Genomic DNA, 72,089 nt, shown 5'->3' with positions numbered 1-72,089 from the left:
CTCCAGTGCGTAAATGGTCCTAGAAACTTTGGGGGTGGTGCCAGGATTGGGCAGGGTTTTGGGGTGGGGAGTATAATGCTATGGAGCTGCCCTTCTAAAGCAGCCATTTTCTCCAGGGGAATTGATCTCTGTCACCTGGAGATGAACTCTAAAACCAGGGGGATCTCCAGATCCCACCTGGGGATCAGCATCTCTAAACAGAAGTATCTGCCTTGTAACATTTTGAGAAACTCTGACTTTAGAGTCAAGGGTGTAGTGCTAGAAAAATGCTTTGTTTTGCCTGAAAGAAGAAACCTTTCTGAGTAGGCATAAATCCTGGTTGAGCAAAACTGCTGAAGCCCACACTACAGCCAATTATTCCAATTTAAAATTTCTGGTCAAATAGTCAAATTGGACTGCAAGCAAATAGGAATATAATGGCTATTTGGCAAGGCATTTATTAAAGCAGAAGGTATTCTATTTACTCTACATAAATAAATTGATACTTTCCTGCAAACAGGATACCATTTGGCTCTGTGTAAAGTCTGGCCTGAAGTTTTTAAAAGGATTATGACATGGACAAAGAGTAGGACATCTGTGGCCTTTGATGATCCCTCTGCATCTAAACAAGAAAATATTTTAGAAAGTACTTTCTTGGACTAAAATAATTTGAAATATTCAGGTAATTAAAGGAATAAAGGCATCTATGAATTGATTGGCAGGTGTGCATATGGACCAAACAAGATGAGACTCAGGTTGGCAGTAAAAAGGCCAGAGCTTTTATTATATAAAACCCCAAGCATCCAACCAGAGGGTTGGCCTGGCATGAAAAAACAGAGCTCTCCCTTCAGCTGTCCAGCTGCTCATTCCTGGCTCTGGGGATACCCTGATACCTGACTTCATCCCAGCTGGGAGGGCAGGTTCCTTGTCCCCAGAGTCCTGCTCTAGGGAGGCAGCTTGCGGATGGCAGATGAGCGCCCACCTCATTCGGCCACTCAGCCACCTGGCTTAGAGCCCCTGGCATCGGGCCCAACTCTTCCCCCAACCTACGGTGTCCCTGCTGGGACACTGAATGACCTGGGCAGCTCTGCAGAGGGGTGGAGCTGAATGTGGCATTGCCCCCCCATGATAGCCGCATGCCGCTCTCTTGCCATTGTGTGGTGGGGGCCGGGGGTAGGCTATGCTCATACTCGAGCCGGACTCTTATGGAGACCCCCCCCCTCAGGGCTCCAGTACACAAACTGAAGCCCTGACAAAAGGTTCTTTTCTTGTGCTCCCTTTAAACACTGTGACGAAAACAATTACATCACAAACATTAATCATAACCATTGGGCAGGCGGGTAGTAAGCCCTTCAGGTGGTGCCCTGAAGCGGAGAGCAGTGGTCCCCAACCTTTCTGAGGTTGGGGAGCGGCAGGGCATTGGGGCGCGGCCCGCGGCCCGCGCGGGCCACGCCCACGCATCAGCCGCGCCCGCGGGCTGCACCCGCGCATCGGGGCGCACCCGCGGGCTGCGCCCCCGCATCGGGCCGCGCCCCCGAGCCGCGCCCGCACATCGGGCCGCGCCCGCAAGCCACACCCCCACATCGGGCCGCGCCCGCAAGCCACACCCCCACATCGGGCCGCGCCCGCAAGCCGCACCCGCACATTGGGGCGCGGCCCGGCCCCGATTCCCTCTCCCCGCCCTCCCGCAGTAAGAAGCTTCCCAGGCCGCAACCTTGCGGCCTGGGAAGTTTTTTACTGCGGGGGGAGGGGCGGGGAGAGGGAACCGCGGCCCGGCGCCATGACCTTCGCGGCCCGCCACCGGGCCGCGGCCCGCAGGTTGGGGACCACTGGCGGAGAGGCAAGGGCCTTGCATGTGGTGCCTTTAATAGATCCCCAATGATCCTGCCCCTGCCATGCTGCCATACATTCCTATGTGGTGCAGCCATTGTTCCTGGGCCCCTGCGCAGTGCATCCAGCTGGCTCACCCTCCATGGCATCAATTGGTGGCCATGGTTATTGATGGCCATGCTTTTATTGAGAACTATAATGTACATGAACATGGGACACATATGTCCGGTCAAAAGAATGTGGACTATTGTGAATAAAAACCTCATAATGTGACATCCTGTTGTGACAATGAGGAGAGGTTTTTCTTTATTTGCTTAGCTTTAAATTGCAAGTCTGTGTGCAAGGAAGTCCTAAAATCAATTTCCAATTTATACTACACAAATTGAAAAATAGTTAACATTTACTTTGATACCATCTGTTTTCTTCAAAGCTAATTTTAAGTGATCTCACTTGCATCTGCTTTTGCTTTATAAAAGGACTATAAACACTAATCCCACTAGGTATGTGTTGGAAGTAAAGGAAGTAAATAGACATTTACAATGTAATTGTACCATATTCATTGTGAAATATGTGGTTTATTGACATAACATTCTAATGGCAGCATTCCACACTGTGTTGCAGAGCAGGATACGTACATCTTGGCTCTCAGATAATTAGAACCTATTTTCAGTAAGTTCACACATTTCTGCATTTGTTAACTCTTTTTTCCCCAGGTACATGTAATAATGGCTATTATTTTCAATCAAGATCTGTATCCTGGATTTTCTCCTGATTTCCCAGTGAGACAATTCATAAGGTATTGGAATGTCTTTGGGCAGGATTCTTCTGTTCCTCTGTGAATGTTTGCAGTTGAGGAATCCGTTTATTTTCTTCTACACATGGCTTAAATAATGAGGATTTGTTAGAGGGGGGGTTATCATCATTGGTGTCAATGCCCTCGGGGAGCGCAGTATATAAATATAATAATAAATAATTGTTGTTGTTGTTAGGTGCGAAGTTGTGTCCAACCCATCGCGACGCCATGGAAAATGATCCTCCAGGCCTTCCTGTCTTCTACCATTCCCTGGAGTCCATTTAAATTTGCACCAACGGCTTCAGTGACTCCATCCAGCCACCTCATTCTCTGTCGTCCCCTTCTTCTTTTGCCTTCAATCACTCCCAGCATTAGGGTCTTCTCCAGGGAGTTCTTTCTTCTCATGATGTGACCAAAGTATTTGAGTTTCATCTTCAGGATCTGGACTTCTAAGGAGCAGTCAGGGCTGATCTCCGCTAGGACTGACCGGTTTGTTTGCCTTGCAGTCCAAGGGACTCATAAGAGTCTTCTCCAGCACCAGAGTTCAAAAGCCTCAATTCTTTGATGCTTGGCCTTCCTTATGGTCCAACTTTCGCAGCCATACATTGCAACTGGGAAGACAATAGGGCCATTCCGCACAAGGACCAATGTTGCCAATTGCTTTCACAAAACGGAAATGCTATTTTAAATAATGGAATCTCAGCGTTCCGCATACCTTCATTTGTAGTGGAATCCAGTAGCGTTTCATTCGTTCCCCACAGGTTTCCAGTCTTGCAGGAATCGCTAGAAAGGGACCGATTTTTTCTGTGCTTGTTCCCACACCTGGCCATCAGTCAAATGGAACAGCCAATGGGTGGTTGTTATCATGCTCCCAAAAAGCCCCTTTCCCTATAAGCACAGTATTTTTTAAAAAAGCACACACGTTGCAACGAATATGTGTTGATTCGTTGCAACGGAGAGACCCATCTAGCTGGCGTGTGAGCTGGCGATTCATTGTTACCATGCTCCCCCGAGTGGGAAAAAAAATCCCTCCCCCGCACGGGCGTGATTTTTGACCGAAATTAAAGGGAACTGGCGAACAGGGGGCTGTGTTGTGCTTGGGGACTTAGGGGAGCTTTAATGCACTTCTGTGGAGGGATTGTAGCCAGAGAAGCCTTGCTGGGTGAATGAAGCCTCGCTGGTTCATTGCTTTCCCCACTCCGAGGAAAAGAAAATGGCGATCGCTTCGCCGGAAGTTGGGAGGAGAGAGCCAGGGGGAGGGACTTTGTTGCAACTGCTACATTGAAAACGTACATGTCTTTTTTGCAAGTGTTGCAGGTTGTTGGCAAGAGTGTAGCAATTTTCTGAGGGTGAATCCACTTTTCCCTATTCCCCAGAAATCGCTACAATGAAGCGGAATGTAGTTTTAGTGGTGAAAACAAAATGTAAGACTAGTGCTATATTAAAGTCGTGCAGAATGGCCCATAGTCTTGACTAGATACACTTTTGTTGACAGGGTGATGTCTCTAATAAATAAATTATTAGTGGCACTACAGCATCCCCATATTTATTTAAACAGCTCCAAAATTCCTATCCATGGTTCCTCTATATATTTTTAAAACAGCCTGGGGGGTGGAACGTGTCTGGCTGTCCAAGATGGAATCGGGCCAATCAGGGTGAAGGTAGCAAAGTTGGCTGCACCCTGATTGGCCCTGCCCCTGCAGCTCCCACCCTCCTTCCCTGGACTCTATCCTCTTTGCTCTCAGACATGCCTCGGTGCCTGGAGCCAGCAGCAGGTAAGGGGAGAGGGTCCTGGGCTTGGGTTGTGGCGGAGGGCCTGCTAACAAGGGCCTCTTGGCTTGCTAGGCTGGGCCTGCTAATGCTTGCTGGCTGGGCTTGTTATGAGGGCCTCTCAGTCTGCTGACTGCCTGCTCAGGAGCTCTGTCCTGGGCCTGCTACCAAGCTGGCCAGCCCCTGCCCACCCTACTTGATCTGGCTGCGAGCTGCAGCCCAAAGCCACCTTAAGCTGCCTGGCCAGGGGCCAGGGGATGGGACCCTTTTAAGGCCCTTTCTTAGGAACAGGCTTTGAAGCTAGTTTGATATAATCACAGAGTTCAATGTACTGCTCTTTGATATTGTTCCATGTGAATCGCCTTGAGCCTTAAGGGAGGGCGGTATCCAAATTAAATAAATAAATTAATAAAATAAAATAAATAAATAAAACTATGACCTTAATTGAACTGCAATTGTTATGCCCACATTTTGAGTCAACCTGCCATCTGAATGTAAATGTTAATAGTGTATATGCATTCACTAACATTGAATCCAGAATTTGTATAACCCACAAAGATTAATAGATTTTCTCCAGGGTAATATCACACTATTTATCCAATTATTATTCCAAAAGCTTAACCAATGCTGTTTTGTCATTTTCATATTTTAGATCTCATTTTGAGCACCACTGAAAAAATTTCTCTTTACATTTTAAAGGGAGCTCAGAACAAAAAGCTGCCCTTTTTCATAAAGCTGGAAAAATAGCTATAAGCATGCAAATTCAGTCACAGGTAGTCAGAGTATATCACTGTTTGGCTTTTGTTGCTGAATGGTTTTGGCATCGTAAATGCCTGTTTGAGAGCATAAAAATTGACAAAACTGCACCAGAATGTCACCTGAGCATGCAATACGGACTAAAAACATTTGACTGGAAATCTATATCACTAGAAAGGGAGAGAGAAAGCTGTATTTTTCATAAGCCGAGTTAATAATTGATTGTGCAGTAAGCATATGAGAAAGCAGCAAGCCCGGCCATGTACGGCCAACAAAGGATGAGCCATTCAGAGCCATTTGAAATTTGTTATGAAGTGTTGCAGCAACAGACCTTAAATCAATATTTTATCTCTGGCACATTCCTCAGAATTTCTGACCCAACCAGCTTGAGCTAAAGTATAACTGAAAGGCGGATCAATGTCTTGCTAAAATTGATGCTCTTAAGAATTAATGTCTCCACATGGGACAGTGAAAGGGGAGCAAAGACAGCCATTACATGCAAATCTGGGGAGAACAAAAGTATCCATCTGTTACAAGCTTTCCTGTCTTAACTACAGACCCATTGTGTAAAATGAAATCATTTTGAAAGGACAAAAAGTATTGCTCTTCTTTGGGAAGGATATATTATGCCACTTTATTAAAAAATCCCACCCAGATATCCTAGTCCAAAAGGAGGCTTAAACAGTTATTTTCTCTTACATGGCTAATGGGAGAGCACTTCCACAATGATTGTCATCATTTCTTAAGCCAAAGATCAGGTGTTCTGCCACTGGGGGTAGAACTACATATGACGTTGAAAACCAGGGGTCTCCCAACTGCATATTCTGTGTTACAGAGGAAATATTGCAAGGGCAAATGAGAGAATAGGAAAGAGACTTTAAGCCTTCCTCCACATACCAGCTCTCCATTGCTATGTCTGATGCTCAGAGCCAGCTTGGTGTATGGTTAAGAGCACCAACTTCTAACCTGGCAAATTGGGTTTGATTCCCCACTTCTCTTCCACATGCAGCCAGGTGGGTGACCTTGGGCTCACCACAGCACTGATAAAGCTGTTCTGACCAAACAGTAATATCAGGGCTCTCTCATCCTCACCTCCCTCACAGGGTGTCTGTTGTGGGGAGAGGAAAGGGAAGGCGCCTGTAAGCCACTTTGAAACTCCTTCTGGTAGAGAAAAGCAGCATAGAACCAACGTTTCTTCTTCTTCTGATATAAGAAAATGGCTGGCTAGCTAGTTGGCCTTCAGACCCACATTTCCTGATGTAGCATGTATCCCTTAGGTTGGGACTAAGCCACTTAACACTAAAAGCTCAATTGTTCATAGTAGTACCTGAACATTTATTAACACTGAATTGTTTCAGCCAGACTTTTCCATGTCTAATTCTCTATATTTTAATAATAGCCAAAGTTAATGATTTTCTGCTGACATGAAGGTTCTAGGCATGACAAAACATAAAACTGGGAGACATCTTTCTATCATTCTGTAGACACACTCATCCCAAGTCATTGTGGAGAAGACCTGTACAGAAGGGATGTGTACAAGCCCCAAAAACTGGATTTGGAATTTGGATTTGGAATTTATAAATAGGACCTTTTGGAGTTCAGAATTTAGAAAAATTAGAATTTTGGAATGCCAGGGACTACATTTAAGGGTAAAACACTTTAAACACTTCTTTCAGCCCTCTAGCCCCCCTTTTTAGTGTGTATGCAAACCCCAAAGAGTTGAGAAGGTTCCAGACTCAATCCCTGGTAAAAAGGTAAAGGTAAAGGTATCCCCTGTGCAAGCACCGAGTCATGTCTGACCCTTGGGGTGACGCCCTCTAGCGTTTTCATGGCAGACTCAATACGGGGTGGTTTGCCAGTGCCTTCCCCAGTCATGACCGTTTACCCCCCAGCAAGCTGGGTACTCATTTTACCGACCTTGGAAGGATGGAAGGCTGAGTCAACCTTGAGCCGGCTGCTGGGATTGAACTCCCAGCCTCATGGGCAAAGCTTTCAGACGGCTGCCTTACGACTCTGCGCCACAAGAGGCTCTTCCAATCCCTGGTATCTCCAGTCAAAAGGATTAGGTAGTAGGTAATATGAAAGACCTCTGCCTCAGACCCTGGAGAGCCACTGACAGGCAGAATAGTTAATACTGACCTTGGTGGATTGATGATCTGATTCAGAATAAGGCAGCCTCTCATGTGCGTGTGAGAAGATATGTCAAGTGTACACAGCAATAGCCTCTATTGCAAGGCAGCAGTGGCAGGAATGGCTGCTATAACTGCAATCTGCACCTTGGGAAGTGCAAATGCCACCAGGCAGCATTGGGGGTGGCACAGTAGAGCAGATGAGAGTGGTGCTAAAAAGTGGGCAAATACTCTGGGCAGCACAGGCAGGCAGACTGGAGAAGCAGGCAAGGAAACTATAATGAATATGTCGGAATTATCTGATCAGCAGTGGGTACAACACAACTGAGTGACTGCGCATAGTCCTGAAGTAACAGTTGGAAAAAGAGGAGGGGAGAGGAAGGGTGGCACCGGGGCCAGCATGCAAGTCAGCACACACACGTAGGTGCACCTGTCCCTGTGTCCATGTGCCAACTGCTGTGCTGGCCCCAGCACTGTCCTTTCCCCTCCACGTCATGGTGCTGGCTGCTTTGGGCTGGAACAGCTGCTTTGGTGGCCAAAGTGCACAACCCTAGTAGCTATGCTTGCCTTTCAGTTGGAAAGGACCAATGCAAAAGTGTCTTCCGTGCCTGATTCAGAATTTGAAGACAGACATCGCTCACAGGCTTTGCAGTTACCCCAGTCAACCTTCTGTGATGGACTGAATGTTAAAAACTTATAATGGCTTGCGAGGGGTTAATTCCTCACAGAGCCAGAGAGCCATGAGTGACAGGCTGCTCCAAGGATTTTGATTGATTAGCATCACCTGAGCAGAGAAAGTCATGAGATCTGATTGCTGAGCTGGATTCAGTTTTAAGTCATGAGAGCTGATTGCTGAGGAGTCCGGATTCAGTCTTTAAATAATCTAGTCCTGACAGAGAAGGGTTTAGTGATGACAAGGGCCCATTATGCATGGCCACCGAAACGGCAATTTCGGGTCACATGGAAAACGCGGAGGGGGAAGACACGACGCATACCGGTTATGTACGGGGCGGGGCGCGACGGCGGCAAAACCCAGAGTAACCGATTATGCACGCGGCGATCCGGGCGCCGCTTCTGGTTGCGCCCCGGTCACCCGGAAGCTGCGCTTTCTTCCGCGTTTCACTGACGCGGCTTTTTCGGCGGCGTGCATCGAAGCTGTGGCCAGTTGCAGCCGGCTCTGTGCGTTATCCGTGATTTTAGTCGCCGCCATTCCACCCCGAATGTGCGCTAAAACCCCCGTGCATAATGGGTCAAGGTTAGTGTTTAGCCCTGAATGAGAGTAGTTTAACACAGATGGAGTACTGGGAAGGTTGGTCGGAAGGTTGGGCATATCGGTGAAGACTTCCATTTAGGCCAGAAAAGGAGAGGAGAGGAGAATTTCCCTATCCAATTAAATCAGGGAGATAGCTCTGAAGAGTGGAGGGATCACTGGTTAGATGTGTTTAGAAACTGCATTTTGAAACCTGAACAGTCAGTAGACTTCAGAAAGAGTACTGGCGAGTTTAGTGAATGAATTTGGGTACTGGACAGAGTACTCCTGCCTTCTGGAAACCAAAAGAGCCAAATACACTCAAGAAAGTATACTGGAGTGTTTAGGAAATTTTGAAACAAAAGCTTCTCATTTTAAATATTCTAAGTCACTGTGAAAAGCTTAAGAAATTCTTAATTGTTTAAAACATATGAACTGTAGCCTGTGTCTATATTGACTTCAGAAATGTTTCCTCTGATTTCACTTGACCTTTCCCCTTCTACATTAAATAAAATATTTTATTATTTTTGAACTTAAAATGCTCAAGTGCCATGTCAGTGGTTTGTTAAAGTGGGATCTTGACCCCTCAGGATTCTGGGCTGATTCAGTAGCAAAATTTCATATTGTGACAGGATAGGACAGTCATAGTTCTTCAGAAAAGAAGAAAATAGATAAATAGGGCTGCTCATTCAGAAAGGGAGAGAAAATGTGGGGAAAATTCTGAGTGAGGGAAGAAGAAGAAGAAGAAGAAGAAGAAGAAGAAGAGTTGGTTCTTATATGCCGCTTTTCCCTACCTGAAGGAGGCTCAAAGCGGCTTACAGTCGCCTTCCCATTCCTCTCCCCACAACAGACACTCTGTGGGGTGGGTGAGGCTGAGAGAGCCCTGATATCACTGCCCGGTCAGAACAGTTTTATCAGTGCCGTGGCGAGCCCAAGGTCACCCAGCTGGTTGCATGTGGGGGAGCGCAGAATCGAACCTGGCATGCCAGATTAGAAGTTCGCACTCCTAACCACTACACCAAACTGGCTCTCAAGTAGGCAAGGTTATCATACCTTCCCTTGGCAAAATCATGGCAACACTATTCAGGATATACTGAGTTCTTTGCCCCAACACCCTTGGTACCAGGCTGACTCGGGAATGTTTAAGTTTCTTTTCTCAAGAAGCCAGACCAGTTTATCTAAGGAATAGATTCCACTTTCCTCCTCTTGTAAGAAACCTAGCCTGCTCTTGATAGGAGTCATGGGACTCCAAATATTATTCCATATATCCAAACTGTAAAATTCAAGTTTGGGATTATTTGTAACTATTAGGAATATTCTGGATGGTATCCATGAAGGAACTGGAGAAGATCTTTAACGACTGGTGGTGACCAAGATAATTCATATTATAGTGTTCCCCATCACTTTTAATAGGAGTAAAAGTTGGATAATGAAGAAAGCTGACAGGAAGAAAGTTGACTAATTTGAAATGTAGTGTTGGAGGAGAGTTTTATGGATACCATGGATGGCCAAAAAGACACATAAGTGGGCTCTAGAAGCTAAAATGACTAAACGGAAGTTATTGTAATTTGATCACATTATGGCCGTTTATGCACTGGGAACTTCACTGCCTCAGCTCCTGCGCAGGAGCACAAATTGGGGGTGGATGAGGTGCACCAGGCCCAAATGCTTTCTCATGTGGGTGCAGGAAGAGGTAGGGCAACCTGCCATGACTAAAACTCCAGTCTGCAGCATGGTATGAAACCTCCAGTGTATAAATGGTCAAAGAGAAGACAAGACTCAATGGAAAAGACAATAATGTTAAGAAAAGTTGAAAGCAATAGGAAAATAGGAAGAGCTAATGTGATATGGATTGATTCAATCTAAAAAAAAAAAACATGATCCTCAGTCTGCAAAACCTGAGAAAGATTTTCAATAATAGGATGGTTTGGAGGTCATTATTTCATTGGGTCACCATACTTTTTAAGCGACTTGAAAAAATATAACATAGATATTAAGAATACAGCACTATTTGGTGTTTCTGAATATTTCAGAATCTAAATTGCACAGTGATTTTAGTTGGGAACATGATCTCTTTGCATGACAATTGGTAATCGGATGACATGGATTTCATTCACCAAGAACAATTAATCACAATAAATTTTGCATTATACTGGATTAGTAATAGAAATTGCACTTATATTAACATTTTGTACAGTAAAATTATTCCTCCTTACTCTCAGACATTGCCTGTTAAATATATAAAATTGCATACACAAAGCATCCTTCCTCGTCTTCTGCCTTCTTTGCACTGGCAGAGAATTTGTCTTGGCATCTGATCCGACTTCTATGAATAGCAAAAGAGCCAAGTCATTGAAATTCTCAAAGGGTTCAGTCAGGCCTTACTAAGCACATTGCTGTTTTCAGAATGAAAATGCTTATACAGGTAGCTGTTCCTCTGGTATAAAGTCACAGAGCATGAAGTGGTGAATGTTCAGTTGGCAGCCTGCCTCTACCTTTTAAAATACAACGTTTAGGGTAGATATTTACCACTTTCAATGCAATATCAAAATTATTAGAAATTCAGGATGGATTAAATTATAGTGTGGCATAAACTCTGTTAAGCTTGCCTAGTGACAGTTGCTTCTTATTTCCCATAGGGTTCTGAAAGAGTCTCCTCTTTTCAAAAATCCATGAATACCATTGGTTTATTGTTATTCACTGTTGTGATTCCTTTCCTAATGCTTTACATGAATCATCATATCATAGCACAAGCTATTTATTGTTTTATGAAAAAATACATATGGTCTAATTTTCTACCACCATGAATCTTGTGACATCATTTTTACTTTGGAAGAGAAATACAAATCAAGCCATACCTGCTGGTGTCATTGATGCATGATCCCTGTGGTGTGCCTGATTCCCATACATTATTTCAGCGTCTACCTTACTTCTCAGATGAACACAAGTGAGTACAAACAAATCCAAACTGCTGTTTTTCCTATTTATCTCTAGAATCTGTGAACCATTTTCATTATGCTGTATGTTAATTTACTCTCACACTCTACCTATAGGTCTGAACTGATTACCTCCATTCCATTATATTATATCTGAGGAAGCACACAAAAGATTATATCTTGAATAAAACTCTGTGCTTTGAGATTTGAGTTTGTCATGGTCTGAAGATGGTGCTTGAACTCAAAATATACCTTGCATTCATATTTAGATACCACAACCTGTGCACTCACTTGCAAGGCCCACACTTGCCCAATCTCATCAAATCTCAGAAGCTAAGCTGGGCTGGCACTGGTTAGTTGTTGAATGGAAAACCACCAAGGAAGTCCAATGTCACTATGCCGTACCAGCCAATTACAAACCACCTCTGAACATGTCTTGCCTTGAAAACCTTAGGAGTCACCATAAGTCAATTGATGCTTGGTGGCACTTTCCACCACTGCTTCAAACATGTATATAAGGGGCTACACAAATATAGTTTTCCAAAAGTATGAACATTTGACTCTAGAAAAAATAAACAATAAAATCTAGCATCATCACGTTGGTTGAAGAGGCCTTGTAAAACCAGCCCACATATTCATGAATTTATGTAAGTACAATAGAGCATAAAATCATTTACTATGGTACATCTCTGACACATTGCATATCTCTCTTGAAGTATTCATGGGACAGACAGACAGACAGACAGACAGACAGACAGAGATTTACTATTTTTAATGGTCTCAGTAGGGAAGAATCTGAAATGGAGCTGAAATGTTTTTTTACCTAGATGATCACCAGCATGTTCCCATAAAGATACAATTTTCAGGTTGAGCTTTGAATATTTCAAAGGTCAGGAACAGGGATTGATTGAAGCATTTAGATCCATTATTAGGGATTTATCCTCTATTATTATGCATCACTGTCTGTTTCAAGAAGTTCAAGCTGATTGTTCAGCTATTAGGTATGCCTGCTTTTCATTGCAATGAATAACTAAATCAGTTACCAATTTGAAGGGGCTGTGTAGGATTTTCTTTCCCAAAAAGAGTAATTCAGAAATCTTAGTTGATGCACAGTGGTCACTTTTAGAAGATTATAGCATTCAGGAATTCCCTCTATGTATGCAAAATTAGCAATGTAAAAGGTACCTTCTGGGTAAAAGTCACCCAATGGTCTATGTCAAACCTTTGCTAATGGGATTCCAGGATATATTTTCTGTTATATTTGGAATGTATCAACTTGAAGTTAACACTTTTACTGGCTATTCTTATAAGATATAGTATAAAGCAGTGGTCCCCAATCCCCGGTCCGGGGACCGGTGCCGGTCCGTAGATCAGTCGGTATCAGGCCGTGGCTCCTCCTTGTCTTCCTCCCTGGCTGCTGCCTCAGGGGCTGCCCTGCCACTCCGCCACCAGCTCACCTTTGGTGCTCTCCGGCGGCCACCATGGCTGGGGCTCCCCCTTGGCATGGCACTGTGCAGCTGCTGCTGGCAGTGCCCCCCCCCCAGTGTGTGGCGTGAAGTCAGGGGCGCCGGCGGGAAAGCAAGTGAAGCAGGGGCTCAGGTGGTGGCGACGTCCCTCAGCAAAAGACTACCCCCCGGGCCTCAGTAAAATTGTCAAGCAATGATCGGTCCCCAGTGATAAAAAAGTTGGGGACCACTGGTATAAAGTATGGGCGTAACCAAATAGAAACTGAAAACTGTGATTTTACTCAAAGGAAGTAGTGAGATTTAACATTTTTAAAAAGAACATACTGATTTTCTGAAATGGATAGATTGCTAATTAATGATGGTGATAGAATTCATAGGTCCTTTCCTCGTCACCTCTTTGATAATTGTGGGAGGGATGGGATTTTTAGCCGTCATGTTAGTAGATTGATGTTTTAATGGGAATTTTAATGGGGTTAGTTGTTGTGACCTGCCTCGAGCCTGTTGGCAGAGGCGGGAAATAAATCTAAAAATAAAATAAAATAAAATAAATAATAATAATAATAATAATAATAATAATAATGCTCATATTTAAATTACTAAATTTAAACAACTTGCAATGCTCAGTTGAACTATAAACTATTATGAACACAATTTTCTTAAGAGGTGAGGTGACTGTGAAGGCAGGTGATGACATCAAAGCAAATGACAACTGTGGTTGTGGACTTACCTCCCCCCAAGCCACCACTGATGAAGTAGCAGGCCGGTGAGAAGAGGGCACACTGTGTCCTAGCTCAGCGGAGGATGTTGCAGTGAGGGCGGTGTGCATGGGAGGAGAGCAGCAGATGTGTATTTGGAGTGCCTTATTTAAGGCACAGGCTGCATCATGTGGCCCTCCTTCCCCCCTTCATGAGCTGGTAAGCTGAACAGCTTGTACCTGGAGGAGACTGGATGTGGTAAACAGGGGGCCATGTGATGCAGTGGCTTCAGCCTGCCTTGCGGCCTGCTGGATCATCACTTTGAGAGAGTCCTTGTACCACCCTTTGATTGGGTGCCTTCCAAGAGTAGCAAGCAGGGAGGTCAGGAATGGTTCTGGGCAAGTTGTGGCATGGGGCCCCCTTGGGGGGGAAAGAGCAGGGCCAGGGGACAGCCATTGTGGATAACCCAAAAGTGGAGGAGGGTGGCAGAGGACTATCTGAGCTAGCACCAAATGCACAAAGATGATATGGGCCTCTGCAGTCTTTGTGGGGCAACAGGCACACTCTCCACCACCAGAGGCAACAGGCCGGAGCTGATTAGAGGCTTGGTCTACCTGGGAGGAGGGGAGGTGTAGGGTCAGAACAAGGGCCCGGAGAGCCAAAGCAGGGTCATCGATGACCTGAACAACATCCACCTCAACCACCAGTGGAAGTGAGCATGAGCCTGGGCTTGGGCATGAGCAGAGGAGGCACCCTCATACCCCCGCTGCCGCCTCCCGTCTCCCAGGGGTTGCCAGAGCAACTGGAGCCAGCAGCTGAGTCAGCTCTGGTTGAAGAGGCTGAAGAAACGGGATTCTGACAGGGACACTGGGGAGGGCTGCTCAAGTCATTCGGGCCCGGCATATGTGAGATTGTGGACACTGCCATAGCAGGAGTCTGAATCAGATTCAGATTGATCGCCCAAGCGACTCAGACGAAGCCATACGGTGGGGTTGGCAGAACGTCGAATAAGCCAGAGGCTGCAGGCATGCTGCCAGGATAGAAGGGGGCCAGCTGGGTTAGCTCAGGGAAGGATGTGTGAGTCATCTCCCAGGTGCAGCTAATTAGCTGGGCTGCATTTAGGAAGACAGAAGCGACTCTTTGGCCTGGATGCAATGTATACAGCTGCCCTTCAGACCAGCTCTGCTCATGTGAATGTCTGATTGATCTCTGGCTCAACTGACCCCTGGATTCGCTCTTGACTCCGGCATTGGTAAAGTGAACTGGCTTTGTTTGACTATCAGATTCTCTGGACTTTGACCTTGGGACTGCTCGACTATTCTTTGCCTTGCTCTGCACTGTACTTGTTCAACTCCCGGTGACTCGGACTGAACTCTGACTCTGCTCTGGCTGGGTTTGCTGCTCAGGCTTCTCCGAGACAGCTGCTATTGGGTGTGGCCAGCTTGGGCAGCATACACCCCCAGCAGAGGAGGCCTGGAGCCTGGGCCTGGGGGGAGGGGTCTGCCCATGGCTATGCCACTCCAAGATGGACCAGATGAGGAGGGAGATGCACATTATTTTGTCCACATCCCCAGAAAAAGAGACTTGCCCAATGTGAAGTGTCAGGGCTCACCTGTTTTTATGCCCCAGGTTACCTGGCCATTTGTTTTTGCACAAAGACAGAACATGCTTTTCCCATTTCCAATTTACAGCAATTTTATAGGCATGCGTGCACAAGTTGGGCATGGAACTTGGGTTTTATAGCATCCATTCATTTCACATAGGGTAGATATTTCAGCAGGGGGCACCCCCAGAACAAATTATGAGCTTGAGTAGATGGCGATCACATGCTTTTAAGAGATATGTGCATCCTTTGCCAGACAGTAACCTCTGACTTGTGCAGGGCCACTGTCCTCTGTATATCCTGTGCTGATCGTGGGCCACAGTTTTGTTTTCTGGGCATGTCACTGCACTAAGTTTTCCAGCTGGACCAACCATCTGGGCCTGGGAAACTGTGTTGCCATTCATTGACCAGAACACCATGGACTGAGATGGCCTGCACTCTGGAGGATCGTGTCTGGTGCAGTTCATGAGGTTGGGACCCTGGTAGCAATAGTGGTACACCTTGGGGGCAACAACTTAATGGAAAATAAGGTGTACAATTAATAAAACTGATTACTCAGGATTTGGCTGCTTTGTGGATATGATTTCCATGGACTCATGTGGACTGGGCTGGTGGAAAGGCTGGTGTGGTGGGGGGCCTAATCTACTTAAAGGGCCAACCAGACTGTACAAAAAGTTAACTAGGGAATGGCCAGAGAAGTCCAGAAATGGGGCTATCTGTTAGTGGACCACTCGGATATTGAATGTTCAATTCCTGCATTGTACAACACAGATGGGGTGCACCTCTCTAATTGGGGTCTGGACATATGGCTTCACAGGATCTGGGCCACACTAAAGGAATGGTTGGATGCAGACAGTGTTGGTGGGAACGAGGCGCTGGTAGTGCCGGCATTCTAATGGTGGGTATGGCACAGTCAGAGGGGCTTTTTGGGGGGGAGTTCGATTGGTGGTATTTAACCCACCGTGATTGGGGCCTCCTTAAAGAGTGAGGCCTCCTTGGGGTGAATGGGGCCTCCTTGGAGTGAGCTAGGCTGACTTGGGCAGGAAGGCTGGGAGTTCGCAGAGCCAAGTGGTCTGTGTGTTCAGATGAGGTCTGCGCCTTTCTCTGGCATAGTAGGTTGGTACACCTCCTGAGAGGGTGATCCAGCAGCAGGGGAGACCTGTGTTTCCAGGGGTGGAGATGGTTGGCTTCCTTGTGCTAAACGGCTGCCTGTAAGTTAATGGGTGTGCACGTAGTCTCTGTTCCCCCAGCCCAGGTGCTATTTCTCCTGATGTTCACAGATTATGTCATGGACTACCTCTCCATGAGACAAGCTGTGGTAATTGGGTCAGTTGTCCTGCAGATATGGGGCATCATGGAGTCTACTGGGCTAGTGGCTGAGGGCAACCCTATGCAGCAGGCAGATTCAATATCTTTGGATGGCAGTAGTTCTGGGACAGGAGATAGTTGGGAGGGGTCAGGAGCCAGAAGTAAACTGCATCCTCGGGAGCTGGGTGGTACAAGCATTGGTCACAGCATGCCATTTGTCTTTCAGAGCAATTGATTAGTCGCTGTGTGATAGAGGACTTTGGACTAGATAGACGGCTGGTCTGACCGAATAGGGTTCTTTTATGTCCTTGTAATAGAAGTAAATTAATACATATCTGAACTAAAATAGACATTACAAGGTTTTGACTGCCTGAAATACAAAACATTGGTTCACTTTTTGAGATGTGATTACAGGCAAAGAAAAAACTTTTTACACACACATATCCTCAATTACATATAGACTACTTCAGAATGAGTCAGAAATAAGGCTGAAGTTGAAATTTAACAGGCCCAGAATAATTAGATAAACCCATTTCTGGACATGGGGCTTTTCTACAAGTGTGTGTGTGTGTGTGTGTGTGTGTGTGTGTGTTGCTGGCTCTGCTTCAGTTTCCCCCCCTGACATTCACATTTTTGTTCCTTTAATTTTCACTCCACCACTCCTATTTTTCCAGGCACTTTTACCCAAATGTTTTCCTGGAAGTCAATTTGTGCAGCATTTTCCTTGTGTGTTTCCCAGTGTGTTTTCGATTGTTTTTCTTAGTCCTACCCACAGGCCACTTTTCAAAGATTGGACCATCATCATTGTTAAGCCACTCCCTCTTCCCACTCTTCAGATAAGTGAATCAATTTTTTTCAAAATAGTCCTAAAATATCAATATGACTTTTTCCTTATTCAAGGGAAAAGTTTTGAGAATTATTTTATATTAGAAAAAGAAATCTTGGAATTCAGAGAACTTGATTAAATTATCATTGCAACGTCACAGCATTATATCAATGCCGGGAGGCCCTCGTTAGCAAGCCCAGTCTAGCAGGCCAAGAGGCCCTTGTTAGCAAGCCCTCCACCACAACCCTTTGCCCAGGGCCCTCTCCCCTTACCTGCTGCTGGCTCCAGGCACTGAGGCGTCTGAGAGCAAAAAGGCTAGAGTCCAGGGATGGAGGGCGGAAGCTGCAGGGGCAGGGCCAATCAGGGCAAAGCTGGCTGCCCTCTGATTGCCCCTATTCCAACTTGGACAGCTGGACATGTCCCACCCCTTGTGGGCGCAAGGCTGGTATTACACCTCACTACCGGCTGCAAGGGGCAGGCGCTCCAAGGTCTGGATTCAAGTCCGGATAGTCTCAGCAGGCTAGACATGCTCCACCCACCTGGGCATTTAACAAAAATAGCAGCACCATGGATAAGGATGACTGGGTGTAAAATAAAAACAAACTACTTGGTTTCCTGATAACATGAACAGAATAATAATGTAAGCAACATTAAAGGAAAACAGGTAGGGTTATAAAAGAACAGATTTCACTTACAATTTACGCAAGCACACTGCAAAAAGATACGGTGCAAAAACCACTTTCAAATAACAACTACCTAACACAGGTCAATGAGCCTCTTGTGGCGCAGAGTGGTAAGGCAGCCGTCTGAAAGCTTTGCCCATGAGGCTGGGAGTTCAATCCCAGCAGCCGGCTCAAGGCTGACTCAGCCTTCCATCCTTCCAAGGTCAGTAAAATGAGTACCCAGCTTGCTGCTGGGGGGTAAAATGGTAATGACTGGGGAAGGCACTGGCAAATCACCCCGTATTGAGTCTGCCATGAAAACGCTAGAGGGCGTCACCCCAGGGGTCAGACATGACTCGGTGCTTGCACAGGGGATACCTTTACCTTTAACACAGGTCAAATCTTAGGGTCATTCCGCACAAGGACCAATGCTGCCAATTGTTCACATAATGCAGAAACGCTATATTAAATAGTTGAATTTCGTCATTCCGCATACCTTTTTTTTTAGTGGAATTTAGAAGTCCCAGTAGCGTTTCATTCATTCCCCACAGGTTTCCGGTCTCCCTTTATTCAAATGAATAAAAACAGCTACAAATGCATGAACACCAACTGCACTTGGGTGGTTACATGTGACTCTGGATCAAGGTAGCCATAGTATACATAGTATAGATAACTGAGCTGAACATACTTTTATGGCTTCAAAACGTCACTATGTGTCCCAGCAGCCTACTCAAAAGCTGGAACTCAGTATACTTACTTGTATTGAAGCCTTCTGGGTCTTGCCATCCACCCTCCCAGACAGAGACCTTTTCTGCAATGGAGGCTCTGCAGCAGGCTGCAGACTGGAGTTTGAGCTGGAGCAGGATGCCCCACTTCTTTCTGATCCAGCACTGGGGAACATTTGGCCTGGTGTACTTTGTCTGCCCTGGATTTGTGCTCCTGCATGGGAGTTGGGGCAGTGAAATTCCCAGTGTGGAAATGGCAAAGCTACCCTTTTGCTGAACTCCAGATTTTCTTTGTCACTTCTAAATAGCTTCCTTCCTTCTCAATCGCCCCTGTCCCGCTACAACAGGTACTGGATCTTTCAGACTCAAGGCTCTCTGCACATCAACCTTTTTAGTGGTTATGTGACCTTGATAACTTGAATGCTTTATGTTTAAAGTCAGCTGTCTGCTTCCTTTATTGTTTCAACAGTCTTTCACAAGGTCTGGGTTACCATCAATGGGCATTCTTTTAGATGCCAGATCATCAAACTGAATTTAAATGTTTGGACTTATGTCTAAATATTAGTATTGGAAGAAGCGAGTAAGTACAGATTAAAACAGTTTGCAAGCTATCCTAATTCTTAAATGAAAATTAAGAAAAAGGAAATAATCAATTGAATTCCCAAGGAAGGCAATGAGCAAATTAGAGTGAGCAATAAAAGAACCATTTTCTCTTCCTCTGCCACCTGTTCACAGACCCATTTTCCTTTCCCCTCTCTGTTTAGTTAACTTAAAGGCATTCATATCACTTCCCAGCTGCTGTGGATTTTTGTTGTTGTTTGAAAACAAGAACTTTGGATAGTCACCATGCTGTTTCAATGAATTAAAAACTGAATCTGCACTTGCTCCATTAAAACTTGACAGACTTAAACATTCAACTCAAGGGGAAGGACTTTGGAACATCATAAACCATCCATCCTTCTCAGTCCCATAAGCTACATTAGAAAGTACATATGGATTAAGACCAAATAAAGGGTTAGAGCAACTGCTAGTCATACCTGACATCTGGCATGATCTACACTTCCACTGTTAAAGGAATATTACTTTTTAACTCCTCTCATATTTTATAACAGAAAATCTACAGGTGGTTCCAGGGTACTATGAGAGAAATGGTACTCTTTGCAACATTGTTGTTGTTGTTGTTAGGTGCGAAGTCATGTCCGACCCATCGCGACTCCATGGACAATGATCCTCCAGGCCTTCCTGTCCTCTACCATTCCCCGGAGTCCATTTAAGTTTGCACCTACTGCTTCAGTTACTCCATACAGCCACCTCATTCTCTGTCGTCCCCTTCTTCTTTTGCCCTCGACAGCTCCCAGCATTAGGCTCTTCTCCAGGGAGTCCTTCCTTCTCATGAGGTGGCCAAAGTATTTGAGTTTCATCTTCACGATCTGGCCTTCTAAGGAGCAGTCAGGGCTGATCTCCTCAAGGACTGATCGGTTTGTTTGCCTTGCAGTCCAAGGGACTTGCAAGAGTCTTCTCCAGCACCAGAGTTCAAAAGCCTCAATTCTTTGACACTTGGCCTTCCTTATGGTCCAACTTTCGTAGCCATACATTGCAACTGGGAATACCATAGCCTTGACTAAACGCACTTTTGTTGGCAGGGTGATGTCTCTGCTTTTTAGGATGCTGTCTAGATTTGCCGTCTTTTAATTTCTTTGCTGCAGTCCCCATCTGCAGTGATCTTGGAGCCCAGTAAAATAAAATCTGTCACTATCTCCATTTCTTCCCCATCTATTTGCCAGGACTTGAGAGGGCTGGATGCCATGATCTTTGTTTTCTTGATGTTGAGTTTCAAGCCAACTTTTGCACTCTCCTCCTTCACCCGCATCAACAGGCTCCTTAGTTCCTCTTCACTTTCTGCCATTAGAGTGGTATCATCTGCATATTGATATTTCTCCCTGCAATCTTGATCCCAATTTGTGACTCCTCTAATCCCGCCTTTCTCATGATGTGCTCCGCATATAAGTTAAATAGGCAAGGCGACAGCCTTGCCGAACTCCTTTCTCAATTTTGAACCAATCAGTGATTCCATGTTCAGTTCTCAGTGTTGCTTCTTGACCTGCATATAAGTTTCTCAAGAGACAAATAAGATGCTCTGGTATTCCCATCTCTTTAAGAACTTGCCACAATCTGTTGTGCTCCACACAATCAAAGGCTTTAGCATAGTCAATGAAGCAGAAGTAGATGTTCTACTGGAACGTCCTAGCTTTCTCCAGGATCCAGTGTATGTTGGCAATTTGATCTCTAGTTCCTCTGCCTCTTCGAAATCCTGCCTGTACTTCTGGAAGTTCTTGGTCCACATATTGCTGGAGCCTAGCTTGTAAAATTTTGAGCATAACTTTGCTAGCATGAGAAATGAGTGCAGTGGTGCAGTAGTTTGAACATTCTTTGGCATTGCCCTTCTTTGGGATTGGAATGTAAACTGACCTTTTCCAATCTTGTGGCCATTGTTGAGTTTTCCAAATTTGCTGGCATATTGAGTGTAGCACTTTTACTACATCGTCTTTTAAGATTTTGAATAGTTCAACTGCAATGCTGTCACCATCACTAGCTTTATTGTTGCTCAACTTCCTAAGGCCCATTTGATTTCACATTCCAGGATGTCTGGCTCCAGGTCAGTAATTACCCCATTGTGGTTATCAGGGATTTTAAGCTCGCTCTTGTATAGTTATTCTGTATAATTTTTCCACCTTTTTAAAATCTCTGCTGCTTCTGTGAGGTCCCTACCATTTTGGTCCCTTATCATACCCATCTTTGCATGAAACATTCTCTTCACATCTCCAATTTTCTTGAAAAGATCTCTGGTCCTCCCCATTCTATTGTTTTCTTCTATTTGTTTGCACTGTTCATTTAAGAAGGCATTCTTATCTCTTCTAGCTTTTCTCTGGAATTCTGCATTCAGTTGGGTGTATCTTTCCCTTTCTCCCTTGCCTTTCACTTCCCTTCTCTCCTTAGCTATTTGTCAAGCTTCCTCAGACAGCCATTTAGATTTCTTGCATTTCTTTTTCTTCAGGATGGTTTTAGTTGCTACCTCTTGTACAATGTTACGAACCTCCATCCATAGTTCTTCAGGCACTCTATCTATCAGATATATTTACTTAAATCTATTTGTCACCTCTACTGTATATTCGTCAGGGACATGATTTAGTTCATACCTGAGTGGCCCAGTGCTTTTCCCTACTTTCTTCAATTTAAGCATAAATTTTGCAAGAAGAAGCTGATGATCTGAACCACAATCAGCTCCTGGTCTTGTATTTACTGACTGTATAGAACTTCTCCATCTTTTGCTGCAGAGTACATAGTCAATCTGATTTCTGTGTAGACCGTCTGGTGATGTCCATATGTAGAGTCGTGTCTTGGGTTGTTGGAAAAGAGTGTTTGCTATGACCATTGTATTCTCTTGTCAAAATTCTACCAGACTGAGCCCTGCTTCATTTTGTACTTTTAGGCCAAACTTGCCTGTTATCCCGGTTAGCTTTTGGTTTCCTGCTTTAGAATTCCAATCCCCCATGATGATAAGCACTTCATTTTTTGGTATTGCTTCTAGAAGGTGTTGTAGGGTCTCATAGAACTGGTCAACTTCATCCTCTTTAGCAGCAGTGGTTGGGGCATAGACCTGGATTACTGTGATGTTGAATAGTTTGCCTTGGATTCGAACTAAGATCATTCTGTCATTTTGGGGATTGTATCCCAAGACTACTTTTCCTACTGTCATCAGCACATGGAGAGAGCGAAGTCTAATGGGGTCTGGTCCTTGCTTCAGGGCACACACACTGATCTTCTTCCTGAAAAAAGAATATGTGGGCAAGAGCCTACCTTAAACAAAGGAATCCTCAGCCATCTACTTGGGATTTTTCCACTGCAACCTCTGAATGACCATCAGGTGTCACTAATGAGTACATAGGTATTGAGCACTTCAGCCTAACGCTCCCCTCTCCCCCCCCCCACAGCGCGGAGCTGGCTGCCCTGGGAGAGACTGGCTGCTTTGGGCGCCAAAGCACCCAACCCTAACAGCCCAGCTACTTAAGCATCTTAATAACTTAGAGATGACTTCATCAAATTACTTGCTAATTGCAATTCCTACACCTTTCTATTGCCAGAACACCTGGTACCACCTCTATGACTAGGTAAGGAGGCATGTGGGAAATGATTTTATTGGGAAATATTTGGAGATCATAGTACAGGTCTATGAATTAGGAGTTTATTGGCAACTCTCAGGGGAAAAAAAAAGATTTTTACAGGTATTTTCCAGTGGTAATTCTCTGATACTTTCCTAATGAAGATTAGGGCAATTCAACCATTGCAAAACCTCTCACTATGTAAAGTAGCTTTTAAAAGTAAGGCACTCATAAGAAGTGAGCGGCAAGGCTTCCATTATTTTGCAGTTGTTGATGATTTTTTTAATACTGTTTGGCAGCATCAGTCTGCTCTCACTCTGGCTCCAACACTTAAAGGAGGTTGAATGGGGAACAAAATGGGAGAGAACTGTCAAAATTTAGGTGGGGCCTTGAAGTCTCCTGGAGTTCAATTGATATCCAGACTACAAAGATCGGTCCCCCTGGAGAAAGTGGCTGCTTTGGAGGGTGGAATCAATGGCATCATCCTCACCCACCCCCTTCTCCACTCCCAAATCTCCAGGAAAATGTCAATCAAAAACTGGCAAATGTACTAAGAGCATCTAAGAATTATCTGGGCCAAGAATGTTTTTTAACTCTACTTGAAGTTTTGTAAACTTGGGCATGAGCAAATTTGTTCTTCACCAGTGGTTTACAGCATGGGACCTACAAAAGCTAATCCAGCAAATCAGAACCAACCTGTGATGTGTTTATTTCGTCTTTTGTTTGCTTTAAATTATACTGTTTTAATTGTTTTCTTTGGAAATTGTTCGTCCCTTTGCATGAACAAAATCAGTCAATTTTTTGTATTGTTATGACGATAATAATTTGAGACATGTATCCTAATAGGAGATTAAGTTAAATAATGGTCTAGAACCATTTTTACCTGTTTTATTTTGAGGAAGCATTCCAAGTGCGATACAGTGTCATTTATTTTGGACTGTGTCATTAGAGTTCCTGATGCAAAGTCAGAAGAACAACTGTGCATAAAGTACTGTGGAGTACCCTGGACTACCAAATCAGCATGAAATAAGAACTAGTATAATTAATAGAAATGGCGAAATGAGTGGCACGTGTCACATGTGTTTTTCCTTTCTCTCTTTCTGTGTAAAATGTGCCCTGGAACCAAGAGCACACTCCTTAACAGAGGAGAATTGTAATGATGCTTTATCTACAGATTACCAGGGAATTTTTTAATGGCACTTCTTACAACTTTGCTGTGACTGAGGAATTTAATCTTCTCATACATATTTATCCTTTGAAAGAGCAACTGATGAAAATTGCCTCTCACCTTGATTAAACAGACCTTTCTGGATCTAAATTTGTGTTAATAAATATTAATTTGCATTTCAACAGGAAATCAAATTTCACCTCATGTTTAATTATGCATCTTTACTCTCTGTAATTGTTATTTTGAAGTCAGTCTATAATGGGGGGGGGGGATGTTACTGCACAGATAACACAGCCTTCAAGAAGATAATGGAGGTTTTTTACCCTGGCACCTTGCCGTTTTTTCATTTTGTAAACAACTTGTTCTCAGTAGTAACTTCTTAATTGGCATCATTTATGGACTGTAAATGTTGTTTGCAAGTAACTTCAGGAGGAAATGGCATTTTAAAATGACAGAATTAATCTTTTCCCCCCATTCCTTTGGTGCTATTTTATTTATTTATTAGCACACAGTGGGTTTTATGGAAGTCCTCTTAGTTCTCCGTAGGCACAGCCTAGGCTGAGAATGCTGCTTAGATTCAAATGCCAACAGATCATTCTCTGGGTTCTTTATTTAGACCCTAAGTCTGTGTCAAGTGCAGAAGTGGGATCCATGAGATCTCCAAACCTCAGCACAATGGGCTTTTGAAGTTTACATAAATGCCACATGTTGAAATCACACAAATTTCAATCCTAGCTGCTGGCAAATAAATTATCCAGAAATGATCTCATAATGGCATTTCACATGACATTTCAAAAGCAGAAGAAGCTGCAGCTAACCCCAAACAATCCATTTTGCTTCGCCTCATTTTCAGAAGAATATTGTGAAATGATTATTTTTCCTTCTTCTTTCCCACACTTTGTTTCAATTTGTGTTATCAAGAGGGGGGAAAATCAGCATATGGAGAAGTCTATATGGTTTAGGCACACAAACTAAAAATGTAAAATATGTTTTCCTGTTCTAACCTCTCACAGTAATTAAGGGATAACTATAAATACTGGGGCCAGTGATGAATGGCTTGCAGCACCTAGAGTAGATGCTGGCGGCTGCTCCAAATAGTTCTTCACCATTCCTAGCACCACCTCCATGGCCTTCTACAGTCAGGAAAAGACTGTGGAGGTGAAAGGACTAGAAAAGAACTTGGATGACTCCTCCTGCTCAGCACCAACATTGCAATCCTATGAAGTTACTCCAGTCTAAATCCATTGATTTCAAAGGGCTTAAACAAGAGTAAGTTTTTCACAGGATTGTATGGTACAACTCCTATGTTAAAGGATGCTGGAGTGATCTTATGCAGCAGAGGAGACTGGTGTCTGAAGCTGTCATGAGTGCTAAACAACTATTAGATCTAGGACTAACCATATAGGAACATTGAAGACAAGGAGCCAGCACATTCCTTTGCCAGCTTCATGGTCTGTTTCTTGGAGCACAGAACAATTTGTTAAACCATCAGCTTTCTGTCAAAATACTGAAGGGTCCTTTATTGGGCTTCATTGTCTCTACTGGTAGCTAGTCTGGTATTACAGACAAGCTTGTGAAACCCCCTAGGAGAAAGAAAGAAAGAAAGAAAGAAAGAAAGAAAGGAAGGAAGGAAGGAAGGAAGGAAGGAAGGAAGGAAGGAAGGAAGGAAGGAAGGAAGGAAGGAATCTATGATCCATTTTAAGCAATTCTTTAAAGCTTTTATTTTATAGGATTTTCCTCTGTGATGTTTAAATGGTACCTCTTCCTCTTCAATGTTCTATTTCTAGGACAGAAAAAATCTTGGTAACATACTGAGGGAGCTAAGTGTATTTTTCATTGTTGAAAAGTTGCTGTCATTAAAGAAAAGGTTCGGCAATTCTTGCATTATTTGGTAGGACAACAGCAGCTGTAGATGTCCTATCTGCATATTCACTACTCTTGTTGCTATGATGGTGGACACTGTGCCCTTTATAGGTGACTGGGTTAGAAATAGTATTTCACAGAAATATTGTTTCATATACTCCTTAAGTAAGTTACACCCACAAAAGATACATAAACATTTCTTAATTAACTCTTTTTACAGTACTTATTAAAAGAAATCAATGAATCCCTATTAGTCAATATTAATTCGTATAATTGAATAATAATCATACTTTGTTTACAAGATGCCCACTAACTAAAAAAATTGTACTGAATGAATGGAGTTGAAGTAACAAAGGTAACTCCAAACCAACTGCATGGTAAAATAAAATTACTTGAAATTCTGGTAGGTATTATATATGGGACTGAGCTATTATACCATGTCTTCTGATTGTGAACCTTTCCCTAACATCAGGAGAGTTCCCTGAGGGGCTTAAGAAGGTGGTGGTATGCTCTCTACTGAAGAAGCCATCACTGGATCCATGGGACCCCACCAGCTACCACCCAGTCTTGCATCTTGCGTTTCTGGGCAAGGTAGTACAGTGGGCCATAACAGACCAACTCCTAGCATTCTTAGAAGAAGCTTTGGCCCTAGACCCATGCCAGTGGGTCTGCCGTCCTGGCCATGGGGGTGGAGACTACACTGGTAACTTTGATGGATGATATCCGGTGCCAGTTGGATTGGGGTGGGTTGACCATCTCTCACACTTTTAGATCTGTCGACCACGTTTGGCATGGTCGATCATGAGCTGTTGGCCTACCACCTTGTCTGCGCTGCAATGGCTGGTCTCCTTTCTCTGGAACCAGATGCAGAGGGTTGCTGTGGGGGATGAGTTTTTGAACTCTCTTGGGTTCCCGTGTGGAATACCACAGGGGGTGTTTTATCCCTCACATTGTTTAACATCTACATGTGACCTCTAGGCCAGCTGGTTCGGAGTTATGGGCTGGGTTGTCACCGATATGTGGATGACACCCAACTCTATCTCCTGATGGACAGCTAGCTGGCCAGATTTCCCCCACTCCCAATAAATTTGCTGGTTGTTTGGAAGCAGTGGCTGGATGGGTCAGGCAGAGCTGCCTGAAATTCAGCCCCTCCAAGACAGAGGTCCTGTGACTGGCCAGATGAGGGCAGGACCAGGAAGTGTGTTTCCCATGCCTGCAGCAATTAACAGCTGTACTGATTACAAGGTATTTGGGAGTGACTTTTGATGCCTTCCTTTTGATAGAGGCTCAGGTCACAAAGGTAACCCGGATGGTGTTTTATCATCTGTGCCAAGCACAGCTACTAGTGCCCTACTTCCCCCCAGAATACCTGGCTACAGTGATCCATGCAATGGTCACTTCTAGATTAGACTTCTGTAACTCGCTCTATGTGGGCCTGCCCTTGGCCTTAACCCAGAAATTACAGCTGGCTATATGTGGCCTGGGTACTATCTGTCCGCAGTCCTATCTTATCTTTCCCCCCACAGAGCTCTTGCTCTGCGGGTATGAATCTATTGGTTGTACCAGGCCCCAGAATATTTCGGCCCTGGCCCCAGTCTGGTAGAATGAGCTGCCAGAAGAGCTAAGGACCCTGTCGGAGTTGTCAGCTTTCTGTAGGGCCTGCAAGATGGAGCTCTTCGACCAGGCATATGGGTGAGGACAGGGCGGCATCCCGGTGTTACTGTCTGAGGATCTCCATCTTAGATTTACTTATTGCTCAGATACTTATGATTCTTGACTCTATCTAGCCCTTCCTGCCAACTAAGCCCTCTTTACCAAAATGTAAGATTTGAGGAAGTCTGTTTCAATGTATCTTAAGAAGTGTTAATATACACTTATGTCCTGAATGAAATTTTGTGGGCCTTCAAGATGCCCCTGAACTCAAGCTTTGTTCTGTTACTTCAGACCAAAACAGCTGCCCACATGAATCTGTGTATATATTGTATTTGAGTTACTGACAGTTTTTTTTAATAGTTCCTATTTTTCAAAGCATCCAGTAACTACAAAGAGAGAAAATATGTTAAAAACTTATATTTTATTTGCTAGTTGGCTCCATGGATTTTTGTGTCTATACAATAATTGTAAAAAATCATAATTAGGATATTAAGACTGTGCAAATAACGGTTGAAGAATTATAGAATTATTCTCTCTTGACAGCATTACTCACACTACATTGAATAGCCTCCCAGATGTGCAGTATTAATGTTGTCAATCATCTGCAACTGTTGATCAAAGCACAATATCATCCAATTTAATTTTAAACAGTTTTGAAATTTTTCCATTCTTTTCCTTTATTGCCTTAGTTCAGTAGAGTGCCAACCATGAGTAAAAAAAAATAAAATAATAAAACTGACAACCAGTCTTATGCCATGGAGAGACTTGCAGAAATCTGACCTGGAAGTGACCGTTGCATGGATCACAGTGGCCAGGTGTTCTGGGGACGAGGCCACTAGTAGCCGGGCTTGGCGTGGGTGGAAAAACGCCATCCAAGCTACCTTAGTGATCTGAGCCTCTATGGATAGGGAGGCATCGAAGATCACCCCCAAATTTCTGGCTTGTGATACAGATTATAGTTGTACCCCATCCAGGCAGGGGAGTCACACTTCCTGGTCTTGGCCCCCTTCCTTCCCAGCCAGAGGACCTCCATCTTAGAGGGGTTGAGTTTCAGGTGACTCTTCCTGATCCATCCAGCTATGGCTTCCAAACAGTTGGCAAATGTTTCGGGGGGTGGGGGGGTCCGGCCAGCTGTCCATCAGAAGATAGAGTTTAATGTATGGTCTTTTTTGTCCTCTAGCATTCAGCTTGAATCCACGAATCATCCTAGGTGTGGAATAACTTAACATCCTGGATAGTTCTTTTCATATGCTTGATATTCTCAGGGGATATGCTAGAAATTTTGTAAAATATTAATATACTGAGTTATATAATTGATCAGTTGCTATTTGAGCAATGAAACACTAAAGCAGAGCGTTGCTTCTGAATTAGACTTCATTCTGGCTTATTCTACTACACACACATAAACACATAGAGACCTTTTCCACACCAGGAATCTGGCCTGGTACAGTGCTTGTCCAGTCATGGGGCTAATTTTCACTTTTGCATGACATCTGCGTCAATCTGGGGCACTGCCAGTCCTGGCATGATAAAGGCCCTCATTTGCTCCATGGCTAGAGAAAGCAGATCCACATTCCTTTGCCACAGGGCAAATCAAGGCCTGAGTTGCAACAAGCCTGGGGCTGCTCTGGACAGGTGCTGACGTCATCTGGAAGTGGAAATTAGCTCCACAACCAGACAAGTATTGCACCAGGCCTGATTCCTTGTGCAGAAAAGGTCACACATACACTGGGTCCTTCCAGAAACAAGTACATGAGATATTTTTATATCTCCACTTCAGACATTAGGTCTGTGTACTGGGCTTTCTGTAGTGGTAAAATTACTTGAGTAGATATAAGTGAATGGCTAACACATATAGCAACTTCTGTGTATCTTTTAAGTGGCCATGACACAGCATTTTAAGTATAGTCCTGCGCTCTTGGCATAATAACCACTAATGCTAACTTTCCAGTTTTACTGGGTAATAGTGGTCCTGCGGGATCTAAGGATGGTGAAAGAACAGTTTGGTGTGGGAAGGCATTTAGAGGAAAGCTGATTGAACAACAGGTTATGGGGGTCAGCAATGAGGGAAAGTGTGTTCTAAAAACAGGTCATTAAATGCAGCTTTTGCACTGGAGTAGATTTTAAAAACCCCTGTGTAAGATGATAAACTAGGAGGACCTGAAGAAGGCAAAAGTCTAAAGGTCTGAAATTAGTTTCAGTTTGAGTTTATGGGATAAATTTGTATGGGTTATTATGCTGTTGTTATGGTCAACGTTATCCCTGATGGCTATATCAAGCCTGTCTATTTGTATTGTATGGCAGTCCACTCGGTTCTTTTGCTGATGATGCATTTGATCCTGCCTAAATGCTCTGATTCTCTTTACAAGTTTCTGAAAAGTATCAGCCCACACTATTTTCATCAGATTGTTTGGTTACCCTAACAGAACAATTAATGACAGCTTGCGATTCACTTTATTATAACAGCCTTCATCGTTAGTGCAGTGCATAACATTCAATACTATTTGGGGGAAAAAAAGAAGAATATAATTTTGAATATGAAGGTAAACACAACAGTCACTTATAGGCAGATTTTTAAATCTTTTTTTTTAAGTTCAAATGAGAAAATGAAGATCCTCTGCCACACAGTCCCTGCTACTGCTTGCCATCTTTAGTAAATCATTGCAGGCTCACGTATCAGTCTAATCATATTCTCATTGAAGAAGCAGTGTTCATCAGCTGAACACATACTGCAGTAATGATCCAATAATACAACAATGTAGGCTTTTACCAAGAGATGGGGGGTTTTTTGTTCGTTATAATGAGGCATTGGAAAGCTCCTCTCAGTTCTTACAATGATTTCCCTGGCAATCATAACCCAAGTAATTAAAAAATAACAAAGGGGGGCATTTTCAGCAAGTTTCTGCATGCCAAACATCCTTTCCAATACAAGCCATCAAATCAAAGTGCAATGAGACTTTGGAAATTTAGACACCAAAAATAGAATCCCAGTATTTACCTAAAGATTGATTCTGATAACTCACAAGCTTGGGAAGCTTTCTTCTCACTGAGGTGCAGTCTTCTCTTTGGGCTATTCATTTTGGCATTTATACTGTTTACCATTCCTTATGAAGTTTTTACTCTGCAACCTGTGCAAAAATGATATAAAGCATCAGCAGTTTAGAAACACAGAAGGACAAGAAGATGATCTGGGGCCAAGGGACCAAGCTCTATGAAGATAGGTTGAGGGACTTGGGAATGCTCAGCCTGGAGAAAAGGAGGTTGAGAGGCGAGTGTGATGCAGCGGTAAAAAAGGCAAATGTCATTTTGGGCTGTATCAACAGGGGCATCACATCAAAATCACAAGATGTCATAGTCCCATTGTATATGGCACTGGCCAGACCACACCTGGAGTACTGTGTGCAGTTCTGGAGGCCTCACTTCAAGAAGGACATAGATAAAATTGAAAGGGTACAGAGGAGAGCGATGGGGATGATCTGGGGCCAAGGGACCAAGCCCTATGAAGATCGGTTGAGGGACATGGGAATGTTCAGCCTGTAGGGGGCAGAGGAGATAAGGAGGTTGAAAGGGGACATGATAGCCCTCTTTAAGTATTTGAACGGTTGTCATTTGGAAGAGGGCAGGATGCTGTTCCTATTGGCTGCAGAGGAAAGGATGTGCAGTAATGGGTTTAAACTACAAGTACAACGATATAGGCTAGATATCAGGGGGGGAAAATTCACAGTCAGAGTAGTTCAGCAGTGGAATAGGCTGCCTAAGGAGGTGGTGAGCTCCCCCTCACTGGCAGTCTTCAAGCAAAGGTTGTATACACACTTTTCTTGGATGCTTTAGGATGCTTTGGGCTGATCCTGCGTTGAGCAGGGGGTTTGACTAGATGGCCTGTATGGCCCCTTCCAAGTCTATGATTCTAAGAAGCCTTCACTTTGACTTCATGGGGCAGACCAAGGAATTCTATTTTGACCTCCTAGTTATCTTTATTTACAGTACATATATAGAAATTAATCAGCAGATGTTCTGTAGCCAAGAAAAAAATTCCTTTATCTGAAGGCAATTTCAAACGTATGGACAAATGGTATGATCTTATACACGGAGGGGAGTGAATTCCAGGAACATGTGTATACACTACCATGTGAATTACATTGTGTACATCAGCGGTCCCCAACCCCCGGTCCAGGGACCGGTCCGTGGATCAGTCGGTACTGGGCCACAGCTCCTCTTCGTCCTCCTCCTCGGTTGCTGCCTTGGTGGCTGCCCTGCCACTCTGCTGCCTGCTCACATTTGGTACTCTCCAGCGGCTGCCATGACTTGGGCTCCCCCTCAGCAAGGCACTGTGCAGCTGCTTCTGCCAGCGCCCCCCAGTGGGCAGTGGTGGGAAAGCAAGCAGAGCAGGGGCTCAGGCAGCAACATCCCTCGGCAAAAGACTACCCCCCCGGGGGCTCATTAAAATTGTCAAGCGTTGACCGGTCACCGGCGATAAAAAGGTTGGGGACCACTGGTATACATGTATGGCATTCATGTACATATATCTCTTCAATGTTTATAATCCCAAAAGTCACTTTGGGAGGCAGAAGAACTGCATAGTTATCAGGACAACCACTTGCATGTCTACAATTGAGAATGCCCAGCTTATCTGTGAACTTTCATTATGGCTTCTTGGGAAATTAATTCTGATGGGTAGGACTCTCATCATCATTTTATTATGCTAAGGGAAAGAGATATAACCTGTTTCTCATTGGCTATTCAGTGCTAATTTTAGATTTGAATGGGGAAAAAGAAACTGCTTTCTATGAAGGTAGACTATTTGTCCATGGAACTTGTTACACCATCCTCAGGGTCTGGCCTATAGGCTTTCCACATTTTAATTCTTGAAATGCTCAAAACACATTATTAGCCGGTTTCAAATATTTAGTGTTCTCCTTTTCAAAATTCATATGAAATTTATTCTCAGCATCTTGGAATCTTCTCAAGGCAGACCATCTCATCTCTGACATCTACAAGCTGCTTTTAAAAATAAAATAAAGTGACATGTCTGCTTTAATAGCTTCTAATGAAATTAAAGCCTTGTTACAATACCCCAAGGCTATACTTTGTTTCCAATTAATGTTTGCACTCTCAAAGTCATGTATAGTTTTTATGTTGTTCATGCAAAGCAAAACTGTGTAATGATTTTTAGCATGTTCTCTCCCAGATAAAAGCATTTAATTGCTTATCATTGTTAAGCAAGACAGTTATCAATTGTGACCAGCTGCACATTGTTTCTTAAACTGGGCATTTATGTAAGGAGAATCAAAAATAATTACTTCAGCAGTGTACTGTATGACAGCACTTCTTTACTATTAGCCTGTTAATTGGGCTTGCCTAAAGTCACCTGTGTTATGGGTGGAAGAAATATGCCTAAGAGTAACATAGGCTTAGTGTTGGGGAGAGCAATTCAAATCTAATGCTCAACAGAAGGGAAAGGAGTCAAATATATAGTGACAGATAGTTTGGGAACAGAATATACTCTGGGGCTCATGTTCAGCCACAACTCCAAACTTTTATAAATGCAGTATTCACTGGTAAAAACAAAATTTCAATAACAGGACCATCCCCCTCCCTATTATGGTCCTGCCTGTGTGCATATTTATTACATACTTCAACCTTAATATTCTTCAGTTTGGTGGCCATTTCTGCATGTCTTTATAGCACAAATCTACCTAGATTTATTTTAATCTAAGCATATTGATAACACAGTAGGGTTCTGCAACCCCCCCAAAAAAAATTTCTCCAAATTTCCAAATTCCTATACTAATATGGTATTTAGATTCAGTAAATATTTGGGAATGCTCCATTATATCCTATAGGGACTATTATCTTTACACCGTCCATGGCGCCGTGGGCGCCACGGACTAAATAAAAGGGTAAGGCGTTCTGGGGCGGGATGTGTCCGGGATGAGAAAGGGTCCGGATTGGACCCTTCCTCCAGACAGACAATCGGAGGGACCAATCGGCAGGCGCACAGTGCCTGCTGATTGGTCCCTCTGATTCCCAGCCCCAGCAACTGCGAGCGGCGCACAGCGCAGCTCGCAGTTGCTCCTTTGCTGCCAGCCTGACGCGTTGAAGGCGCGAAGCACCTCCGACGTGTCAGGCCGGCCACAAGGGAGCCCCCGGCAGCAACGCTCCGCGCGACTGCCGGGGGCTCCCTTGCCTAGCCCTGGACTTGCCACTTCACTTAACTCGATGCTGAGACGAGCGGCGGCCCCCCAGCCTACAGGACGCACCAGCTCGACAACTGCCAGCCGCCCACCACCATTTTTTGCCTCAGGGAACACGCTGCGGGAAGATGCGGCACAGCAAGAGGCGGCCCCGGCCACTGGACGCCCACCAGCCGCTCCACCAACAACGGCACGCAGCCTACCCACGATACTGTGATCCCTACAACTGTGACCTGCCTCCCTCTGTGCCAGGCCCCCCTCCCTTCCCCCAGGATCCCACCCAAAGAGGAGCAGAGCTTGCCAAGTTCTTGTCCCAAAAACAATTACTTGATGGAGGTAGACAATGGTCTGAGAGAAGCTTGGGGTGGACTATAGGCATAAGTGGTGCTCAGTGACCCTATAAATACCAGATGTGAAAAGCTAACAGATTTGATGAATAGTGTAAAGCAGTGGTCCCCAACCTTTCTGAGGCTGGGGACCGGCAGGGCATCGGGCCACGCCCTCGCGGGCCACGGCCGTGCATCGGGCTGTGCCCGTGGGCCGCGCCTGCCCTGGCCATGCCCGCGCATCGGGCCGCGCCCGCGGGCCACACCTGCACGGGCCACGCCCGTTCATCGGGCCGCGAGCGTGGCCCGATGCGCGGGCGTGGCCTGGCCCTGATTCCCTCTCCCCGCCTTCCCGCAGTAAAAAGCTTTCCGGGCCGCAAGCTTGCGGCCTGGGAAGTTTTTTACTGCGGGGGGGGGGCAGGGAGAGGGAGCCGCGGCCCGGCGCCATGGCCTTTGTGGCCCGGCACCGGGCTGCGGCCCGCAGGTTGGGGACCACTGGTGTAAATATTGCTCCGTTAAGGTAAATGGGTGAAAGGGATTGCTGAAATGATTAAACCATAGGTTCTTAGAAGGCCTATGGTCCTGAATTATGCATCTCCTTGGGGTTAGCTATGTAGCCACTTTTTCTTGCACTTGTAATCTACATGTTCAGGCTTGTCTCTGGTTGGCATCCATTTTGTGTCATTATGGGCAGTGCATTGCACTTAGCATATTTGAAATGATATATAAGGAAGAGTGTTTATGGTTATGTTAGCAAGATGAGGGGTTTGTTGGAATAGGCAATGTCTGGTATACAAAGAAAAAGAGAAGAAAACACTGCAGGGAGCAGCAAGAAGACTGTTAAATACGATAGTGAGGTTAGGACCTTTTCTCCCGTTGTCATTCCTTGTCTGTCTCCAGACTGCTACTCTTAGGGGAAATTTCCTGCTTCTTCTCAGACGACACAGTCCTCTTTCCCTCTTTCAGACATGTAGTTAGCTACTATCTCTGTCTTCCCTCTGCATTATTAAGTATGGCAATTCCTAAATAAACCTTTACTTACTCTTCAATCAGGGTGTGCAACCTCACTGCTTTATTTACTATGCAAACAGAATTAACATTTAAAGACCTTAGTGTCTTGGAACTCAAATTAAGGACTGCTTTCTTCTGTCCACACACTTGCAAAAATTTAGACCAAAGGAACTATTTATGTCAAATTATTCTTGCTGGATGATATTCCTATTGGATACGTATCTGCCATGTCAATGTCTCCTTCTCTCTTCTTCCACCCAATATATAAGAAACTGAATCTATGTAGCAATGTACAAAAATAGTCAACAGAGTATTCTGACCATTTCTGAATGCTGAGATTTTCCCAGGTCAGTTAGAGAGGCATATTATGAAATTCTCTGAAACCTACACAGGCTTGATTCAGATAGGGACCACTGCATTTGGTGGTAGGGCTTATGACCCTCCACATCAAAGCATTTTCCTCATCTGAAAGGCCTTTGGGTCTATATGTATTCCAAAAAGGCTACATGTAAGTTTCACCAATCTGTACCACATAGTAGCTCTTCTATATAATTGAGAAGAGCTGCTATGGGTGGAGTGATATACAGGCCCTATCCAGGTATCTGGACACCACTTTTGATCCATGGGCCAATTGGGCTGGCCCCTGGAGTGCCCACCCCCCAAACCCGGCTGCAAGGTGCATGCATGGAGAGGCGGTGCTGGTGGTGCCATGGGCTCCAAGGCAGTGGCAGAGCCTGCCTAGAGGCAGCAGAGGCTCCGAGGTGATGGAGAAAGCTGCAAGGTGGCAGCTGCAGCAGTGGTGGCAGCCATACCAAGGACCACCAGCCCCGAGGCTGCTGCATGCTTGCCCTGCCGCCTTGCCTGCAGAAGGTGAGAGAGGTGAAGGGAGCCTGCTCCACACCTCACCAGAGTTGCCTCTCTCTGCCCCCACTGCCTCCCTGTACCTACCCATTGCCCCACTGCATTTAGCCTGCAGTGGACTTTCTTGCTAGTAACAAATAATTCTCCACCTCAATACTGTTTCATGTCAGGAAAATGGCACGGGGAAAAGTCTAAGCCCCTTGAATTTATATGCTGTGGTTCCAATCCAAATAGTTCTCCAATGTGTTCGTGTAGAGTTTCAAATCACCCTTTCAAAAATGTTCCTCAAAGCATAATGAGTAGTTTGATCCTGAATATTGGTCACATTCAAAGCATTCAAAACTCTATTTTTTGAATATAGACTTGGAAAGCCAAGTTCTAATTATGTATCCCTATTTTTATTTCTGATTTATTGCTAGTGGAAACTTTTTTGTCAATGAAAAATTAAGTCAGGGGAATAAAAATTGACCAAATAAAAGGCAAATAAATCTATGGATTCCCCTGAACAAAGTGCATAATATAATCTGAATGCTGGAAGCACTTTGTGCCTATTTACATATATGCAGCAACAGAACTATTCTAAGCACCTGATTCCAGAAATCCATTTGTTTTAATTACATTAAAAATAATCATGATTAATGTTTTTGATATGCCTGTCAGTACATATGATAAATATTGGTTTGCCATAAAGAAATGAAATGCTAAGTAAGAATAACCAAGCAAAATAAAGTGCACAAGCTAATTCCAGTATAAATTCTATTTAATATCATGTAGATTTTCTCTCATACTCGATGAACTTGCTTCCTATAATTTTGCACTAATTTTATTCAGTCATATGGTCATTATTATAGAAAAAATTAATGACAGAATCTATGTAGACCTTAAACTGGATTTCTACTTGTTGATAAATAAATAACAATACAAAAGCATTTTCAGGATTGTTTTGGATGGAAATGCAGTCAACATCATCTTGGCTAACATCTATTATTTAAGAGATTTATATGCTGCTTCTCTGGAGTCTTTCTCTATGCTGCTTAGTCCTCATAACTCATAAATATAAAAACAGAACAACAATAAAACAAGCATAGAATATCCCTAACACAGTCTTCAAACTAGTAGCAGATTATAGCACAGCTAAAAAGAAAAAAAAGTCCTAAATAAAAGCTTGGATTAAAAAAAAAATGCTTTGGTCTGGTGCTTAAAAGACAGTAAAATAGGATCCAAGGTATTCCAAAGGTGAGAGGCTAGGATTCTGAAAGCAGGGATACAGAAAACAGGGTTTGGGAGGCAGATCATAACTGAGGAGCAAAACAGGATGGAAGGAGATGCCCTTCAGGTGCCTTGGCTTCCAGCAATTTAAGGCATTAGGTGTAAAAATAAGGACTTTGAATTGTGCCCAGAAACAAATGGGTACTATTGCAGATCTTTCAGCAGAGAAGTGAATGCATCCTTGCAGCCAATTCCTAACAATAGCGTGGCCATACATTTTGAAACAATGGGAGTTTCTGGACTATTTTCACATTATGGAAATCTAACTTAGATGCAATCAGAGCATGGACTACCATGGCCTAGTCACACTTTAAGGAACAGCCATAGCTGGAGTTATGATGAAAACATGGGATTTGGAGCTGCTTGTCAGCATCATGTCAATTTTATATCTGCTGCATTATATTGTCTTTAGTTCTGTTTATAGCTTGACCAGTGTTGCACTGACAGAGGGACTTCTTTCTGACATAAATTTCCTATCCAAACCACATAGGACTGGATCCTGTTGTTCTAGTTGTCAGCCATTCAGTCGTGTCTGACTCTTGGCAAACCCATGGCATAACTGTCACTAAGATCCCCAATACTGCACCGCCTCCTTTGGCCATGCAGTGCTCTGGCCGGTGTCCATCTTGATTGCATCCAACTACTGTGATCTCTGTCAGCCTGGTTTCCTTTTCCCACTGACCAATCCTAGTGTAACTGCTTTCTCCACTGAGTTGGATTGCATGACATGGCCAAAGTAAATGAGCCGAAGTTTCATAATTTTGCCTAACAAAGATATATCAGACTTTAAGCACTGTAGTATTTCCTTGCTTGTGACTTTTGCTCTCCATGGAACCCGCAGAAACCTTCTCCAATACCAGAGTTCAAAGGAATCGATTCTTCTCTTGCCTGATTTTTTCATTGTCCAACTTTCACAGCCATAAGTGGGTATTGGAAAAATGATAGATATAACTAATCTACATTTGGTAGTCAAGCTTACGTTAGAAGAGGAAGATTTGTTTATTGAGGCTAAGGTTGTGTACTTTAGCCCTTAAAACAATGCACTTGAAGTAATTATATGTGTATAATAAAGAACCTAGAAAGTATGTCATGATCTTGTCTCTAGAGGTTTCCTAGAATATGAACAATACTTATGATTATCCTGGATAGAGCCTTAATGAATCTCCCAGGAAAGCAGACTAAGTCATGATTGCAATACCTGAGTGAGGCTAAAAGTATAAGTGCGATCTTGATGATCCCTAGATTGTGAGACAGGATACTGACTACATGTGGTAGGCTGTTAGTGATTTCCCTAATTGCATTCTTCCAGGTAAAGGGAAGGAAGAAGCTTTTACTACAGATGACGTTAGGGACCCTATTGTCTTGTAGATATGCATTGCTATTTTGAATTATGAGTGGTGTTTTGAAGAAGGGTGTTTGATGGCAATTTTCTCCTCAAAGTGAGTAGAGGTCTGGCCACCAATAAACTGACAATGTTATCTGGATTCAACCTATGGTCTCCAGTAATGTATTAATTTAAAATGGCTATACATTTGTAACTTTTTCTTATGCAAAACCAGAAATGCTGAACTGATTTAGCTAATTCAGTTATAATGGAGTCTGCTGTATGAGCAGCTTCAGATGTGACAGCTTCTATATAAGCAAGAAACATTAAGTAACACAGGCTTCATGTTTTCAAACTCCAATAACTTCCAAAATGGGAATACTAGTATATTCTGTAAGGTTAGCACACCTGACTCCCCATGCAGAAGTGCATGAATCTCTGTTTTGTTCATTCCATTAGAATCATGAAAACAGGAAACATCAGGTACTCACATTTCCTGCCCACCATGAATATTGCATGGTTTTACTAATCACTTACTGCTTCTGAAGAACGTCTGGGTGGTCTCATTTATTTATTCTGTAGATTTCTAACCTGCCCATCCCACCTAAAAGTGGGCTCAGGGTGGCTTACAAAGTTAAAACCATAGCAGAACATAAATACAGTGCATAAGAACAGAAGCATTAAAATCCATTCCCACCCAAGCTACCCAATATGGAATGGACAGGTTACTATGCCAGGTCAGGCTACTGTAGCCTATGAATTCCCATATACTGACACCCATTTACTCATTTGTCCTCCATTTGAGGACACTTAAATACCGTGTTTGCTTTTAATTTGCCTTCTGTTCTATGCTTGGCATCTGATTGGGTAGACAAGTGGCATAAAATATTTTAAATAAATTAATATGTGTGCAGTGGAATAGTATTTTATTTCACTCACTACCCCTCCCCCCAAATTATAACTTCTGTAGATTCAAGTGCTAGATGTAGCTGTAATATTTTATCAGCTAACAGACAAATAACATTATGTCTGAATCACAATTTGATCACAGGTTGGCACCTGCACACTCAAGTAATTCAAAGAGTTTGTCTTCTTTAAATTGACTGTGCTACTGAAAGACAATCAAAATGGAAATAATTCCTGGTTGTAAGACAATGTTTGTGAAAATTTTGAGTAACTTTATTCAGCCAGAAATTTTCATTAAAATTATAAGGGATACAGTGTAGCTTATAGAATGCACACAATTGAGTTTATATCTGAATTTTTCTAACAGTTCATATGTCAGGTATATAAAGCTAGGTTAAAAATCTAAACATTATAATATTGATACATTTTGACTTCTCAAAATGTTTTCTCCTTGTTTCTTATTACTATGATATTCTATTTATACAATACAAGTAGAATGGTAAATTCTGCCTTCACTGTACTTTCAAAATGATGGAACCATAATACTAATTTTATTTCAATAACTGACAAGAGGAAACTGCCAAGCTCTGTCAATGGTAATATTCCATTACAAGAAAATAGCTTTTTTATTTTAAATTGGTGGGGAGTGAATGAAATATACAAAGATTTGAAATGTTTTTCTGACTTGACTTGTAGAATTCTAATTTTATACACTAGTTTGTTTTGAATATAGTAGAGAAGCTATTATGTTATTCATAAATGTGTTCACATATGTCCTTAAAAAAACTAGAAAACATCAATATAATAGAACAACTTATAAATGACATAAAATCAGCTAGAATAAGCTAAAACTTTCCACCCAATTGCAGGGAAAGAATCTTATTTTTTTCACAAGAACCTTGAAAGTACTATTAATAAATGGCGCCTGCGTGTTAAGTGCTGTCAAGTAGCTTCCAGTGTGTGACTGAGTCAATCCTTCTCGTTTGGTCTTCCTCATTTATGCTGCCTTCCATTTTTCCTAGCATTATAGTCTTTTCCTGTGACTTTTGTCTTCTCATAAAGTGACAAAAGTATGATAGCCTCAGTTTAGTCATTCAAGCTTCTAAGAAGAGTTCAAACTTGATTTGATATAGAAACCACTTATTTGTCATGCATAATCAGGGCTGCCCTGCTGCCACCATCCCGGGGTTCCTGCCCTGTGCATAATTGGTTATAAAGAGCACCCTAATTTAATGAGAACTCTCTTCTGCCAATATGTTTGTGTACAGACATCCCAATATTATCCTTACCAGCAAGTTCTCACTGTAACAGTCTTAAAAGCAGTACATACTTTTCTTCTGGTATTTACTATGATGACGACGATTTATTGCCAACTGCTATCGGGCAAGCCATCTTGCAGCGGGTTACATAAAATACCCCACAAAAATACATAAACCCTTAATCCCCCATTAAAACAGGTATTCTTGTGGAAAAACTCTCCCCTCCCACTCAACCGGCAATTTCCCCTCCCTATGGCTCAGGGACAACTTATGGATGCCAATTGCAGTAGAGATGGTCTAATCTAGAGCAGCCCATCTGATCTCCCATGCCCTGACCTCAACCAAAGACCTGTCAAAAGAGCTCCATCGTACAGGCCTTGCAGAACACAGAAAGTTTTTGCATGGCCCTCAGCTCTTCCAGGAGCTCATTCCATGATGCTGGGGCCAGGACAGAAAAAGTCCTGGCCCTGGTTGAGGCCAGGCAAACCTTCCAGGGGCCAGTAAATTGGACCAGTGTTACACTCTGCGGGGGGCATAAGGCAGCAGGCGTTCCCTCAGATATGTGGGTCCCAGACCATGTAAGTCCTTGAAGATCAAAACCAAAACCTTGAGCCTGATCTGGGCCACAACTGGCAACCAGTGCAGCTACCCTCCAAGATGTTCCTGTGAGGACAGGGACAAGGGTAGGCCAGCATACAGCGAGTTACAGAAGTCAATTCTGAAGGTGATTGTTGCATGGATCACGATGGCAAGGTGCTCTGGGGACGCATAGGATACTAGTAACCTTGTCTGGCATAGCTGGTAAAACGCCCGGCGGGCTACACTCCATAGAAAGGGAGGCATCAAGAATCACAACCAGGTTCAGTAAACATGCTTCCTGGCTTGCCCCCTTCCTCCCAAGCCATAGAACCTACATCTTGGAAGGGCTGAGTTTCAGATGACTCTGCTCAAGCCAACCAGATACAGCTTCCACATATCTGGAAAATGGTTCCAGAGGGGTGGCCATCCATCAGGAGCTGGAGCTGGGTGTCATCTGCATATTGATGACAACTCAGCCCAAAACTCTGCACTAGCTGAGCCAGAGGGCACATGAAGATGTTTAAAATTGTAGGGCAGAGCACCATCCCCTGAGGGACTCCACAAGGGTGTCGAAAGGGCTGAGACAGTTCCTCTCCCACTGCAATCTTCTGCATCCAGTTTAACTATCTAAAGGCTGAATAAAAAGTACCCTAAAACAGGGGTAGTCAACCTGTGGTCCTCCAGATGTCCATGGACTACAATTCCCATGAGCCCCTGCTAGCCCCTGGAGGACCACAGGTTGACTACCTCTGCCCTAAAACACAGTTTATTGTTAGTGTTATCAATATATTAAATAGTTTCCCCCATTTGTTGGTGCCCCTCTACTGAATTCTTCTGGAATGAAGATTTTAAAGCAAATATGGACATTTCATCCAATTCACTTTTTAGTTTTGCTGAGAATTTGTGGTGGGATAATCCATTCCTTAAAAATATCATGATTTTTAATAATAGTAAAAAAGTGCCTGGGTAGTTATTTGAACTTGTTGTCAGGCTACTGTACACATGGTGAAATAATGACTTGGTAAGTTAGAGAAGATAGCTACAAAGACTAAATTAACATAGACACCATAATGACAAGCAGAAACACTTGGTGACTTTATGCATGAAATGGTTTCCATTTACCTGTATGTTCTTATTTTAAGGCTTATACTGATTCTCAAAGGTCTTATTTCTTCTGATTTTCTGGTACTGTTGATGCAACAAACGAATTATTTAAAGATATTGTATAATACTTTTTTATTTTTGCTGTAATTATATTCTTAGTTCTGTAGGTATATTTTGTTTTGATCTAGTAAACATTTAAAGTTGTAAAAGGAGAAAGAATGCTGATGAGGGTAATGCTGTGCAGCCAGAACATGATCTAAATGTTGTGCTCGTACACCATGCCCATCAGCTACATGACTGCTGAGTTCTCTGCCTTCTAGAAAGGAACTACATTGATTGCGACTTTTTACATTTAGGCTGAGACCATAAGTGTCAATTGATTCATTATCAGTCTGAAAAGAATCAGTCTAAAACTACTGAATTTTAGCTCATCAGCCAAGCAAGTTCTTCCATGTTTCATATTTCATTGGGGAACTAACTAGATATGTGGACTCATCTTTATTTTAGCTCAAATACTTATGTCAGCATTTTAATTCATTTTGTTTTCTGGCCTTTGGCATTCTAGGAACTTGGGATGATAACAGCAGTAAAATCCGTATGCTAGAATGGGCTCAGACTACTTCATGTGCCCTAGCCGAGTCATTAAATTCCAGCTTAGAAAGCCTCACAGAACTTCAGGCTCTGCCCAAACTTAGACTTTGGAAGTAATTCTCCAGATCTGTCAACCTGCTGTTGGGCTTGATGCAAAAATGCTGCAGTCTGGTTGGTGCTGATCTATTGTAATATGGCACAAGGGAGAAACAATGCCTACCGCTTGAACAGTGCAAGCTGTTCAAACCATGTAAGCTGAGATGAGCACATGATTGTACAGAAAATATAATACAAGTTATGCAGTTTCCTCAAAATACCCGCACCAGCTACTTTTCATTTTGTATCTAGAGCCACAAAAGAGGAAAAGGACTGGGGGTAATTTTGAGTTAAAAATGGCAGCCAGATAGGTTTCAGCACCTTGTCCTCTGATCCTATATCCTATATCAAATAACTTCCTAAGGCTCCTCATTAAAAAGTCTGCATTTTAATGCAATGTAATGTATAGTGTGTAGTTTGGCCCTAAGTGTTAGGGGAAGGAATACTGAGTGTGTACTAGAAGTTGTTAAGCTGTGATGCCCTATGTGTCATGAATATCCAGACATTGTACGATGAGGGGAGAATTTCAGCTTTGATACAAGCAGATTTAAATCATTAGTTTGGAGTTCATAGAACTTAACATTCATGCAGCTGTCAGTCCAAAGAATTTAGTCTTCCCCAAAGAGGCACTGATATATGCACAGTTGTGTTTGTGAGATTTATGTGTGCTATTTTTTCCCCCAGATTTAACATTAGCCTTTGGTTTTGTGGTTACCAGTTGATAGACACTTCTGAATTTATTTTTTGAAATGAAATGTTGTCAAGGTAGACCCAGTTGTTTGATTTTTCAATTCAATGTGTATTTTTATCACAGAAGTGTAACACTCTGAATATATAGATGTTAATGGGAAGTCTCGCAGCCCCTGGACGGCAATAATATGAACGGCAGTGCCATAACTTAATACATAAGACTTCCGTGCATTTTGCAGTAGTCTGTTTTAAAGTGTTCTAAAGCATTTAATATTCATTTCCTTTCAAACTGGATTTAAACAGGGCAATATCTGATTTTTTCCCCAGGAGAGTGCCACAAAATATTTATTTTATGCATTCTGCTGATAGCAGTAAATCAGATATCCTGCATGCCAGTACAGTATTGGATTTGATTTGTATTCAACCTTTGCAGGCTTGCTCCCCTCTAGGCTAATGCCATATCATGATTTGAAGAGTTAATCATGAAGAAAATAGAGGCGAAAAGAAAAAAGGGACAAAGTCATTCTGTAGAAGACTGGGCAGACTCGGCAGCCATCATTCTGCAGTGAGATGCTCTGGCACCTGGAATGAAACATTTTGGAACCACCATTCTTATTGTTATTATTTGCTACTGCCGTTATTCAGCGCTGGCACAGACGCATCCTTCAGAGTTAAGTGCCAGGGAGACAATTTTCCTGTGACAGGCCTGATGTGGTGAAGGGCACACGCAGGCAGCATTTTTGTGTTGGCGGGGAAAGCAGTTTCTCCTCACTTCAAGATCTTGTTCCGAAAAGCAGAGCCATTATTAACAGCTCTCCACTGGCATTTTTGCCTATCTCAATGAATGTAATAAGTAAAACTGATTATAATTCAGAAAGTGTTCTGCTTTTATTTCAATTGCTGGGGGGAAAAGCACTAGTCACCAACTGGAGTAGACCTCTACATCATTACAATTTATCATTATTAGTACTTAAGAGTCAGGATAAATAACCATGATGGTCTCCTCTCCTTTATACTTTATCCCACATGGTGTCTCTTTATAAAAAATAAACCTTTAGGCACGGTGTGTTTTTTAAAAATTTTAACATTATATTGGGCCTAGTAATTTTTATTTAGTGCTTACCTAAGAACAAATTAATAACAATATAATAATGGCTGTTTATATAATCATACCATATCATATACCATATCGTAATCATAACTAAGTACATAAGAGGTGACGTACCAAAAGCTAGCATACAAAGGTCATGAAAACAAAAATTGTTCTTGCTGTATTACAGCAAGGCCTATGTGGTAAGAATTAATTTGGTGTAGTGGTTGAGTGGCAGCCTCTAATCTGGAGAACCAGGTTTGATTCCCCACTCCTCCACCTGCAGCCAGCTGGATGACCCACAGCCAGTCACAGTTCTCCTGGGCCTCCCCCAGCTTCACCTACCTCACAGGGCATCTGTTATGCAGAGAAGAAGGGAAGGCAATTGCAAGCTGCTTTGAGACTCCTTCCAGTGGTAAAAAGCCGGATACAAAACCCCAGCTCTTCTCTTTCTCGTTTTCTTCTCCAGTAGAAAATTTCTCCTTTAGATAAAGGAAACTTTTAGATCAAGCCCAAGGGTCAGGACTCCACAAAATTTGCCCAAGTAAAGTTTGGGTGAGGTTTTTGATATGACTGTATCATGTAGTTTTACTGAAGGAGAGTTACTTACAGCTATGATTATTTCTTTGTTTATTATTTTAGTATTTTCTTCCACTTTTCTCTCCAGAGAAGACTCAAAATAGCTTAGAACAAAATAGCCATTTTGAATCTTTGACTACTTCTATACCCAGTGAATCAGCTCACTTCAGGGACTTAGACTGCAAATCAAGGGCTAAGATTCACAGGCAAAGAACCTTTTGGTTCTTATTGTTCAGCTCAATTCCCTAGCCATGCCAGGGATAGCAATGTGTTAGTCATCCCAGCAGTACGTTCAATATAAATTACTTTTATGAAACTCCTAATGTAGTGGGACAGAATGTTGCATGGCATAGCCTGATCTTGTTAGATCTTGGAAGCTGAGCAGACCTGAGAAACTAAGCAAGGTCAGAAGGGAGACCACCAAGGAAGACAATGGCAACCACCTCTTCATTTGCCTTGAAAGCCCCTTGCTAGGGTCACCGTAAATTGGCTATAACTTGATGGCAGTTTGCACACACAGAGTAATGGAGTCTGAAAATACATACTGTCAAGTACTTTGGTAAAATACTTTCTTTCAACTAACATTTACAACTGTATTGTTTAATATCAGGCTTTATATTTATATTTATATTTATATTTATATTTATATTTATATTTATATTTATATTTATATTTATATTTATATTTATATTTATATTTATATTTATATTTATATTTATATTTATATTTATATTTATATTTATATTTATATTTATATTTATATACCACCCTCCCCCGAAGGCTCGGGGCGGTTTACAGGGAACAGGAAACAGATACATATAACATGAGGAACACATGTGACAACAGCAACAGTACAACAACAATAACCCCAACAAGATAACAGTAATAACATGAACTGCAAAGGAGTCTCAGCTCAACCCCCACCGGGACCCAGTGTGCCAGGCAGACTAGTGGCAGTTATAATAGGAGTGTGTGTGGAGGGGTGAGGGCCAATTGGAAGCGATGGTCCGGGTCAACCTCAACCAAATGCCTGGAGGAGGAGCTCCCTTGTGCAGGACCTGCGGAACTGTTTAGGTTCCATCAGGGCCCTGATTTCCTCTGGGAGCTCGTTCCACCAGGTGGGGGCGAGAATGGAGAAAGCTCTGGCCCTGGTTGAGGTTAAGCGGGCTTCCTTGGGGCCAGGGAGAGTCCTTGGGGGAGAGTCAGGGTGGCCATCCATCAGGAGGAAGAGCTGGGTGTCATCAGCATATTTGTGACACTCCAGCCCAAATCTATGCACCAGTTGGGCAGGAGGGTGCATAAAGATGTTAAATAGAGTTGGAGAGAGAATTGCCCCTTGGGGGACTACACAAGCCAGTTGGTGATGGCTTGATGAGCTCTCTCCTAATGCTACCCTCTGTCCGCGATTCTGGAGAAAGGAGATCAGCTACTGAAGTGCAGTCCCTCTGATCCCAGCATCGGCGAGGCGGTAAGCTAAAAGCTCATGATCTACTGTGTCGAACGCTGCTGAGAGATCTAATAATATAAGCAGCGCCGACCCGCCCCGGTACAGCTGGTGACGGAGGTCATCAATCAGGGCGACTAGCACTGTCTCTACCCCATGGCCAGGCCGGAAACCAGACTGTGATGGGTCTAGGACTGAAGCTTCTTCCAAGTATGTTGACATTTGGTCCATGACTGCTTTTTCAAGCAATTTCCCCAGAAATGCTAAGTGTGAGATGGGGCGATAGCTGGATGGCTGTCATGGATCCAGAGAAGATTTTTTAAGTAGTGGGCGAACCACTGCCTCTTTTAGCCCCTCCAGGAATTCTCCTGTTGAAAGGGAGAGGTTGATTATCTCCCGGAGGGGGGCTACTACTCTTATATCTGATGTTTTTAGTAGCCATGATGGACATGAATCTAGAGAGCAAGTGGTTGGCTTTGCTGTCTTTAGCAATTTGTCCACTTCGGTCAGCGTGAGTCATCTGAAGTTACTCAGTGAACTCTCCAAAGGGGGCCAAGGAGCCTCTAGTTCACTTTCTGTATCTAAAGTAGGAGGGAGGTCATGGCGGAGTGTCGAGATTTTATCTGCAAAGTGACTTGCAAAGGCCTCACAGCTGATGTCCAATTGGCTATTATTTTGGTGCCCTTCCTCTAGGGTGGTAAGAGATCTAACTATCCTAAATAATTGCGCTGGGCGTGAGTTTGCAGATGCGATTTCAGTCAAGTAGAATTTGCATTTTACTGACTTCACCGCCATCTCATAGGCTCTTAACTGCATTCTATAGGATGCTCTCGCCACTTCGTCACGAGTCTTCCTCCAGACTCGCTCTAGTCATCTCAGCTCTCGTTTCTTTTCACGGAGCTTCTCAGTGTACCAAGGAGCCCGCTTGCGACGGGGGCGAAAAGGACATCTGGGAGCTATCTCATTGATGGCTGCTAGCATTCTGTTGTGCCAGTCACAGATCAAGCCATCTAGAGAATTGCCAGGAGGCATTGGGTCCTGCAGAGCATTCAGGAATCCTATTGGATCCATAAGTCTCTGCGAGCGAGCTAAAATCTGCTTGGCGCCCAACTGAGGAGGGGGCGGCGGCCTTAGCCGGGCCTTCAGGGCATAGTGGTCTGACCATGGCATGGCTGTGGCTGAAACCAGATCCACGTTCAGCCCTGCACCGAAGATGAGATCCAGGGTGTGGCCTGCTTGATGGGTGGGACCAACAACAAACTACCCCAACTGAGGAGGGGGCGGTGGCCTTAGCCGGGCCTTCAGGGCATAGTGATCTGACCATGGCATGGCTGTGGCTGAAACCAGATCCACGTTCAGCCCTGCACCGAAGATGAGATCCAGGGTGTGGCCTGCTTGATGGGTGGGACCAACAACAAACTACCCCAGTGTTGCCCCAGCGCTGCCATGGCTGACACCAGGTCCAGCTGTTATGTTAAAGTCACCCAAAATTAGGAGTCTGGGAAACTGTAGCACCCAGGCCGCTGCCTCCTCCAGTAGGGCTGGGAGAGCATCCAGAGGTGCATTGGGCACGTGGTACACCAGCCAGATGGCCATGCCCTCGGTTGAGTCCCACTCGAGGCCAACACATTCAATTCCTGGGATTGACGGTGCAGGAAGAGCCCTAAAGGAGTAATTCTCTCGGATCAGGTTAGCCAACCCTCCTCCCCACCCCGCAGTCTGAGACTGATGAAGCACAGAGAACACAGGTGGGGTTAGTTCTTTAAGGGCAACTGTTTTGCCATCCCTGACCCATGTCTCCATCATGCATGCCAGGTCGACGTTGTTAGCTGCAAAGTAGTCTTGCATAGTTTGGGTTTTGTTCTTGATCAACCTGGCATTGCACAACATCAGTGTCGGAGGCAGGTTGTACACCTTTGCCTCCTCCCTAGTAATCCGAGGGATGGGACGGAGGCAGGAAGGGTCCCGAGGGTGCCTGTGCCTCGGGTCCCTTGTCTTTTCCCACCTCCTCCAAACGCTGTCTCTGCCTCTTCTCCTCAGTACCGGGATCCCTGACTCCATTGGCCCCCTTGATATTGTCACTCCTTCTGAATTCATTTATGTGTGTGTTGGATGAGATGAGTCCATGTCTGTTCCGGTTTATTGATTTATGGGTTCACGTGGGTCTCAGTAGGTGCCTAGGTTACTTGGTGGTTTAATTTTCTAGGGTTCCCTAGGGTTCCCCCTGGTTTGGTCTTTTTGAGGATAGTGTCAGTTGTGTTTAGGGAGAGTTTATGTCTTCGGAGGGATAGTCCCAACCATTTTGGGCATCTCAAGACTTCCCATTCCGGAATTGTGTGTGGGTATAAGCTATTGTGGGGGCTTGGTTCTGGACGGGTGACCCTGATCACCAGTTGTGGCATCTTGGGGTTGCCCAGTCCAGATGTTTGATGTGTGGGTCATGTTGAGTGTCAGAAGAAGGATCTTATTTGGGTATCCATGAGGGTTGATTGGGGTAAGAATAGACATAGGATTAGGTTAGTTGGGTAGGGGAGAGTCAAAGGGGTGATTAGTCAGGTTGGAATAAGAGGTAATCAGAATTGGTATTGGATGGCTAGGTAAGGTAATTAATTATGGGTATTAATAGTTTGGATAAGGATGTAAGGTAGGTGTATTTGAGTAGGTATTTGAGTTAATTTGGGGGTTAGATCAAGATGAATAAGGGATCAATCAATTTGAAGTGGATGAATTGATTGGGGGTGCTGTGGGTGTTGTGTTGTTGGGGTTGGTGAAGGGTTCTCTTTTGTGGGTTGTTGTTGTTCCTGCCCCAGTCTTTACCTTCTCCCCTCCCCTTCCCTTCCCCTTCCCTTCGCCTTCCCTTCCCCTTCCCACCCTTATTTTCCACTTTGTGCATATAATCAAAGAGTTACTGCTGATGTTCTCTCCTGTTTTTTGTTATTCTCATCCAGGACTTTATTCTTCTCCTTTTCTTATTATTTCTCTTTTTTTCTGAGCAATCAATGGTTCTCATCTGGTTTTCCTCCCTCCCTCTTTCTTAGTTTGTTGTTCACACCCAAGACTTTATCCCGTATTTCCCTTTTATAATGAGCTGATGAAAATATCAAAATACCAACGACAACAGTTTTGTCTGCAGACTTTGTTGGCAGCTAGAAGCTTATGCAGTAACATTTTCATCATAAACTTTTATATTGATGGTCTGCATGTGAAAGTGTTAGCTCATTGAACATTCATTTCTCCATAAAGCATTTTCAAAAATGATAAGCAATGTAGCAGATTAGTCTGATAACCATTTCACATTTTCAAAGATAAGGAAAGTAATTAGAGTTTAAGGGCTATGAGTTACCTAATTAAGAAAGCCATTTAATATCACTGAAGGCAATCTGCTCCCCCTTCCTTCCCATTGGTGGTCTAAGCAGCAGCTGAACAGATTCTTATCAGGGAAGCTTGAAGCTGCATTGAGCAGGAGGTTAGACTAGATGTCCTGTATGGCCCCTTCCAGCCCTATGATTGTATGTTCATACTTGTGCTTTTAATTGATTGGTAGAAAGAGTCAGATGGATTTTGCTTAAATTCAGCAGTGATTCATTCAATGCAATAACAGTAGACGAATCCAGTTGTTCTTCTGCCATAAATATGTTTTTTCATTATTTAACTAAAACCCATCAGTAGGTTTGAATGCAAGAACACCTTCAAGCTACAGACTTGATCCTTCAGGGTGAGTGCAACCCTGTCAAAAATAGGTGAAACCTAAAATCCCAGATCAAACCTTTTTCTCACCAATAGCACTTTTGTATTGACAGGATTAAGCGTCAGTTTATTACCCTGCATGTACTTCAAAACTGCCTCCAGAATTTCTAAAGCCTCCCTGGGATCACCTGGAATTGCAAGATAGACCTGAATGTCATCTGAATATTGGGTTGGTGACAACCCAACAAAAAATTCCTGATGATCTTATCCAGAAGTTTTATGTAAAGAGAGACAAAATGGAGTCTTCTAGGACCCAACACGCCACACTGCAAGTCATTGTCTCCTAGTCACAGCTTGTAAAGGTTGTCCAGAAGAATACCATGATGAGTGGTATTGAAAGCTGCTGAGAGTTGCACACCCTCTATTCATGTCCTGGCATAGATCATTCCCGAAATAATATTGTAAAGACAATCTGTTTCATCGAGGAATATCTGAAATTGTGCAGCCCCACCTGTTTTGACTGCATGGTAACTTTCACTCATCATGCACATTTAGCCTGTAGGAGTGGAGAATCAACAGACCAGTGAATGTAAATTCTCCATTCTCCTCTTTATTCTTTATGTGACCCTGTTTTTATCCTTCTGGGGTAACTTGTCATCCAATCTGGACCCAGGGAAGGAAAATTACTTTGAAAGGAAAAATTGAGACCATGTACGCTCTGTGTACCAGAGTAGATTTTGGTAGGGATACCATACCAGGGTAGATTTTGGTAGGGATACTCAGTCCCTCCAAGATGGAGGTCCTTTGGCAAGGCCGAAGGGAGCAGAAACAGGAAGTGCGTCTTCCCTGCCTGGATGGGGTGCAATTGTCATCGGTGCCCCAAGCCAGGAATTTGGGAGTGATTATGGATGCCTCACTTTCCATGGGGGCCCAGATCATCAAGGTAGCCCAGACAACATTTTTCCATCTACGCCAAGCTCAGCTAGTGCCTTACCTGCTCCTGGAACACCTGGCCACTGTGATCCATGTAATGGTCACTTCTAGATTAGACTTCTATAACTAGACAGGCCTATCCTTGTCCCTGACCAAGAAGTTGCAGCTGGTACAGAATGCAGCTGCACTATTTAGGGGTCTTGGTTGGAAGAAGGAGTGGAGTCCTTATAAAGTGGCTAGCTACTGTAGGAAATATATTAGAGTATATTGACTGTTGGTTTCATCTTACAGAAAGAAAAAATGCACAAATATTTTAAAGTTTACAGAAAGTTTGCTGAGATTTTCTGAAGAACTTTACAAGGTGTGAGATGCACTTCAAAGGAAAACAGATATTTCTGGAGTGAGCAAGTGTGATGCATTATTAATCACTTATTATGTGTCTACTAACCTGCTGTTTGGAAACCTATTGTAATTTTGGTTCATTCACAGATAAAAGAAAGGCACAGGGGGATTTATACAAGGCTTTGATCTACATAAACATTTTTGGTTTGTTATAGGCTTATAAGGTCAGAATGGGGCACCCTGCTACTTATTGCTCGGACAACCACTGGCTCAACTGACTGGTTTGCATGTACAATTTATGCCTGTAGCATCAAACTAGAGAAGCTGCTACCGCCATTGGTAAGAAGACCACACATCTCCTCGAAGCATTGTTTTTCAAAGGAGTTAGTTTATACATTCTCCTTTGGATTTACTCAAATATGCTTGTAATCTTCCCTATACTCTTCATATTTGGTTTTCTTAATCTTGATGGCTACTTGATGGCTATAAATTTCATATAATATGAAAGTCCAATATGTTCAGCAGTGATCTATTGATGAACAGGTATATATGAGTCAGTTTCTAGTATTATAGACTAGTCAAGATTAGTAAATTAATCCAGTATGGATAAGGGCCATTTAGTTCAGTTCCCTACAATCATCAAGATCATTCTGCCAGAGATCACCCTAGGCAAAGTAGATTACAGTGTGCCATAAAACAGCAGCAGGTGTACTATATAATGCTTCTTTTATAATTAACAGTCACATGTTGAAGAGAAGAATGAAACCATAAATGACTGTAGAATGAAACCTCCCCTTTCTTGAATCGGTTGTGGTGAAATTACTTCCTACACCCAAGGATACTGATCTGTCTGACCTTGTTGCCAAGGTTAGTCATGCTTATATTCTTTCTTTCTTTCTTTCTTTCTTTCTTTCTTTCTTTCTTTCTTTCTTTCTTTCTTTCTTTCTTTCTTTCTTTCTTTCTTTCTTTCCCAACTGAGAAAGATGTGACATATAGCACTGAGGAGGGAGAGAAATACCCTTTTAAAAACTAAGTAAAGAAGTTCAAAAGGAAACAAATGATTAAATGATTAAAATAATAATATTTTCTGTTAAAATCATGTCATAAGCACTGGTATTTGATACGTGCTCATGAAACCATGTGACACTTGATAACTGATTTTATTTCAGTGCTAGTTCATGCTCTATTCATATATCCTTTCTCACGATGTCTATGAGTTACAGATAAATTATATTATGTTTTTTCTAGCTATTATTTTAATACTCTACGGCTTGCCTCCCTACGAATTAATACTCGGATTTGGTTCTTATTTGCAGCAAGTTACAGGGAGGTCACACAGGAGGTTAGTTCTACTACCTCATGCCTTAATGGCTCTTAAGAAAGAAAGTTCTTCCTTGTCCTTTGTGTACAAACTTAACCAAATTAAGCTTTCATTCAGAATATGTGGGGCTAGGTGTGGGTAAGAGTGTCATGTGAGTCTGGCTCACGGACTGGGTGACAAGGCATGCATCCAAGCACAGAGGCTTCACCTTCATGTGGGTGGGTCATTTTTATTGCATTTTATTCTGGATTTTAATATCAAAGATTTTTTTATTTTTTAAAAAGTATGATCATATGATATGCCATTACAATTGCTTCACAATATCTCATCCACATTGTTTTGCTGTTTATTCATAGAGTTGTCTTTGTTAATGACACTGAATGAATTAGGTGTTGTGAAATTCAGCTTTAATAAGCCTCATTCCTTAGCGAGTTATATGGCTGAGGATATTATAAAAACAAAAGTTGGAAATTATGAAGAGTTATTAGGACATACTATCTAATGGTTCTATCATAAATAACCTCCGTGCTACCATTGCTAAAGAAGTATCTGACGGCTGCATTGTGTTTTGCTACTGTCTGGGGCACAAATGGCCCACGACAAATGGAAGAATGAACAGTTGGAGGAGCTGTCCTTGTTAACAGCATCGGACTGTAAACCCTGCAGCTTACATTACTGGCACAAATAAACATTCTTCTCATCTTCGTTGGCAGAGAATATGAGTGCTGAAACTTAAATACTCACTTTGGACCCACATTGGACTAAGAGACTTAGAGTTTTGATGTTTTCTTTTAAGATAAGCAGAATGTGTTAGACGAAGGAAATTTCTACAAAAAGCTTTGGTAATGTATTTTGACAACTGGATGAAAGGAAGTTGCATTTGTTTGAAATAAGCAAAATTTTGTTTTTAAATTTCACTTAAAAGGAAAACATTGGTCTGCTTGATAGTCTTTTGACCATATCCTGCCATGACTAGCAAAATGACAACAAATTGTTCCTTCTCCCAGTGTTTCTGGAGCACTTTATCAATTCAAGTGCTTTTTCCTTGCTTGTAGCCATTTCAAATCAAACATGGAGGGCTGAGATAATGATGTGGTTAGTCTGTCTGAAAATGAAGCAAGGCATTCATAGCATCTTTTGTTGCTGGATCGTCTTTGCTCCACTCTAGTCTGGAGTTTAAAAATGGGGAAGGGGCAGAGGACAAAATTCTGCTTCAAATAAATGCCAATCAGTGTTGGCCAACCCTGATTTCATTGTTTTTCAACTGGCTAGCCATTCAGTATCCCTGGCCAAGCATTGCACAAGTTATTCCCCAATAGTAGTGCTGCAAGCATGATGGGCAGACCATCTGCTACTGCTGTTGTTGCTTTGCCTCAGAGTAATTTGCAGGAAAGTTTTATAGTGCAATCCTAAACATGAGTAATTTCAATGATATTCAATGGGGCTTATTCCCAGGATTGCAGTTATTCAGGTGACCGAGGAAGATGCTGAAGTGGCATATGGGTTTGGAGACTACAGATATAAACATATTGCAAGTGTTCAGTGACTAAATGAACATATGCAGCAGACACAAAATAGTGAATATAAACTATGGCCCAACATACTTATTGGGATTTATGTACTAATAGTGAAGTCAACCAATTCTTACTTAAATCCAGTGACTGGAGCAGTAAACAAGCAAGACAGATCTTTCTACAAACCTGAAAAAGTGCTCCTGATTTGTAGAAAAATGAGAAATCTGAAAAAAAATACATTGTGGAATTTAAACCCACTGAAAATGATAATTGGCATGTCAGTAGCTTTTTTAAAAAAATTATTATTAAACTGGCTTCCTTCAGAGTTGTTGCTTGGCAAACTCAGACCTATTGTGCATGGGAGGGATAAGCTGGGCTGACGTTCACATGGCAGTGGGGCAAATTCCCACTGATGCATGATGTCGCTGTAAACACAGTCCCCTTCTAGCCCTGGCCTGCTTTGGGGCCTCTGATGCTCCAGATTAAGTGAAAGCTGATTTTTCAGTGTTCCCTTTTGTAATGCTGGCACCATCAGTGGCCATGTCAGGCTAGGCCCGTGGGCACAGGGAAGTCACCTAGAGCGTTTACGCACTGAAGGTTTCATACCAGGCTACAGGCTGGAGTTTTAGTCATGGCAGGTTGTCCCACCTCTTCTTGTATCCACACGGGGGAGCATTTGGCCTGGTGTGCCTCATCCGCCACAGATTTGTGCTCCTGCACTGAAGCTGGAACAGTGAAAGTTAGGGTAACTGAAAGGTGGGAAAGAGAGTTGCTAGCTCCAGGTTTGGAAATTCCTAGAATTTTGGAGACTGGGGTTTGAGGATGGGAGGTATTCCAGACAGATATAATGCCATAGACTCCACCCTCCACAGTAGCCATTTCCTCCAGGTGAACTAGCATTGATGATCTCCAGGGCAGAGTCTGCACTTACTTTGTTTATTCCATTGTCGATCCTGTTGAATTAAGATTGATTTGAACAAGATTGATTTGAACAAGAAATAATGACAAAGAAATTGGGAGAAAGGGGAGGAAGCAAATGTAAGAGGAATTGCATATCCACTCCTGCAGGTATGTATAAGGAGAAACCACAAGTCAGTGAAGACTGCAGTCAACGGGGCAGGTGGGTGGGTCAGAAGAGATATGGCTGCATCCAGTTGACAGGGCCATGTGCATGCCAGGTGGTGATCAAGAATGCACTGTAAGGGTCAGGCTCCTGGGTGCATATTTAAGGCACCATGTGCAGAAGGTCAGCCCCTCTGCCACTGTATGACGCATAGACAGCATCCCATCTGTCCCCCTCCCTATGGTTATGGTTCAAGTGTTCTGGTTATGTATATTTTGTCACAGCTGCGGAATAAAGGGGCATGAGGTTGAGCTTTCAGTTCAAGGACCAGTTTGCGTACTGGGATCCTGGGGTGGGAATATCATTAAGAGACCGGCTAACACCGAGTGTGGCCTTACCTGGCTTGGAAGGGGCTCAGAGCCAGGAGGAATGAATGGTTGGATGAGGTGGGCATTCAGCAACCATCTAACCAGCCTTCTCCCAGAGGAAGGTACCAGGAGGCAAGGGACCTAATCTCCCAGCTGGAAGGGTGGGGAACTCAGGGTGCCCCTTTACGCCATGTTAGCAGCCAAACAGCTGCGTGTGGGGATGGCTTTAACCTCATGCCCGGCCAACCCTCAGTTTAAGCTGAGGCTTTTTCTACTGCCAAAGAAAGTGACTCACGTCTTGGTTAGCCCTATGCCACTCTGCCAGTAAATGCCTATACATACATATCTCTGTCAATGCAAACAGGAATCTCAACTTTTCCCAAATTTTCCAGTCACAGAGATAGAGATCTATGCATATACAAACTATATACTTGTCCTAATAAATATGAGTAGGTTAGGGGCAGAGTTTGCTATTGCAAACCCCACCCCTCCAGTAGCTTCATTCTACCTACTCTGAGCATCCCAGGGTAAATTCTTTTCCTCCATAAAATGTGAAAAGAAACAATGATTTATATTTTTAAAGGCCAGAACTATAATTTCCAGGTTTGTGGTTTGTTGAACACCAATCTGAATTACTTTGGAAATTCGGAACCTTTTAAGATATTGACTTTTGGGGGTGGAGCTAATGGAGCTAATGGAAAATAATCTGTTCTCCCCCAACCTACATTTGTTTTAGAAATGTTAGCCCATAAGGGCTTCAATCTTAATTTTGATTTGGAGTAAAAAAATTAGACTTTTCTCATTAACATTGAAATTAATTGTAGGTTCTAGTAAACATTGCCTGCATTGCTGATTTTTTTTTTTTGCAGGGCTAATGCATTGGCAGGACTTTACCAATATTTATTTGCAAATTAACTCTAACTGGGAATATGTTCAGTCTCTAATTCTTATAAATTTGCTTTTGTGGAGCAAAGGGATGAAAAGTTAGACATTAAAAAATTTATGGGACTGTAAAACAACCATCCAGTGGCAATATTCATTGCCTAGTGATGGAGGAAATGCACTCAAAATGAAGATTTTTTTTTTTAGCCCAAACAATAATGTTGTGAATAAACATGCTAAATATATAAAGAAGTCTACTTCAGAGTACAACATATCTGGCTAATTTGCCCTAAAGCAGCAGACTTTTAACAATGTTAGAATATTATCTCTTGTGATAGAGCTTTGTGATTTCCAGCCTCTGTTCTATAAATCTTTTTAATAATCATTATTTTGAACTGAGACAAAACTGCCTTCAAACCTATATGACTCTGTACATCAGCAGAATACTTCATTTATTGTGCACAGTTTAAAGGGGAGCACTAGGTTTCTTTTCTGAATAAGTGTTTTGATTGACTTTGCATCTGCACAGAAAATGAACCCTCATCTGACCGTTTCTGACTCGACCCTTGTTCACCAAGGTTTTTGCCCAACTATATGAGTAAACAATGAAAGTAAGAACCTTTTTAAACCAATCATGTTTTATTTTTACTTGTTATATAAAGGGTGGAAAAAAATTACTGAATAGTGCTGCCATGCCATTGTGATGAAGGTTGGTTAAGTACTGTGGCAGACAGGATTATGAATACTGTGTTGGAGTACAGTCTGCTGTCCTTGGCTGCACACGTCACTTGGAGTGGTTGTTGTTGTCTCAAGTGGCTGCCTTCAGAAATTAAGTGCTAAGAAGGAAAACAACATTGTTGTCCATTGCATGAGACATTCCCACTTTTGAAGCTCACATGACACACTCATATAGACAGTTAGTACTGGTTAACTTTGAAGGTGTCTAGAAATGGGGTAGTGGCATTTGCATTGAACCAAAGAAATCAATATAGTGACCAGCTCTGCTTGTTGGTGCTGTACTCTCACAAGTCCTTTATCTTAATAAAGCAAAGGTCAGAAAACTCAATAGGAAGGAAAATGCCATTGTAGGGAAAAGAAAGGTCAGAATGTTAAAAAAAAGAGTTCAGCTTAAACAGTTCACAGGTGTTTAAAGGGGATAACAGGTGAACCAGACTACAGGGTTCAGCATGGCTGTTAATGCTAGCTAGTCACATACTCATTATGTCTCATTTAGACAGCAAGGAGAATAAAGGCAAAGATGTAACTGAGGCCAAGTTTAAAAATGACATTTTTCACTTTGCTTACTCATGTGAGGAGAGGTGCTGTGTCTCAGTTGTGGAACATTTACTTGACATGAGGAAGATCCCAATTCCCAACCTCTTCAGTTAAAGGATTGGGTATTAAGTGATGTAAGAGCCTCTTGTGGCGCAGAGTGGTAAGGCAGCCGTCTGAAAGCTTTGCCCATGAGGCTGGGAGTTCGATCCCAGCAGCCGGCTCAAGGTTGACTCAGCCTTCCATCCTTCCGAGGTCGGTAAAATGAGTACCCAGCTTGCTGGGGGGTAAACGGTCATGACTGGGGAAGGCACTGGCAAACCACCCCGTATTGAGTCTGCCAAGAAAACGCTGGAGGGCGTCACCCCAAGGGTCAGACATGACTCGGTGCTTGCACAGGGGATACCTTTACCTTTACCTTTATTAAGTGATGTGAAATTCTGTCTGAGATCTCAGAGTGCCACTGCCAGTATGAGAAGACAATGTTGACTGTGATGGCTGATCAGTATAATGTAGCTTCATATATCTGTATTATCAGCTTACATGAGTGGATACGTAGTCAAATGTCTAATGGTAAAGGTCAATAGGTCAAATTTTGATTCTAGTAGCACCTTTAAGACCAAAACAAATTCAATAAAACAGAGCAATTAAAGAAAACACCTTATACAGACAATAGAATTCTTGCCAAGATGTTTTCAGGCCATTTGGGAACTTAGCCTGTTCATATATTATTAGATCAGCTTGTTGGGTAAAGCTATCAAAGCCTTCCTTTTTTTCGCTTCTCCTCTAGCACATTATTAAATCCACAGGAATAGTTTGGCCTAGACCTGGGTCCTGTCTGCACTCACAGTTAATTTTGATTGGAAGCAGTATCTCTTTAACCCTCATTCTGTTCACAACTGTTCCTGCCCTCTGCACCTATGTTCTTTCTTGTATTTTCTCCTCCAAATTGCAGCATTTAAATCTGCATGCTAATAAGAAAACCTGTCTTGCCAAGATTCCCCCCCCTGCTCCCTCCATTGGTTTGAGCTGTTAATTGGTCTCTGTTGATTGGTTTCCAGCAGGAGCTGGGTTTCCTCTTCTGGACGTTGCATTTTGCATTTCAGTACTTCTTGTTTTAAAGTTAAGAGGATGCTTAACACTTTCTTTAAAAAAAACAATGCTAAGGGGGGGGGGACACTTTTCAAAATTTTTTACTGATAAACCACCATAGACATATTGCATTCAAAGTCTCTATGCCAGGTTTTCTGGTGTTTTCTCTTACTTTTTTCCCCAAAGGAGGACAGGCAATGCCTCTTCCTCACTTTAAGAAATAAATTGCCAAGGTTGGAAAGAGAACACAACCAGCTGCACGTGTGGGCTGACCTTTAACTCTTTCTTGCAAGAGTGCTTCTCACATTAATTAAGAATACTTGTACTTTAGGTTAGCTTAGACAGATTTTAGGCAGAAATGAAAGGCTCTGCTGTTGCTGGAACCAACCAATCAGCAGAGACCTCAGCACATGCTGGAAGCATGGGTGATCTGCACCTAGAAGAGAATGCCATGGGCCCCCATTTTCTCACTGAAGCTGAGAAAATTCACTATTTGATATGATGGGGAATAACTAGTATGACTGCAGAGTCAATCTTCAGCTGTGCAGATGAGAGAGAAAACTCAAGCATCATCAGAACAGAAATTGGGATCAGGTGCAGATTGTTTAAAGCCCAATGAGCTTTAAAAGCCAAGTGCAGATAAGCTCATGTTCTCAGATAATCCTCATAACATGCCATCTAAAAATACTTGTGGCAGATGAAAATGGCATACTTATCATGTTATTAATTAATGTCATCAGGCCCTCCAAAGGGTAACATTTTGATAAGCTGAGTCCTTGAGTGAAATGAAAATAAATAACTAAAAATATGAAAATAAAATAAGTTATGATTGGGTGAATGATGGCAATGCCTTCTACAGGTGCTCAAATATTTTATTTTCATTGTTTTAAAAGTATTATCATTTGTGAGCAGTTACGTCATTTCTACTTTCTCTCCTGGTTTTACTGTTTTGAAGGGCTGGTTTATTCATGTAGCCCATGTAACATGTGCTATGGAACCTGTGCTTCCAAGGACCCCCCATTTATCATAACTGTAGGCTCTCTCCTCCTTCCTTTTCCCTCTTTAAAGACACTTGGAGGTTTACCTCTTTCCACTGTGGAGGGCCCCTCTGCCCTCAGTCTTGCTGCTCCCACTGCAATTGTACTCTGCTAGGGCCCCACGAATCTTTAAATTGGCTCTGGTGCTATGGGCTCCACAAGTCCTCAAATCAGTCCTGCCATTTTGTTAATTTTTATGCCATTTACATGAGACAGTTATATAGCCTTTGTAGTTTGTATAATATTATTCATACCCATTTAACATCAGTCTACTATCAAACATTGGTAAGAGCAAAGTCAACTATGTGGTTTGGCTGTTAGAAATCCCCAGACAAAGGTATGTCAGTTATGCCAACATATACACTCTGTACTGAAGCCCAAAGCAGCAACAGTATAAGTATACCACATGAATAGATATTGTTTACAAAATTCCACAACTAATCAGGCAGAAGCAGTTCATTGATGGCTATTATAATGATTTTGAAGAACATGAATTTGGCATAAACTAAGCTGATGGATTTGTAGGGAACAGATTCACAGTTCTTGACTTCTAGAAGTAAACTAACATCAGTAAAAGTCCCTATGCACAACATTGATCAATACAGAGTGCTAATTGCAGATACTTCCTTTTGACTTGTAGCTGCTATAGTATTTTCCAGCCCCTAAAAATACCAGGCCCTAACAGTGACTTTAACATTTATGACAGGTATTTTAAAATCCATAAAATTTTTGGCTGAAGGTCTTTTACAGTAAGATCTCTGAACTTAAACTGACCATGCCTGACCATGACCACTGGCTAGAGGTGGCCTACTCTCATTCAGATTTTTTTGAGTCAGTTTTGGGGGTGGAGCATGGGAGGGTAGGATTTGGATAGTGGATGTTGATGCTGAACAGAATATGCGTATGAATTACCTTAAGCTGTAGCTAGTTTATGTAGCTCAGTATTCTGTGCTCTGACTGATTCTGGCTTTCCAGGATCTTAGGCAAAGCAAAGTCTTTCTAACATCTGCTGTCTGAAATTCTTCAACTGGAGATCAATCAACTTGGTTTTCTTCTGCATGCAAAGCATGGAATATACCATAAAGCTACCATGAGAAATAGGTTGTACTCTGGAGTCTATAAGGATAGTGAAAACAATAATCACTGGTGTTATTATCCCAATGAATCCCTTTGAAGAAGAGGAGAATAAGTCCATCAGTAGCCATTATGACTAAAGAGAACTCCATCGCCAGAAGCAGTAAACCTCTAAATAGCCAGGAGGTAACACCCTATATTTGTTGGACATCCAGGACAACTTCTGTGTGAAACAGGAAACTGGAATAGACAGACAACTGATCTGATCCAGCAGGACATATCTTATTATCTCTAGATCCCAGTTGTCAAAAACAAATTGTATTGCATTTGATTTAAATCTCAGAGAATATCCTTTGGGAGCTAAAGTTATTATCTTTTGGGCACACATTCAGCAGCAATCTTCACAACAGGATAAAGATAAGCATTACTTTATATTGATGCAGTAATTTCTGAAGTGAATCTGAATGCAAAATAATTATTTAAGAACCCTGACAAAGCTCATGACTGTGCAAAGTGGAGGGTTCACATTGCTGGCAGAGTTTAAATATGTAAAGGAGTGGAGCTCTGGCTGCTTAAAGAACAAATGGCTTTATTGAGATTTTTTTTAAACTTTTTTTTTTTGGGGGGGGGGGAAACAGAGAATCCTAGTCAGCTAACTGACTAACTGTTCTTCATCTGAAGGCAAACAGGGCAGAAATGTGCTCAAAGGATAAGGAAGTCTCCAACTGACCCAAACAAGACACTGGAGAAGGTTATTTGAAAAAAATACCAGGAAGTTTCTAAATATGTTAACTACACATCTCTTCCAATGCCCCCATAAGATATTCTTCATATGTTCAGTTGAATCATGCATACTACAGATCTTGCATATCCCAACACACATAACCTCTCTATGCATACACAAATTGATTGATTAATTAATAGGTTAGCGAAGAATGAATCGTTTCAGACTGGAAAAGTTGGCAGCTGCTTTTATTCATGGCACTTTATGCAGTTCAGTGTTTAATTTTTATTTTTGCTGAATTTTTTTTAAAAGTCGGCTAGATTAGCAGTAACATGTCTGTACAAATACTCGACTACATTATTCCTTCTATAGAAGATGGTATTTCAAACATTACATATAAGTTTTTCCCATAGTTTACATTAATGAAAAATATTCCATCATTGTCTTTCTTTCCTTCTAGACCTCATCTATTGTTTTACATCAGAGCTTTGAAACAGTGACATCCGTAGTTGGCTTTGTTAAAGATGCAGAAATTGTTTCCCCGTGGCTCACAGAGACGGATGACATTCTGAAAAGCTTAGATGTAACTGAATTTGAAACTTAACTAGACTCATACAGCATTTAGTGCTTTAAAAAAGAGACAGTGAGAAACTGAAGTAGGCCTAAAATTCATTGGCTTTGATCTTGTTTTGTGTAACCAGTCTGCTTTGATTGCCATCCAGAGTAAAATGTGAGGAAAGCAAAGTCATTCTAAGCTCCTTTTCATGTTGACATTTTTCCTTCAAGAGATGGCTGCAGCTGCGACTGAAAACCCACTTGATTCTTTTATGATTGCTCCAGTGACAGTTTGATGGTGGGATAATAGCTTTGATGATTTGGATGTTTTCTGCTTTCTAACATGGGAAGAAGGTGACAAATTTTTGCAACTTATGACAAGTCTTGACAATCTGAAGTGTAAAGTAATGGATGGAATGCTTCTAAACATATACGTGTCCAGTGTTTTGTGACTGATGTACAACTGGAACTGGGCAAGAAAAAAACAGGAAGATTTCAAGGTCCTTTTAGTATTTATATACTCTCTCCCAATAAACACACTGTTAAAACTGTGATACTCTTTGACACTTGGTGGAAGAATATGCTTATAAGAAATGGCACTTGGATTGAGGCCAAAACAAAATTCTGAAAGATTCACAAAGCCTTCTTTTGGCATCAATTTTATGAATACACACTTTTGGGAGAGATGTAATTCTCAGTTCATTAATATGTGGTAGAATAGAATAGACAATTCTATCATGAGAATTGTCTGAGGAGGAGCCCATTGATGTTAATGCATCAGCTTGGTGTAGTGGTTAAGAGCTGCAGCTTCCACTCTGGCAAGCCAGGTTTGATTCCCTGCTCTTCCACATGCAGCCAGTTGGCTGACCTTGGGCTTGTCACAACCCTGATAGTGCTGTTCTCACAGAGCAGCCTCTCTCAGAGCTCTGTTAGTCTTATCTACCTCAAAGGGTGTCTGTTGTGGGGAGATGAAGGAAAGGCCATTAGAAATCGCTTTGGTCAATGAAAGGCAGGGTATAAAAACCAACTTTTCTACAGAGGCCTCATTCCTTTCACAGTCAGCATTGTCTCATTCAATGTCTATTGAAATTATTTGTTGACAAGAATTCACATAAACCTCACAGAAATAGCTGTAGCAATCCCATGGCTATGGATCAAGGTATAGGTGATCTTTTCTTAGATCATCGGAGTGTGGTAAACAAACTCTTTGTGATTTGGCATTAATCAGATGTGTTCCCATCTTCATTTTCTGTTTCTGTCACTTTCTACTAAAAGAAGAAGTGAGGATATACCTTAAAAAGTCAGGGGGGGCAAGAATGTCTGTTAATTGCGAATTAATGCCTCTGGCCTGATTCTATGCAGTCCTTATACCAATGATCAGCCACACCACTACAAAGTGCTAGACACAGTAAGGACCACAGGACTTTGAGTGGCAGGTGGGTCAGTATACTGTGTTATACAGTATTCAGAACTGGCCCATCCATTATGTGGATCTAGCTGATTGCTTTGTGTGCCAGAGTTGAAGCAATGCAAACTAGCCATAATGGGAGATAACATCTCAAGAACTTTTAAATTCTAATCAAGGGGGAGGAGAAAAACACTGAAGTAGTTGTGATGTTGCTCAGAGCTCATTTTTAAAAATCTTCAATTTCTTGGTGCCAGCTAGTATACCAAGGCAGTACATTGTGAACAAGCAGAGGAAGGGTGGGTGTACCTTCCTGTCTGGACCCATGAAAAAATTCATCCCAGCAATGTCATGCCTGGAAAGATTAGTGTTGTGTGTGTATATGTTTAAGGTGGAGTTTCTAGTGTAAAAAGGGAATGGAGAATGATGTTGTCTGGGGGGAAGCACACAACTAGAGTTGCTGAAATGGAGCAAAATATCTGTGTGGAATTAGCCACATTTAAATTAGCCTTTCTCAACTTTTTTACCATTGAGAAACCTCAAAAACATTCTCCAGGTTTTGAAAAACCCCAGAAGTGACATGATCATGCAGAATACAGTTGGGAAGCATAGCCTTCCCACCCCCTCCAGGCTGATCACTGGCCATGTTGGGAGAGGGGGCAGATCAACATGACCATATGTGATCTTATCACCTGCTAAATGCTTAGCAATTAAAAAATAACTCCCACCCATTCAGGAAACTCTTCTAGGGCCATCAATAAACCTCAGTGTTTCACAAAATCCTGGTTGAGGAAGCCTGATCTATGGCAATGATTCCTGTAGCACCTTAAAACAAATATGTTGCTGTATAAGATTTTTCTTAGCCAAAAGTCATTTTGTTCAGTTGGCAGAAATATTTATGCACAAGGCTAGAAAGGGTTGGTGGGAGAGAGTTCTTTCTAGGAGAGATCAGAAGGCTTAGCATTCAAAGAGACCAGTATATCATACTGCAGAGCACAGATTAATACAACACTCTTCCAAAAGAGTAAAAAAATGCACATAGAGTTCATTCCAAAGTCCAGCTGTTGATGAAATGTCCAAGTAAGATGAATACTGTCCATAAGCCTGAACATGGGACAACTATTTTAATTAACACTCTGCTGATTTGATTGCAATACACTAACACATCTCCCTTGTAATTATATCCTTTCATCACTTTTTACAGTGTTTCAGCCCACAAACACCCCATCCTACACTCTCTCTTTTAATTTAAGTATAAAATTAGAAGAGTCATAGATCTGAAGTCTGAGTGCACTGGTTATTCAGGCAAAGAACATCCTTCTTGAAGGGATGGTTACTCAAGCAAAACTCATCTGTCTTGCAAGGGCACGTTCATTTAATCTCCTCAATATCGAGCAGTGTGGGGAAATTGCTGATCTCAGGCTTAGCTGCAGCATTATGCTCTGATTTCCTTTTTTGACAGTCTATTAGGTAAGGAGATATTTGCAATTAGACTCTCTAACCCATGTTGGATTTTCCACATCTTCCTGGGTTTGCCATATCTTTTTACCTTCCTTTTATAATCACCCTTTATTAGGTCATGGTGGTAGCAGCAGAATATTTAGCAACTAGATTTAGTAGTATCTTTGCTTGTTTGATTGGTCAATGCATTCTCAGTATGTTTGAAGCATTTATAATAATTGTTAAAAGGAAGAGGAAAAGATAGCAATTAGGTGAATGTGCCAGACAAAGATGGTAATCAAATATCACATATAACCATATTTAAGTGAAAATATATACAAACGTAGCTCCTGTGTCTTGCTCCCACATTCACAATAAGAACACTAGCTGGTTACCTTACATGAATAAATGCAAGCACTTTGCTTAAACAGAGTTAGTTTCTTCCCACTGCCCCAAACCCCACAAAACTTGGTTTAAATCTGTGTTTGGGATCATATGCATTTGTATTTCATGGGCAACTGGAGTCAGGATTATTCCTAGTGCAAGAAGAATGAGGTAGCAGTCCAACTTTGAATTAGTACAGATTTTTCATTGTGCAGTTATATGTGATTTGGAACATTACTCAAAAGTAGGCTGTAGGTCTTATCATCCAGAAGTCTCTGTGTAAAGGAGATAAGTAGGGATGGGCACAAAATGGATAACAAACTAAAGTTTGTGATAAATTTTGAGCAGATTGTGGTTTGCAAACTTGGGTTCATGGCAGGTCAACTGGCTTGAATTTTTGAGAAACATTCAGGTTGTTCATAGTGCCCTGTGATGATTTGTGAATTCAGAGACGCTCAATCTGAATGTTCACCAAACTTCAAAGTAATGGGGGAGTGGTGAATTGGAGCCTTCCAACTTCTATGTTTCTAGTTTGTCCAGAATCCATTCTATACATTCCTGAATCTGTGCCTGTCAAAATGACTGCCAGTCATTTCCACAGAAAGCGCTTTCCTAAGGGAATTGTTTTTAAAGGGAGATGTATCTAAACCCCCATAAATCCAATAATCACCAAGCTTAGAAGGCAGGCAGAGGAGAGTCATCAGAGATCCCATGTGGGTTTGATGTCATAAGAATGCCAGGTGTGTGTATTGTACTGCATCACAAAGTGCATGAACCAGTTTGGTTCATTTGATGACTAAAGTCTGTGACAGTTCATGACGAACCAAAGACACCATAAACAGTGAATCAAATTGCACTTCCCAGTTTTTGTCAATCTCTAGTGGTCAGTAGCAATACAAGCAGTACAAGTGATAAGAAATAAACAAGAAATAAAAGATAATTAAAACTGCGGACAAGTATGAATGAAAAACAAGAAGCCAACAGAGAGAAACATGAGTGAGAAGTAGATGTGTGCATTTGGCTAAACTGAGCAGAACACCACCCTCAAATACCTTAGTGGGACTCACTCCTCTTGCAGTTCAGCTAGGGGTGTGTGCAGTGGGGAGGACTCTTCCCCATTATACACAGATTCTAGGGACAATTTCCCCTGCAGCACAGTTTAAGCCGTGCCACAGAGGAAGCTCTTCCAACCAGAATTGCATGAATGATGTGTAGTTTGGCTCTAGAAAACTCTCCTTGCCAAGTCTCTGCAAACGATAATAGTTCATTGGAGAGGATCATGCCCTTGGAGTTGTGTCAGCAGGACAATATCTGCTATTTACACATTTAGGGTTTCTTCCTTTACTGGGTGAACTATCCCTCTAAATAGCAAGTGCATAGTTGTTAACCTTTAATATGCAGTTTAGCTGATTTTAAGGCTGGAGTAAAGAGCAAACGGAGAGTGCTTGCACACAGTCTTTGAAAAGATGTATTGCCAAGTCTCAAGTACACTGGAGCTCATCTACATATTTTTGTTCTTTGGCAGCCTTTTGTTTTACGTGGAAAAAATGTGGATAAATTGGCACCCATTTTCCATTGGATGGGTTTGTTTCATGAAGGCTTCAAGCCAGACTGGGCCAGACTGCAAGGATTCAGCTACAGAAGACACTTGAGTTGGAGGAGGAAGGTATCCAGACAAGAGCTGGCATTACAAAGTTTCACAGGTTTTGAGGAGCTATTTGATACTCTCTCTGACTTTTTTCAAAAACTAATACAGGCTGAAAATCAGAAAAATGCTATTAAAACGACTGCAGTAATCTCTGATACCTGAAAGCAATTCAGAGCAGAAGCTTGACCATTAAAGATATAAGCTTAGTTGATATGATGTAAGGTCACCTGAGTGAGACCACCGATTCAGTGGTTTCTGCTGCTTTAGTGGTTTCTACTGCTTCAGTGCCCTGATTCCATGAACTATTTCAGTACTATAAAAGTGTAGAATTAAGGCAAGGTGTAGATAAGGGCTGAACCATGCACATCCCTCCAGTTTGCTGTTGAAATTCCTTTATATATGAATTATTGTTAATTAATTATATGAACCAGAAATGAAAAGAATATTAATAATTGATTAGAAAATAGTTGAGAAGTCTGAAATTAATTATTTGTTGACTATTTTTGTTTTGGGTTTCAGCACTGAAATGATGCTATCATAAATGAGCTGAGGAAATGACTTAATGAAAACACATCTTTATTCCAACATCAGTTTGGAAGAAGCCTTTATTTGGTAAACAGGCTATAAGGACAATTCATGCAAAGGAAGAGGAGAAGGAGAAACACAGGCTTAGAATCATATTAAATATTTAGTTTTTAAAAAATTCAAATATTTTATTAAAGTTCCTAATCTAGTGGCTCAAGTGGGAAACATGAATTTTCAAAAATCCTTTTGATCAAATAGTATAATGATTAATACATTATATGGTCTAGGTCCCAGGCCTGCATATCTCCTAAAACTATGCAGTTGATTAGTTGCTGCCATGAAGTGGATTTGGGTTTCTGTCATATTCAAGGTGCCTCATCTTTTATAGAGACTGTTCTGTTATTATTTATTTATTTATTTTTGCCCTCATGTTATTATGACTCTCAAGGTGCAAAGATTATGTCATTGAATGATATAAAAAACTCTCCAAGTAACACTGCACACAAGTCCCCTTGTTGAAACTATTAGTGTACCATTGCTATAGTTCCCTGGTGCAATAATATGGCCAATAGCTGTATTGCACATAGTGGTCCAATTAAAGAAGAGACTGGGTGTCTGTAACATTGCACAAGTAAATTCTTATCTGCTATCAGCATCCCTTATAAATTGAGTAGCATATAGATTATGTGAAAGTTGGACCATAAGGAAGTCCGAGCGTCAAAGAATTGAGGCTTTTGAACTCTGGTGCTGGAGAAGACTCTTGTAAGTCCCTTGGACTGCAAGGTGAACAAACCAGTCAGTCCTAGAGGAGATCAGCCCGGACTGCTCCTTAGAAGGCCAGATCCTGAAGATGAAACTCAAATACTTTGGCCACCTCATGAGAAGGAAGGACTCCCTGGAGAAGAGCTTAATGCTGGGAGTGATTGAGGGCAAAAGAAGAAGGGGACGACAGAGAATGAGGTGGCTGGATGGAGTCACTGAAGCAGTCGGTGCAAACATAAATGGACTCTGGCAAATGGTAGAGGACAGGAAGGCCTGGAGGATCATTGTCCATGGGGTCGTGATGGGTCGGACACGACTTCGCACCTAACAAGAATAGATTCTGTGAAGAGGAGAGAAGGAAATGTAAAATTTACTAGCTGGGGGCTGATTATCAGAAAAGGATTTTCTAAATCTTATTAATTTGTGTTCTGTATGTCAGTGTGATTTGTGTTGGTTCCATATATGTTGATAAAGGTTTCTTTTCTCTTGTATAATCTTTTACATCCATAGAGATTTCCTACAAAGTCTGTCAGACCTTAATGCTAAATCTTTTAAGTCTATATGAATGTAGACTGAAATGACACATTAATCTCGGAAGCGTCATCTAAAAGTAACTCACATTTCATTACTGCATCATTGTAGATAGATCTGAGGGCCTTCCTTTGAATCAACAGACACAGTGAGACAAGGGAACCTCTCTTTTAATATTCTGAATGTGCTTTCTAGTGGTGGCTGTAAGAATTAACATCAGAAAAACCTGTCAGGAAAGTACATTTTCTTTATATAGAGAGGAAATGTTGACTGTAATTTATTCACTGGCAGCTGGGAGACAATGGAGAATTTTAAAGTTAAGAGAGGTGAGGAAGGGACAGAGCAAAAATGACTAGTGATTTTCACAAATTCTCACTGATGTAGGCTGAGTGGACAGTTGTAAAAAAACAATCCAGTACATTCCTCTTTAAAATCACCAAAATCGATAAAGAAGAGATCTATAATTATGTAATTGTTTCCTCCAACTTTTATATTCCATGTGAGTAACTATTACTTTTACTGAAAACGTATCAGAAATGATGGATGATATACAACAAATTCCCTTCCTTCATTGTTTACATTGCCTTCTTCAATATGATTTTGTTGTATTCCATATTGCTTGAAGATCTGCATCTTTGAACATGACCACAACACATGTGGGTCATCCTTTATCAGCTGCAGTCTGTCCAACACCTACCCATCTGAACACATAGTTTAGGGGGATTTTTGTTTGTTTAATATATTACCTGCTGTTACTATTGAAATTCAATTCCTAAAAAATGAAATTCAATTAATGACATACTCACCCATTTTGTGGAGGTCCTCTTGAACATAGTCAGTCTTGGTTTTCTTCATCCTGAATAATTTTGTATCATTTGGAAATTAATTTCCAGGTCACTGATAAATTATTTGTTTGCTTGTTTGTTTGTTTATATTCTTAACCCAACCTTCCCTAAAGGCTTAGGGCAGTTACATGAGGTAAAATATACAATTTAAAGTTTAGATTTATATTTTAATTTATTTAAAATGCAAATTCCTAAAAAAAAGAAATTACAAATATTATCATGTCCAGAGAGGAATAGTGTGTAGAATATCCTTTCTCGGATGAGGAGCAACTTGATTTAGATGTTTCTTCCAGAAAACTCTATAGTAGTTTCCAACCATACACTTAACCACCTTTCCCAGAAACAGCCAATGTGAAACTGGGTGGAATTGGCTAGATCAGATGAATTCAGCATAGGATTTTTCAAAAGTGGCCTAACCATAACTTCCTTTAGTCTCTCCAGGAAAGTTCCTAAGATTAGAGACAAATCTTCCACAGAGAAGCTGGGATCAAGAATTCTTATAAAAATACAAACAAAATTAAAGAGCGGCCATGAGTCAGCGGCAGGCCGCAGTTGACGCAGCACATGGGCGGAACCAGCAGAGATGTGGCCATGTCGGCCTCATGAATGCAGGTGCACCAGGAGGCGCACACGGGCAGTGGTGAAAGGGGCTGGCTCCAGGGCGCCTATTTGAGGTGCCACATGCTGGAGCCTGGCCTCTTTGCCACTGCAATCCGCCAAGACAGCATCCCATGCAGCCACCCACCCTGTTTACTATGGTTTTAGTTCAGTTGTGATTGTTTGTCACAGCTCTGGAATAAAGGGGCATAAGGTTGAGTTTTGGTCATGGACCAGTTTGCATACTGGGTCCCTGGCGGTGGGGGTCTCAGTAAGAGACAGTCTAATAACAAGTGTGTCCTTACCCACCTGGGAAGGACAGGGGCTTGGAGCCATGAGGAAGGGATGGTGGGATGAGCTGGATGCCTGTTAACCATTTAACCGGCCTCCTCCCTGTGGAGGGATCAAGGGGCAAGGGACCTACCCTCCTGGCTGGGATAGAAGGGGACCCAGGGCGCCCCTTGTACCCATGTCAGCATCCTTCTGAGGTCGGTAAAATGAGTACCCAGCTTGTTGGGGGATAAACGGTAATGACTGGGGAAGGCACTGGCAAACCACCCCGTATTGAGTCTGCCATGAAAACGCTAGAGGGCATCACCCCAAAGGTCAGACATGACTCGGTGCTTGCACAGGGGATACCTTTACCTTTACCCAGGTAAAGCCAGTTTGGTGTAGTGGTTAGAAGTGCAGACTTCTATTCTGGCATGCCAGGTTCGATTCTGTGCTCCCCCACATGCAACCAGCTGGGTGACCTTGGGCATACCACGGCACTGATAAAACTGTTCTGACCGGGCAGTGATATCAGCGCTCTCTCAGCCTCACCCACCCCACAGGGTGTCTGTTGTGGGGAGAGGAATGGGAAGGCGACTGTAAGCCACTTTGAGCCTCCTTCGGGTAGGGAAAGGCGGCATATAAGAACCAACTCTTCTTCTTCTTCTACCTTTACCTTTACCTTTACTACCTTTACCTTTCAAAAAGTCCTGCAGCACATTAAAGACTAACAAAATTTGTGTCAGCTTTTGTAAGCCACAGCTCACTCCCTCAGATAATACAAAGTTTGTATAAAATTATCTAATTATGCAATGAACCATAGTGCATCCTGATTTTTAGGAAGGTTTTCATGAGAATGATCAGAAAATCATATTTCTATCTGGTCATTCTTCTGTAACTCTTAACGGCTGATTGATTGGTGAT

At 42.5% G+C, this 72,089-nt stretch overlaps 1 long non-coding RNA gene across 1 annotated transcript; it reads left to right on the top strand.

The window, feature by feature from the left end:
• The first annotated feature begins 14,756 nt into the window (after window positions 1–14,756).
• LOC143841810 (uncharacterized) lies at window positions 14,757–52,723 on the top strand. The gene is made up of 3 exons (XR_013232855.1): window positions 14,757–14,855; window positions 52,072–52,195; window positions 52,597–52,723. It is a non-coding gene; the product is annotated as an uncharacterized LOC143841810 (long non-coding RNA).
• Window positions 52,724–72,089: the final 19,366 nt, after the last annotated feature.

Source organism: Paroedura picta, chromosome 7, assembly GCF_049243985.1.
Source record: "Paroedura picta isolate Pp20150507F chromosome 7, Ppicta_v3.0, whole genome shotgun sequence".
Lineage (NCBI taxonomy): Eukaryota > Metazoa > Chordata > Lepidosauria > Squamata > Gekkonidae > Paroedura > Paroedura picta.
Note: the sequence above shows the minus strand (reverse complement) of the source record. Positions and strands in the feature narration are given on the sequence as shown.